This window comes from Megascapheus bottae, chromosome 25, assembly GCF_031878675.1.
Source record: "Megascapheus bottae isolate mThoBot1 chromosome 25, mThoBot2.hap1, whole genome shotgun sequence".
Classification (NCBI taxonomy): Eukaryota; Metazoa; Chordata; class Mammalia; order Rodentia; family Geomyidae; genus Megascapheus; species Megascapheus bottae.
In genome coordinates this window covers 16,140,451-16,212,539 of record NC_143533.1, presented here as the reverse complement: position 1 = coordinate 16,212,539, position 72,089 = coordinate 16,140,451, and the positions used below count along the sequence as shown (strand labels likewise).

Genomic DNA, 72,089 nt, shown 5'->3' with positions numbered 1-72,089 from the left:
CTTCTGAGTAATTAGGGTTATAGTGTGAGCTACTGGCACTAGGATTCTTGTATTACACACATACCCACACAAACACACACAGACATATTAAACTGAACATGGTAGTTCATGCCTGCAATTTAAGCTAATAGGGGAAGGAAGATTTTTAAGTTTGAAGCTAGTTTGGGAAAAGTTAGTGAGACCACATCTCCTAAACAAAAAATACAATAATATATAAACAAAAGGGCTAGAAGTATGGTTCAAATGCTAGAGCGCTTGCCTCACAAGTGCAAGATCTTGGATTAAATCCCTAACACAGGAGAAAGCAATCCCTTATCCCACAGATTCACCAATACTCTGCATTGTCAGACTTTGGTGTGACAGTGTGAAGTGGCATCTCATTGCAATTTTAATTTTAAATTATTTTTAATATTTTTATTGTTACAATTAAGTGGTTACATACATTTTACAGCACTATGACACATTGTAATTTTTATTTGCATTTCTCCTAGTTAAATTTGACCTCTTATTTTAATGTATACACACATTAATGTACGCTGTTTAAATGCATACATTAAAAACAGGTTAAATTGTCTTCTATACACCTATTTTTATAATTTTTCCATTCATAACATTCAAATTTTTCCATTCAAACATAAGCATTGTACTTTGTTATATGCTCTTCATGAACAAAATTTCATAGCTGTGTAATATTCCCACACATGAGAGCAGTAAAATATTCCACTGTTATTAGAAATTTAAGTCATATCCAGATTTTTTTACTGTCATAGCTGAGGCTGTACATGAATTTAACTAGAAAGCTTTTTATGTATTTTGGATGATTTCCTTGGGCTGGCTTCAAAGAGGTGAATTAGGTACAACCCTAAAACTCTTGCTTTGCATACTGCCAAATTACTCTGCGAAAGGTCTGTATCAGTGTCCCTGCCAACTCGCAGTGTACTATGAAAACATGGCAGAGGAAGGGCCTTGCTGATGCCATTTTCATGGTCCTTGGGTGTTTTCTTCCAAAAGCTGTCTATAAGAAGTTCAGGGCATAGGCTGAACTGGTGGGCACAGGTAAGAGACAGGCACTGCAGGGACTCCTCCCTAAAGGCTTGATTATAGGAATAGGAATGAGGGAGGAGTCTGACCATCTCCTCTTTCCTTCCCCTTCCCCTCTGCTTTTTCCCTGTATAGCCCATCTTTGACCACTTCATTTTTTTTTTTTTTGCCAGTCCTGGGCTTGAGCTCAGGGCCTGAGCACTGTCCTTGGACTTTCTCAAGGCTAGAGCTCTACCACTTGAGCCTCAGCACCACTTCCGGCTTTTTTCTATGTATGTGGTACCGAGGAATTGAACCCGGGTCTCCATGCATGCTAGGCAAGCACTTTAACCACTAGGCCAAACTCCTGGCCAGGATAATTCACTTTTAAGGCAGGCCACTGGTGGCCCACATCTGTAATCCTAGCTACTCAATGGAGCTGATGTCTGAGGATCATGGTTCAATGCTAGCTGGGGCAGAAAAGTCTGTGAGACTCTGATCTCTAATTAACCCTTAGCAAACTGGAAGTAGAGCTGTGGCTCAAGTGATAGAGCCTCTAGCTTTGAGCAAGAAGGCTAATGGAGAGAGCACCCAGGCCCTGAGTTCAGCCATCATAAAACAAAACAAAAACCAGAATTCATTTGTAAAGAAAATCAAATCCATTCTATATTTCTCTAGAAATAAGATAGTGTATTCACAACAAACCAAACCAAATTCTAGGTACCTACAATGTTCTGTGCTAGTCTAGGATACAATAGTGAATAAAATATAATTGTTGGTTGGTCATTATAATCCTCTAGGAATATACCTGCATATGCTTTCTGTAATATCCAGGTTGATGATAGAGAATAATATCAGTCATGTCTATTCTTAGCAATTATATTTAAGATTATTGCTTTGGCTAGCATTGCTAGAGAATTTGTCCTAACCCATGTGTTTTTTTCTTGGCCAGTACTCTGGGAATTAAGGTATTAGAGTACAGCAGATACTTCCTCCTCCCCGACCCAGCCACCTCCCTGAATTTGCAGTTTCCATAGTGGAGCTAGCATGCCAGACAAGTGGCTTATTAGAACTGGCATGCTGCCCTGGAGGGCTAATATGTTAATAAGAAATGGAGTTTCTTCCACACAGGCCCTGTCCCCCACTAACATCCCCCCAGAATGTGTTGCTACCTTCCATGTCTCCATTCTGCCCCCAGGGTTCCACAGGGAGCCTCTAGGAGTGGAGTTCCAGGCACTCAGACATCATTGGTGACTCTTTAAAGAGACATCTTAGAGATGGCAGGATCATGGATCGTGCCCTGTGAACACTTGTAGCTCCATAGACCAAGGTAATGATGACACCTTGGGGTCCAGAGCAGGATCATCTCCTTCTCCTCCTCCTCCTTCTCCTCCCCTTCTCTTCTTCATCTTTCTCTTCCTCCCCTTCCTTCTTCTACTTCTCTTCCTCCTCCTCCTCCTCTTCCTCCTCCTCCTCCTCCTCTTCCTCCTTCTCCCCCTTGCCCCTCCTCCTCCTCCTCCTCCTCCTCCTCCTCCTCCTCCTCCTCCTTTCTCTTCTTCTGGTTAACTGGAGATAGAAGGTGCATGGAATTTCCTGCCCAGGCTGGCTTTGAACTGTGATTGGGCTAGCCATGAACTGTGATCCTTAGATCTCAGCCTCCTGAGTAGCTAGGATTGGAGACATGAGCTATGTAGCTACCAGGGGAATATACAGGGGAAAAAAAAAATCCTTCCAAGACCTCACATTATTAATGAACCAATTTGGTAATTTTGTGAAATTTAACTACTTTTAAAGAAAAATTTCTCAATATTAAGATCATATCTGAGGCTGAGATATAATTCTGTGGTAAAATGCTTACCTAGCAACTGTAAGACTCGGGGTTCAATTTTCAGTACTGAAAAAAAGAAAAAAAACAAAAAAAGTTAAAATCTTGTGTGAGACTTATGACTTTTATAAGCATATTAATTATTATTACTATTATTACAACTAATGAATTCAACTTGGCACCAGATTGCCATATAATTAGAGAAATAAAACCTTCCGAATACTGTACTCACTGGCAACAGATAATTTCACGACTCTAGCCAGTTCTATTATTAATTTCAGGGTTGTTCAGTTCAGCTTCAATTAAAATCAAACATTTATTTTATTACCTTCAATTGAATTGGATTGTTATGTTTGAGTGGATAATTTGGGTAATATATGCATAAGGTGGTGTATGTAGTGCTAGTATTATTCAAACAGTAAGTCTCAGTCCCTCCACTGACCTTGTATATCTGCCCTACTCTGAAGAAACGTATGTCAGAGGGATTTTATTATGTGCTCTTGAGAGATTTATCAGAGATCTACCTGTCCATTTGTATTTTGCATAGCTCTATCCTTATCTGATTTTATTTCACAGACATAGACGCACCCTGTGCATAGACTTTTCTGCCTTTGCATTTTGTTTCCTGTTATATCTCATCCATAGTGTTATTTTTTTTTTCTGCCAGTCCTGGGGCTTGAACACAGCCTGGGCACCGACCCTGAGTTTCTTTTGTTCAAGGCTAGCATTCTACCACTTGAGCCACAGCACCATTCCTGGCTTTTTCTGTGTATGTGGTACTGAGGAATTGAACCCAGGGGTTCATGCATGCTAGGCAAGCACTCTACCACTAAGCCACCGTCCCAGCCCTTACATCTTTTTTTTTTTTTTTGAATGGCAGTATTAGTCTTTTGTTGTAACTCCAAAATATATAAAGTGTCTGGGTACTGGTGGCTTATGCTTGTCGTTCTAGCTAGTTGGAAGATCATGTTTCTAGCTACGGGTGGATCATGTTTCCAGGAAAGCCAAGTAAAAATATTCAAAAGGCCCCTTGTTTGAACGAATCCCCCAAAACTGGCTACATACCTCTCATCCCAGAAGTACTGTGATGTATAAATTATGGTCCAGGCTGGCCTGAATTAAAAGCAAGATACTGGGGCCGGGAGTTTGGCCTAGTGGTAGAGTGCTTGCCTAGCATGCACGAAGACTGGGGTTCGATTCCTTGGTACCACATACAGAAAAAAGCTGGAAGTGGTGCTGAGGCTCAAGTGGTAGAGCTCTAGCCTTGAGAAAATCCAAGGACAGTGCTCAGGCTCTGAGCTCAAGACCAGGACTGGCAAAAAAAAAAAAAAAAAAAAAGCAAGATTCTGTACCAAAAAATAACTCGAAAAAAATGGCTTAAGTGGGAGAGTGGTTGCCTAGCAAGCACAAGGCCCTGAGTTCAAACCGGAGTGCTGTCAAAATAAATATAAATATAGCGCAATGAAATCCACCAAATGATACTTGGAATGAAGGGGAAAGAGGGGGTGAATTTATTCAAGGTGCACTAAGTGCCTATATAGAAATATCACAATGAAACCCTTCATACTACAATTGTCTGTTAAGTAAAATTAAAAAAAATGAATAGAGTACCTACCACGTGCTAAATACTATCTGGGAAGGAACAATGAGCAGCAGATGCCTGGGTCTCCCTTAGGATCAGATTCTTGTGGAGAATATACAGACCTAGGTAATTGTAATGAATTGGTGTTTAGTATTCTAGAAGGGAGCTATAAGCAAAGCTAAAAAAATGAACCCAAGTGGAAGAATTGATTTTACTTGGAAGACATGAGAGGTCCCAGAAATGGCATATTTGTCCCAGTACTGAATACTTGGTAGATGTCTGACAGGCGCTGGTGTGAGCTGAGGTCATCCAAGGAGGGGCGGAGTAAGAGACCAGGATGTCTGCTAAATGTGCTTGGAAGCATGGTGGCTGGACTTACGGGGAGGGACATTAATTAGAAGGTGGTAGTGAGCTGGGAATGTGACTTACTGGTAGAATGCTTGCCTAGCATGCATGAAGTCCTGGGTTTGATTCCTCTGTACCACATACCCAGATAGCCAAAAGTAGTGCTGTGACTCAAGTGGGAGAGTGCTGGCTTTGAACAGAAGAAACCCAGGGACAGTGCCCAGGCTTCATTTCCAACCCCAGGATTGGCAAAAAAAAATTTTTTTGCAAGTAAAAGTAAACATAAATGAAGGAAAGTAAAATAAAAGATGAAGGAAGACAAACGTACCAGATAATGTTAAGAGAAAAGCCAATTTAAATTTTTTTCTTAACTTTTCTGTTGTGGTTATGAAGGTAATCTCCAGAGCGGTTACAGTTAGGTAAGTCAGGTAAGGAGAATATTCCTTTTTGGACAGTGCCATCTCTTTCCTCGCGCTCTCCCAGTTTTCCCCTCCTGTCCCCACCTGCGAGTTGCATAGTTCATTTTCTACATGGTATCCACTGACACTAGTGTCTAGAGTCCAGGTGTCTATCACTGGGACATTTGTCCATCCTTCGTATGAGTCAACATTTTTAGCCTGTCTCTGGAATAAGCACCACAGTGACGTATGAGCATTAATTTCTTGTCTTCACTTATTTGGGATAACTTATTATTCCAGTAGGAGGAGGGGGAGCACCTGGTCAAATTCAAATTGACTAGATTCTGTTTTTTTTTTTTTGCCAGTTCTGGGGCTTGACTTCAGGGCCTGAGCACTCTCCTTGGGTTTCTCAAGGCTAGAGCTCTACCACTTGAGCCACAGCACCACTTCTGGCTTTTTTCTATGTATGTGGTACAGAGGAATCGAACCCAGCTCTTTGTGCATGCTAGGCAAGCACTCTACCACTAGGCCAAACTCACAGCCCCTTGGCTAGATTTTTTTAAATGTAAGTTCTAGTTTTATTCTGTGGAGGTTCTTTTTTTTATTTTAGGTTTTCTTTTTTATTTTATTGTCGGGGTAATGTATAGAGGAGTTACAGTTACATTCGTCAGCTAGTAGGTGCATTAATTATAACTCCTTCCCTCCCTCCCTCTCTCTCTCTCTCTTTCTTTCTTTCTCTTTTTCTCTCTTTTTACTAGACCTCTCCTTGCCCTCCCAGGAGAAATACATGTAGCAAGTAAGTAAAATTAATATCCTTTTCTATGTGCCCCTAATAAATAGTTTCTTGCCTTGAGCAAGTATCTATTTGCAAGGTCTGTCAAGTATTCCAAATTGATTACTGGGAAGAGGCTCAGGTGAATGATCCAGTGCCTTTGTTTGGCACTGATCATATTTGTGGGTGGTGAGTCACAAAACCAAATACCCATGGCTTCTCACTAAACTCCTGGCTGAGAGCCTGTCACTTGAGAGCTGTGATCATGGATGGAATCCCTGGGGGTCAGAGTGGCAGGTACCCCCTAGTGCCAGGCTGTTTGAGAGGTGAGCGGTGGTTCTGCCCCAGTGCTATTTCTCTCTGTAAGCCCGTCCATCCCTGACTTCCCTCCCATCTCACTCCCAAGCCAGACACAGAAATTGCTAGAGGCTTCTGCCATATGGCATTCACTGCGACTTCCTTATAACTCACTTACGTTTTCCCTCCCCAAAGATTATGGTATATGAGAACCACTTGGGGCTGCTTTTTCCTTTTCTCTTCAATATTTTGATTCTGAAAAAATTTGAATACAATATAGAAATAGTGAGGGAGTTTTAAAAATATTATTATTAATTATTATTATTATTATTATTGCTTCTGGGCTTTGAACTCTGGGCCTGGGCACTGTCCCTGGGCTCTTTTCTCCTTTTTTTAATTTCCTTTTTATTTTTTTTTTGAGGCTACGCTACCATTTCAGCCGTAGCACCACTTCTAGCTTTTCTGAGTATTTTATTGGAGATAAAAGTTTCATGGACTTTCTTGCCCGGGCTGGCTTCACACTGCAGTCAGATCTCAACTTTCTTAGTAGCTACGATTATAGGTATGAGCCACCAATCCTGGCTGAGAGGTTTGTTTGTTTTTTTAACAAATAATCTGATCTCTACTCTCAAAAGTTTCAGTGTTTTGAAAATATATTAATTTTTTTTTTTTGCCAGTCCTGGGGATTCAACTTGGGGTTTGAGCACTGTTCCTGAGCCAGTTTCTGCTTAAGGCTAATATTCAACCACTTGAGCCATAGAGCCACTTCTGGCTTTTTCTGAGTAGCTTTTGTTGGAGGTAAGAGTCTCATGGACTTGGCCAGGATGGTAGCCTAGTGGAAGAGTGCTTGCCTAAGCATGCACAAAGACCTGGGTTTGATTACTGGGTACCACATACACAGAAAAAGCTGGAAGTGGTTCTGTGGTTCAAGTGGTGTTGGGGGCCGAGTAATGCCATGTCTAATAACTTTCTGCTGAGACAAGGCAAGGCGCAAGAGGCTGGGTGCAAGACTTGATTACGATTGGTTACAAATGTGTTATTGTTTATCACTCTCTGCTGGGCCCTAGAGTGAGGGTATATTAGCTGGAGGGACTTCCTCAGGACGGGGGTGTTTTGGAGAGAGAGATTTTCCTGCCTTGATGAAACTGCATGGTGTCTGTTCGTGCTCTGAGGAAGGAAGGCTGAGTGCGGGGTGGACAGTGGGCCCTCTCCTCTGATGGCTTGGCCTGATGGGGGCGGGAGTATTTTTCCCCATCCCTCCTACTAGTTGAGAGGGACCGGGGACAAAGGACTGACAAAGTGGTAGAGTGCTAGCCTTGAGAAAATCCAAAGACAGTGCTCCAGGACTGGCAAAAAAAAAAAAAAATCTAGGCTGGCCTCAGGTTCATGATCCTCCAGCCTCAGCCTCCCACGTGCTAAAATTATTGGCCTGTGCATCTGCCTAATATAGTGATTTAAAACAAATCTTAGCTGGGAATCAGTGGCTCATGCCCCTATGCCTAGGTATTCAGGAGGCTGAGATCTAAGGATAACAGTTGTATCTGGACAGGAAAATTGTGAGACTCTTATCTCCAAGAAACCACCAGAAAAGCAGAAGTGAAGCTGTGGCCCAAAGTGGGAGAGCACTACCCTTATGCAAAAGAGCTCAGGGTCAGTGCCTAGGCCCTGAGTTCAAGCCCCACAACTGACCAAAAAAAAAAAAAACCAAACCTAATCAATCTCAGTGATCACAAAATGTATCTGTATAAGCTTAAACACATCCCCCTACCGGGGACAATTATTTTTTTCAATGTCATTATCCCCACATGCTCATGAGAAAGGATCAAATTGGGAATTAGTCTCACAATAAAGAGTAAGCGACTTATTTTCTTCAGGTAGGATCTTTCAGGTGTTTCTTTAATACAATTTCCATTTATTGAGCACCCATTGTATGCAATGCACTATGGACAAAGCCCACGTGGTCCCTGCTTTCCAGTGCACTCCTGGGTGGTAAGCACCTTCACTGCCTGTGATGCAAGGCTGCTGGACGAGGGGAGGCGGGAAACTTGGCCCAGGTGGGTCTTGTTAACCAACAGGCAGCAACAGGTAGACACGAGGGAGAGCATGTGAGTTGCTGGAAGCCTATTGGATCAGAGGCAGGGAGGAATCCAGGTGTATTTAGTTTAAGGCAAGTAGCCAGTTGGTAAGCTGGCTCTGAGGGTGAAGGCAGGACATGGCAGAGTGACAGGGGGCTTTGGAGGCCATGTTGAAGAAGTTGCGCTGGGTGCCACTGAAGGTGAGTTGACCACTGAAGGTGGTCTCTCCAGGAGCTGGTGTATTTGCAGGACCGCATGAGTGGTGGGAAATGTAGCTGGTCTATTTATGGGAGGGGCTCTGAGTCCTGAAGTGCAAGCGGTACTTAGGTCCCAGCATGGCGTGGGTATACTTGCTTTGATCTATAACTAGAGTGACTGGGATGGGGACAACTGGAAGCTTCATGGAGGTAACATAGAAGACTGACTTTGGGGTACTGAGGAAAGTTTTCTAGGCGTTCTTGAGGGGTGATTTGGGAGGAAGGAAAAAGGTTTGTAGGCTCCAGTGGAAGTGGTGAGTGTTGGAGGCAGAGCAATACTTTGGTGTGAATGTCTGTGTTTCACTGCGGAGCTGGAAAGAGGACAGGAGGATTCAGGTTCAAAGTCGGCCCATACAGGAAAGTTCACAAGACTCTTCCAATTAGCCAGCAAAAAAAAAAAAAAAGCCCCAGTGGAACTGTGGCTCAAGTGGATGAAGTGCTATCCTTGAGCATCCGTGTGCATCCACGTGTAGAGGATGTCACTGAACAAATGAAGTGTGACAAAGAGCTCTCCACTGAAAACACAGACATTCACCCCAAAGTATCCTCTGGTTTCAGCCTGCTGAAGAGCTAGCATTACAGACGCGAGCCACTGGTATTGGCTGCTTATTTGTGTTCTTTTGAATCTTTGAAAGCCAGGGGTTAGCCATAGAAAAAAGCTAAGGGGCGATTTGAAGGAGAGACAGGGCTAGCTTCTTTTGTTTCCTCCCAAATTTGTCCTATTCCTGGTGTCACACGTGTCCACCTTTCCATCACAAGAAGCCTGGAGAGGGAGCTGTGGAAATGGAAGACGTCAGAGTTGTGGATAATTACAGAGAGCTAGGGAACACAGGTATCAAAAAGCCCACAGCCTTTTCTCCTGGAGGTAAAGTTGCTTTTCACATTTCAACGCCCTCTGATCTTGCAGGCTCCCAGCAACTCAAGATTTGCTCAACACATCCACTTAGGTAACTTGATTACTCTCTCTCAGGTACTTTTACATAATGCACCTCAAAGTCAGGTGGGCCGCTTTGTCATTCAGTACAGGCCCCAATGTCTCTCCCCTAATATCACTTTACACCCTGCTAATGAACACAGCTTCCCAACAAGTGACTGCATCAGTCAATAAAGGACAGTGGTGCAATCCTACCAGCCCGTACCACCCTGCCACCTCTGGAGCCAATTAGCTCTGTTTAGTCCTGGTGCCTCCGGAATACATTTCCCAAAGTGACTCTCCTGCTTTCCCTGGCATTATCTTTGTTTTCCTACACAGTGGACTTGCAAAATGTGGGACTGGATGGCAGCTGTTGAAAGCCTGAGTGGGGAGCTCAGGGCCTGATTGAAATTCATTCCTCTGCTCGAGCAAGTCCATCTAAGTAAAGGGGCTATAGTCTGGTCTGGGGTGTGGGAGACATGCTAGAAACCTCCTCCCCCTCCTCAGCCCCTCCTCCCCCCCTTCCCTGGATATTTTTGATGCTTTGAAAAGCAACAGAGGTTGCCAGGAGGAGGAGGACACACTGGCATGTACCTCAGACCTTTTAGTTTGATGGGTTTAACTGTGAACAAGCCCCAGGAAGAAATGGAAGCATCTGTCCTTCTCTGCTTTTACCCTGTCCTTTCTCATCTCCCGTGTAACTGAGAAATCTAGGTTGCTGTGAAAAAAATCTTGGTGAGCTAGGAGCCCAGGATATGCTGATAATCTCTGGTTGGATGACTTTAGGTAGAAAAAGTTAGCATGCTGTGAATCTGCTGCCCTTATTGGATGGTGGGGAGGACTGGAGATGCAATGTCTGTGAAATCAGTTTGTACAAACGAAGCTCTGCAGAGAGACATGCAGTGAATGATATTGTGCAAGAGTAGAAACAGCAATGGCTGAAAGTCCAAGGAACCTAGCATTCGGTTTTAATTTTTTTTCCAGTCTTGGGGCTTGAACTCAGGGCCTGGGCACTGTCTCTGAGCTGCTTTTGTTCAAGGCTAGCAACCTACCACTTGAGCTATAGCGCTACTTCCAGCCTTTTGTGTTTATATAGTACTGAGGAATTGAACCCAGGGTTTCATGTATGCTAGGCAAACAATCTACCACTAAGTCACATTCCCATCCCTGGCTTTCTCCCCCCCTCCTCAGTCCTGGGGCTTGAACTCAGAGTCTGAGCATTATCCTTGGGTTTTCACAGCACCACTTCTGGCTTTTTCTATGTATGTGGTACTAAGGAATCAAACCCCAGTCTTCATGAATGTTTGGCAAGCACTCTACCACTAGGCCAAACTCCCAGGGGTGCTGTTGTTATTATTATTTATGCCAGTCCTGGATCTCAGTCCTGGGTACTGTCCTTGAGCTTTTGTGCTCAAGGCTAGTAGTGTTCTACCAGAGCCACTATTATCACTTAAGCCACAGGTCCACTTCTAGCTTTTTTGTAGTTAACTGGATATAAGAATCTCATGGACTTTATTGCCTGAGCTGGCTTCGAACTGTGAGCCTCAGATCTCAGTCTCGAGAGAAGCTAGGATTATAGGCATGAGCTACTGCCTGTCCTTGGCCTTCTTTTCAATTCTTCTACTTACTAGGTTGGGATCCTGAAATTTATAATTTTTGTCTGCATGGGACTTTTTTTTTTTAAATCAAGAAGTTAGGTAGGATAAAATCTACCTTGTGAAGTTGCTTGTCACAGAAACAATGGGTGAACATATTTAGGAAACCATGGAATGTGATACCAATGGAAGGAATTATTGGTGTCTATTGTCGATTTCATTGTGTCCTTCTTCCAACCATCGTAGGCCATTGGTTACATTACTTGCACAGGATTATCTTCCATTAGATTTAGTACTGCTCTTTATTTTGAAAACCAAAACCACCCCCCTTTCTCTTTAAGATCTCTCCTTTGGACTTTTTTTTTTATTAAAGAATTTATTAACATTGATTTTTACATGATATTTCAAGTGACGTGTTAAACGAGTGTTCAAGAGGAGAATCTCTATACAATCACTGGCACTTAGTTTTTAGAACATAATCAAAATTAGGCTAAGGGTTTGTATATCATAGATACATATTTATGTAATAAAATATTATGTCTATAGAGTCATAGTCTTTTGGACTTTTCAGCAAAGCAATGGCTGAAGTAGACTGGGGATGGGCCAGGTGGTGCTGGGCTCAGCAGCAGCAGCTTTTCCCTGGAAGGGTTTGTTGTATAAAGTGAGTGCTTAAGAAGGGCTGCAGATCTACAGAGGTGATTTGAGCACCCAGGCTTATGTGACTAGTCACTTGATTCCAAGAGCGATGCTGGTGGTCTGATTCAAGGAAAGGGTAGGGGGTGTGAGGAGGAAAGCCCAGAGAATTACTTAGTGATGGTTCCTTACTTTCTTGAAGTCCTTTTCTTTTGAGTTAATGAATGATACTGGTTTCCTAAGACACTCATCATGAATTCATTGTCCCCAGTGAGGGGGTAAAATCTTTAATACCCAGGGTCTTGCCATAATTAATGGACTGAAATTGGAAGGGGTATCTCTTGAATAAAAATTTGAATCTCTATTTCAGTCTAATGCAGCATTTTAAATGGGATTAAAATACTTTATTTTACCAGATTACAAGTATCAAGCCTTTTGAAGCTTTAGGGAACGTATTGCATTTATATATAGTGTTGAACTGGATGCATTTTCATAGGAATTAGCAGGGGTGACTCGAGATTTTGTGACTAGTGCCAGATTGCTAGTAGCAACTCTTGACTTCTGTTTATTGTCTCTTGACTTCCGTTTATTGCTTAGGGAATTTCTATAAGGTAATTTATGGAGCACGGTACTGAGCTTTGTTGGAGAGACAAAGGGGGCAATATGATCACTCACATTAACTCCTTCATACAAAGGATCTGCACCACCAGAGCAGAAGGATTGGCAGTGTGATGTCTTATAAATATTAGTAAATGCTTGCTTTTTTCTTTGCAGGGGGTTGGGCTTTGAACTTAGGGTCACAAGGTTGCTATGCAGGAACTCCACCATCTGAGTAAATCATACCAGCCCTTTTCTGCTTTAGTTCAAGTTTAGATTGGGGCCTGTGTTTTTGACTTGAGCAACCTTGGACTTTGTCATTCTACTTACACCTCATGTGTAGTTGGGATCACAGGCCTGTGCCCCTGCCTGGTTGTTGAGATTGGATCTTGCTATCTTTTGGTCTAGGCTGGTCTGGAAATAGGATCTTTCTGATCTCTGCCACCCAAGGAGGTGGGATTACAGGCATAAACTACTATAACCATTTAAGCATCCTTTCAGGAAGTGGCACTGTGGTTCAAGGGGTAGAATCAAGAATAATGACTTGACATTTATGATTTACTTCCCAGAGTCCAGGCCTTGGTATAGCTTTGCTTCCTCCACATTATCATTGGCCATAGTAGTCTGGTTCAAAACCAAAGGGAACTTTCTAATGGCCCAATAATATCATTGATGTGGAAAGATAATGGACTATAGAAATGACAGTAGCAAAAGGAGGAGGAGTAACTGGGAATGGAAATAAAGGAAAATGTGGAAGGGAAGGATTGGCGTAATCTTTGGAGGCTGGGAATACTTTTTGATCTTTTTTTTTGCCAGTCCCGGGGCTTGAACTCAGGGCTTGGGCACTATCCTTGGGCTTTCTCAAGGCTAGAGCTCTACCACTTGAGTCTCAGTACCACTTCTGACTTTTTTCTATGTATGTGGTACCGAGGAAATGAACCTGGGTCTTTGTGTATGCTAGGCAAGCACTCTACCACTAGGTCAAACTCTCGGCCCTAATTTTTTATCTTAAACATTTTTTTATTAAAAGATTTTATTAAAATTGATTTTTATATCATATTTCAAATGTCACATTTAACAAGTATTCAAGAATGGGATCTCTATATGCAATCACTGACACATAACTTTAAGAACAAAACTAAAATTAAGCTGAGAGTTTGTATGTCATAGATACATATCCACCTATGTGATATAACATTATATCTATAGAGTATATCCCATCATAGATTTTTATGTAGTTATATTTATATCACCAAGATCATGACAATGACCTTGCATACTCAAGTATTGAGTCATTGCTCATGTACTGTTTGGATCTAATATCCACGTATCAAGGAGACCATGCACCTTTTGTTCCTTTGGTCTTGAAAATATCTATTTTTTCCATATATTTTTTATTGAAATTAATAGAAGGGTTACATTATATTCACCAGATAGAAGGTGCATTACTTCACAAACATTGATACCCTTTCTCATGTCTTGGTCTCCATTTCCCTCTCCCCCCTCCCTGCTCCTCATTTTGTTTTCCCCCCTTCCCTATCCGATTTCAAATAACCAAATACGCATATATCCAATATATCAGATAACAAGGTGAAATACTGTAACAATATGAGATAACCAAGGGACAGCAAAAGAGATGAGAGATAACATAGTAGATTAAGAACAACAATGACTCATTATATGGCTTTTGTTTCTATATCCTGGAGGTCCTTTCATTTAGCGTCATTCTATATGGCCATATGTATCTAGGTTTCATTCTATCGTAAATCTCTGCTAGGGGTAATTTTTGATCTTTTAAGGAAAGCTGTGTTGATACTCCTCACACCATCTTTATGTCACCCCGTTTCCACGTACAGACTTGCGATTGTTTTCAGATTCTGTTAAGCTTGATTTCAGTAGTAAATATAGTCAAGTCCAGAGCTATTTCAAATGTTCCCATAGAGACACAACTTCTTTAATTATGAAAGCCAAACTTACTTAAGTCCCTTGTGAGAATTAAGTGCCAAACCACAGTCCGAATTCATACAGCAGGCAAATTTCCACTTGGATCCAAGAATAGGTCTTCTGTGATTAATCTGCAAACTGAGTTCTTGCAAGTCAATATTCTGTGTGTGTATGTGTATGTGAAGACGTAACACAAAAGGAGGCTAGAATTCATATCAATACACCTGGTAGTCTCTTAACACTATATCTGATCAAGTCAAGTGATGGCTGGGTATTGTGCATTGAATGCATTGAGGTTTTAAATTTTACTCAAAACAATTTACGAAGCATAAGCATGTGGATAATGAGGTAGAGGGTCATTTCATTGAAAGCTTTCCAGTTTGCTGTTAACAGAAAATGATCCAGTAACATATAGACAAATATGCAGTAAGCACAACGTGAGTTCTGGCTTTATCCCTTATCTGGTATCCTCAGAGGGGAGGCCACTGGTAGGGAGGGTGGGTGTGGACAGCAGTAGTGGTCTAGGCCATCCCCTACTTTTTTGTGCCAGGCCTGGCACTGTCCCTGAGGCTCTCTATGCTCAAGGACAGTGCTCTACCACTTGAGCCACAGCGCCACTTCTGGCTTTTTCTTTTTATGTCTTACTGACAAATGGAACTCAGGGCTTCATGCAAGCTAGGCAAGCCCTCTACTACTAAGCCACATTCCCTCCCTAGATTCCTAGATTCCCTCCCATTTTCCTAGATTTTTTTTTTTTATGGGTCACGGGGCTTGGTCTAGTCCTGGGCACTGTCCCTGAGCTCTTCAGCTCAAAGCTACTGCCCTATCCCTGGGCCCTGAGCTCATAAGCTCAAGGCTACCACCCTACCCTTGAGCTAAGCCCCACGTCCTGTTTTCTAGAGGTTAATTAGAGATAAGAGTCTCAGGTCCTTTTGTGCCTGGGCTGGCTTTGAATTTTGGTACTTAGATCTCAGCCTCCTGAGTAGCTGGGATTACAGGTGTGAGCCATGGTGCCCAGCTTTCTTAGATATTTTTAAAGTGAGTCAAAGATGCCATGTTGCTCATTATTGATATTTCAGTGTACATTGTAACTGGTTAAGAACTTAAATTACATATGTTTGATGCCATTATCATATCTCAAAAATTCTAATAAATCTGATCATATTCAATTTTGTTCATTGTGTTAGGAATATAACTTCCCAGTTTTTCCTTTCTGAGTATGGGGATTTGAACTCACTTGAGCCTTACACTCAGTAGTGAGGCAATCTACCACTTGAGTCAAGACTCCAGTGCATTTTGCTTATTTGGCTTTTCATCGAGGACCAGGGTAGTCTCAGATCATGTTCTTTCAAACTTTGCCTCCTGATTAGCTGTATTGCAGGCATGTAGCATCATGACAGCTTGTTTTTGTTGTTTAGCTAGGTTGTCATCAACCTATTTTGTCCAGACAGGTCTGAAACCTGATCTTCTCTGTAGCTGGGATTTTGGGTATGTGTCACCTCATTTGGTTTCCATTAAAAAAAATGGAAATTCAAATAAGCTCTCGTGCCATTACTTGATTCTTTCATATCTATATGCCTCCCATGTCATCAATTAGTTAGAAAACTGGTATCCTCAGTGGATGAAATTATCATTTGTTTGGGAACTGGGAGTCCATACTCAATGTCTAGCTTTGCTAAGAATTATTACTGTGACCCAGAAACAAGGTTCAGGGTAACTCCACAGGGTAGAAAGAGAGCTGTTGTGTTATGAGGCCCTGGGAGTGAGAGAGGTCATTGCTCGAAGGCCAGATGATAGAAGGCTAACTGCACTGATTCAGATAATCCCAGCTACTCAGAAGGCTGAAATCTTAGGATCACAGTTCAAAGCCAGCCCAGACAGAAAAACCCATGGGATTCTTTAACTACCAAAGAAAGCTGGAAGTAGAGTTGTGGCTCCAAGTAGTAGAGCACTGGTCTTGAGAAAGTTTAAAGAAAGTACCCAGGCCTTGAATTCAAGCCCCAGAAATGCCAAAAAAGAAAAATAAGATGAATTATTGTGGTGTGGATATATATTTAACCACCAGAAAACCAGAAGTGGTGCTGTGGCTCAAATGGCAGAGCACTGGCATTGAGCTGAAGAGCTCAGGGACAGCATCTAGGCCCAAAGTTCAAGCCCCACGACTGACCAAAAAAAGTTATTATAAAGAAATTCTGCTTCTTGTTGACTAGATATTGTTTCTCTAGCATCTTGGCATTATGGTAAATTTTAGGAAATTGAGTCTAACAGATGTCATCCCTTTCTCCCCCCCTACTCCCGTGAGAAAGATGGTCCCCCAATAAACTTCCTTATAATTCTCAAAAAACTGTTATTATAAAGGTGATGTACAGGGGATTTCAATTACATAAACCAGGTAAAGAGTATATCTCTTTCGTTGGCTTAACACCTAGATGCTGTCCCTGAGCTCTTTTACTCAAGGCTAGTGCCCTACTACTTTGAGCCATTGCTCTACTTCCAGTTATTGCCTGGTTCATTAGAAAAAAGAGTCGAATGGGGACTTTTCTGCCCTTTTGGCTTCAAACTGCCATCCTTTGATCTCAGCCTCCTGAGTAGCTAGGATTATAAGCCTGAGCTACTGGTACCCAGCTCATCAGTCTTCCTTTAGATAGTGTGGCGCTGCTAGGGTTATTGTTGGTCTCTACCCTGTGCTTGCTTACCCTGTCTGTGCGTAGGGAAGGGACGTAGGGAAGGAGAGGGAATGCTGAAGTATGTTGGGGTACATGGCCAAATGCTGCCTCTCCTATCACTGGGTGATGCCAAGATGTCAGAGTAGCCCATACCATTTCCTGGCAGTGTTACTAGGACAGCACTTCACGACTCCTATATACTCAGTAGCTTCTAATTTAGCCAAGCCAAACTTTTCACATGAATCAGATCCTTGTGTTTCTCCTCACAAAGCCATCAGATCTTTACCAAAAAACAGTGCAAGGGTTATTCTAGAAGAGCCCCATGAACTGGGTTCTTTCTTTACCTTATTCCTTCTCTGAGGCCCCTCTGTGATTGATTCCTGATTTCCCAATTCCTGCTGTTCAGCAAGGGGTTACCTCACAGGCCAGGCAACGTCTCCTTTCACTCAACAAAGAAATTTAGCAATCTCTGAGGCTGTGTCACCTTGCCAGCAGAAACACTGAATGGCAATAGCGCTGAAAGTCAACACTAATAGCCGACACCAAATTAAACTGCCAGACTCAGTGTGATGTAGCTCTGTCACCTCTTGACTCCTGTGATGTGAGTGGGGGGGCGTTCCTGGGGGAAATTCATCAGCTGTAGTTCATGACGCATCATCTTTACATATCTATCTACATTTGTCAGCAGGCCAACATCAACGGACTTTTCTGATTGTAAAGAGATTGCACCACCTCCAGACACAGTAAACAGTTTTCTCTTGAGCTCTTTCAGCTGGGCCTTCCCCACTGACAAGGCCTGGCTCCCAGTGTTGCCATTCTCCTTGTGTTTGGGGAAGTGATTGACAAACACTGATTAAGAAGATCTCCTTGTTTCCCCCTGCTAACAGGATTTCTGCTGATTCTCTTCTTTCTGGGACGGCGGCTATTCTGTGGAGGCACATTTTCTCTTGATGTGTATATCTTTAGAATGTCATCTAAAATGTATATTTGCTCATTAATGGCGAGGTTTACCATTGCCCTAATGGGGAGGATTAGTTTAGCACATGCTCATCTTTGCTAATCAAACTTGTTTGCTTCCCAGTGGAGACTGTCTTTGATTTTTCTGTGCCTTCCAGGCAGATCATTTTAGCAGAATAATAGCAGCTAGTGTGCCAAGATCAGGGGCTTGCTGATTCTACGTTATTTTTAGACCCCTAAAGTTCTCTCTGGTCATTATCACTTCAGATGTTTATTTAGCACATGTATAAGCACCTTCATGCTCATGCATACACTTAAGGGGTGAAAATAGTGTTGATATGCTTCCTTAACATGATTCCAGAGAATATCACGCCAAATATATAAATGGTGGTAGAGGATATGGGCATCTACAGCTCCTGATACCATATTATAAGGCCTATTTAAATTTCAAAGGCATGTGCTGCGAAGATATATTCTTTCTGCATTTCTGCAGAGTAACAGCTACATTTATTTGCAGACTATGAGTGTGTTTATTTTATGTATTTTTGTTGGTCCTAGGGCTTGAACTCAGGATCTGGACTGATCTGAGCTTTTTTCACTCAAGGCTAGTGCTCTAGCACTTTGAGCCACAGCACCACTTCTGGTTTTTCAGTGGTTAACTGGAGATAAAAAGCCCCTGGACTTTTGTATTGGGGTTGGCTTTGAACTGCGATCCTCAGATCTCAGCCACCTGAGTAACTAGGATTATAGGTGTGAGCCACTAGCACCTGGCTGTGTTTTTTAATTAAAAAAATTTTTTTTGTATGGACACTGAAGTTTTTCTCAGGAAATGTTTTCTTGTTTTTAGTTCTTTGAAAACTGGAGCTCTTGATACTGTTGCCTTCCAATTCAGGTATGGTCCCCTGGTGGCTCATCTGAGCAGCACACAGGCTGTAGGATGTGAGCAGTGCTGCCTTACAGGGATGTTAACATGTGCTCTTGTTTGAGGAACCTTAAGTGTGGGGTCAGGAGAAGGGAACTGGACTCATGCGATGATCCCCAGAGGTCAGAACAACCTCTTTGAGCGAAGGTGGTTGCCAGGACTAAGCTGTTACTCACACAATTTGTTGGTCCCTGGTGGGGTTTAGAGAGGGTTTGAAGAGAACCCTGCAGTACACTGTTGGAGCTGTGGTTAGTTATGAGCCCTTCTTGAGGCTGTAGCAAAGTTCTAACGGAAAGTGGCAATCTATGTCAGAATAGATTTTCTAAGGCAAGGCAGAGAAATGTTTGTTGAAATATCTTGAAATAGCCTTTCTTTAGATTTATTCCCCACCCCACCCCTGCCCTTTCTGATGCTGGGGATCAACTGTAGTGTTAATTGCTGACCCTCCTTTCTCCTTCCCTCCCTCCCTCCTTCCATCCATTCCTCCTTCCACCCTTTTCTTCCTCTGTATAACCCAGGCTGACCTTGAACTCAAAATTTTCTTGCCTCAGTCTTCTGGGTTCTTGAGATTACAGGTGTGTGCTACCATGCCCTGCTGCTGTGCTCTGTGTTCTTGGTATCTTTTGCAATTCTTGTTTCATAAACCCACTGGCTTTGGTGTCAGGATTGATCTTATGTCGGCTCCTCACTCCCTAAGGGAAGCCTGACATTTGATATATGTATTGAGTGTCATCTAGTCCTTCAAGGAAATACTGCAAACCCTCACACCCCCAACCCCATTTTACTATGGAATTCTCCTGACAATTGTGGCTACGGAGAAAGGGATTGCAGAGAACGCAGGCAGTGCTCACAGGACTGTAGCTTCATGTGTTGAAGGCCTGTGTGTATTATCGCCATTCTGTGTCTTCCTCCTTAACAATGCTCTCTTAATTCAGATTGCCCCATGTCCCTTAGCTTTCATAAAGTTTTTCTATACATCAAGGCACATGATGGCACACAAAGGTTTATGGCATAACAGGAAGATTAAATATCTAACACTGTTCAAATTCAAAAGCATTTTATGAATGAATGAGCACTAGGAGAGCATGTTGAGGATAAATTTATAGGACACAATCTTTGATGAATGCCAAACACTATAGTTCTAAGAGGTCAAAAAAAGCAGAACAAATTTCTGCTTATGCAAAACCATTGTGGTAGTGCTAAGACTCAGTATGTGTAGCCAGTTAAAAAAAGGTTGAGCTGGGTGCTGGTGGTTCATGCCTGTAAACCAGAAGTAGTACTGTGTCTCAAATGGTAGAGTGCTAGCCTTAGGAAAAGGTCAGGGACAGTGCCTAGGCCCTGAGTTCAAGCACCAGGACCAGCACCAAAAACAAAACAAAGAACAAACAACACTCTCCCTCCCCCCCCTGCCAAAACCTAAACACACATTTTTAGTCTTTCTGTATTTTTTTTGATTGGCCATGGAGTTTGAACTTAGGGCCTGGGTGCTGTCTCTGAGCTTTTCTGTTCAAGGCTAGTGCTCTAACACTTTGAGTCACATCTCTAGTTCTAGTTTTCTGGTGGTAATCAGAGGTAAGAGCCTCATAGATTTTCTTGTACAGGCTGTTGTTTTTTTTTGCCAGTCCTGGGCTTTAGCTCAGGGCCTGAGCACTGTCCTTGGACTTTCTCAAGGCTAGAGCTCTACCACTTGAGCCTCAACACCACTTCTAGACTTTTCTATGTATGTGGTAAAGAGGAATCCAAACTGGGTCTTCACGTATGCTAGGCAAGTACTTATCACTAGGACAAACTCCCGGCCCTTCCAGGTTGTCTTTGAACTGCCATCTTCATATCTCACCCTCCTGAGTAGCTAGGATTATAGGCATGAGTCACCAGCAGGCTTCTGCTTTAAGTTTTCGACTCCTATTTTAGATTCTTAAATGTTTTAAATTTTAATTGTTACTATAGGGCTAGGAGTTTGGCCTAGTGGTAGATTGATTGCCTAGAATGCATGAAGACTCACGTTCAATTCCCTGTTATCACATACATAGAAAAAAGTCAGAAATGTCTGTAATCCTAGCTACTCAGGAGGCTGAGATCTGTGGATCAAGGTTCAAAGCCAGCCCTGGCGCAAAAGAACCTGAGACTCTTACCTCCAATTAACTTCTAGAAAATGGGAAGTGGGGCTTGGCTCAAGGGTAGGGCAGTTGCTTGGAGCTGCAGAGCTCAGGGACAGTACCCAGGCCGAGATCAAGCCCCATGACCCACACACAAAAAAAAGTAAAAGTCAGAAGTGGTGCTGTGGCTCAAGTGGTAGAGCTCTAGCCTTGAGAAAGCCCAAGGACAGTGCTCAGGCCCTGACTTCAAGCCCTGGGACTGGAAAAAAAAAGTTATTAAAAAGGTGATATACAGAGAGGTTACAGTTTTGTAAGTCAGGTAATAAGTAGATTTCTTCTTGGACAACGTTGCTCTTTCCCTGGCTCCCTCCCAGTTGTAGACACTTTCGGAAAGAGACATTTACAATGCCAGTGACAAGACTTCTGTGAAATGATAAACATCTCAGAACTGAAAATGCCATGGGACTGAGGTTTACCATGAGCTGACTGCTCCAATACAAACCAGAGGCACATAGGAAGATGACCACAGCTAGAATAAGTCACAGGGAAAGGGAATTGAGACCAGTCACTCAGGGTTGTGTTCTAGAGGTAGTGACTTGAAGTGGCTGAAATAAAAACACTTAGCTCATTCAGCTGGGGATTATAATGGAAGTGCTGACAACACTCACTAATTAGGACACTCAGGCAGCTCTGGGGTAGCTACAATAAACAGGGTTATATTTGGGGGTCATTGCATTGGGTGGCCTCTCTGCATCATAGAGACTTTGCCTGTTTTATTTCTAGTAGTCATCTTGCTTCTAGCTCTTCCTCCAATACCCCAAGGATCTCAGTGTCCTTCTGCAGGAGACACAAAGAACCCTGACTGAGTTTACTGCAGTCTCCTACACAGGCAGAGGGTGAAAGATGACACCTGCAAATGCACAAACTAATTATAACCCTATTTAGTTCCTGTGGGTGAGTCTCTCTGTCCATTCCTTTTCCCGCACTTCATGCCTATTTGATGAGGAGGGAAGGATTATTTGTGGAACCCAGCATTTTTCCCTCCAACATCTCCCCCTCCCCCTATGTTATCTTGATGTAATTAACCATCTCAGTGTTAGAAGTCATTTTATGGTCCTCTTGGTCAGGTAAATTCTAAATTATCTCTGTTAAAATGGGTCACAAGACATGACATTGCCTTTTCTATTAGCTTCTGGCCTTTCGCCAAGGCAGTGCACTATTTTGGGAGCTGAGCTTCTGGCAACATTTCCTGAGATTGTGGGTGGGAGAGTCCAAATGGAAGATAAGCAATAAGGGAAGTCTTCCTTCTCTGGCTTCACAGTGAAGTTCTATGGTAGAAGGCTTGATCATGAGGAAGGGAGGGTGTGGGGATGTTACAGACCTCAGGCCATTGTGATCAGCCAATGTTACTACTGGGAACTATGCTCTCAGGCTTTCCCTTAGGGCTCCCCATGGGTTTTCAAACATCTCTAAGAGTGGCTTGACCTCCCCAGGTCAAGCACATGGCCAAGAAGGGATAGAGGCTGGTGGTTCCAAGAAGCACCCTGATGCTTTGGGACAAGTATTATTTTCCCCATCTCTTATCTTGTTTCCTTACCTGTGGATAAAAAGGGTTGGGCAATATGGTCTCTGAGGTCCTGTGCAATTCTTCTGTGGCTTTATGGAATTTTCTAGGAATCAGTGGTGGTGTCCTGGAATATTTGCTTGAGCTTAAGGCAACGCCCAATATATTTTTAATTTTTTTGTTTATTTTTCTGTGTTGGTTGTGGGCCTTGAATTTGGGGCCTGGGTGCTGTCCCTGAGCATCTTGGTGTTCAAGGCTAGTGCTCAACGACTTGCTGTTTCTGGTTTGCCAGGGGTTGGTTTTGAACTGCAGTTCTCAGATGTCAGCTTCCTGAATAGCTAGAATTACAGGTGTGAGCTACCAGTGTTGAGTTCAACATGCTCTTTTTTTCATATATTTCTTATTGTAATTAATAGAAGGGTTACATTACATTTGCCAGATGGAAGGTCAACATGCTCTTTAAAGGCATGGTTGTATCTAATTTTGAGAATTCATCTTTCTAAGATATATTTGCTACTTTTTGTTTGTTGAGCGCTGAGAAATTCAGCATAAAATAACACATGGTGCTCCGAATGCAGAGATTATTTAAAATGTTATACTTTTTTTTGGGGGGGGGAACCTATATAACAAGCCGTTGGTATAGGCACTACATATGTGTTTTATAGAGATGATACAAGGAGGTGATTGAAAGCTTCTAAGAATAGTTATAGAAAATACATGCCAACATTTCTCTTCCCCTTTCTTCCTGTCTTTCTATTACCACATTCTACATTTACAAAGTTTGTAAATATTCAGTTATAATGCATGCGAATTATCCCAAAGGGTTTGCTATGTTTCCTAAGCATTATGGTTTCTCTGAAATCGATGGAAATTTGAGTTATGGCTGAAGACCTTTCCATATTCTTCATTCTCACAGGGCTTTGAAATGCCTGTCATGTGTTCTTTCAGGTAATGTAAGAGTTGATTTTTTTTTTTTTGGTAGTTAGGCTCTTTGTCAGAACTTTCATTTGAAATACATTCCTGTTTCTTACAGTTCAATTTTGTTTTTGCTTTGCCCGTCATTCCTGAAACTGGAGCATTTAAGGATGTGTTTCTTCATATTACTTCTATGAACCATTAATTTAAAAAAAATAATCTTTATGGGCTGGGAGTTTGGCCTAAGTGGTAGAGTGCTTCCCCAGCATGCATGAAGACCCGATTTCGAGTCCTCAGTACCACATATATAGAAAAGGTTGGAAGTGGTGCTGTGGCTCAAGTGGTAGAGCTGTAGGCCTTGAGAAAGCCCAAGGACAGTGCTTAAACCCTGATTTCAAGCTCCAGGACTGACATATGAGTTTTGTCATTCGATAAGCAGTTGATGACTACATCGTGTCTCCATCAGTGTCACCCCTTTCAACGCTGAGCCACTGTTTCTCTTCCTCCTGAACAACTCTTTGTCTCATACCTGGACTCCAAACCCAACACAACTCAACACCATGACGAGGGAATTGAGGAGCCCAGGCTCCAGGCAGGATGTGCAGGCTGATCAGAAGAAGGGGAGATTCCTAAGTGAGGTAATTGAGGGCAAGAAAGTGCTGAAAACCCTCTGCCCAGAAAGAGAAAGAAAGGGAACCGGAAGCCCGTGTTAGGGCCCAGGATGAGCGGGCCGGAAGTCCATGTGGGGCGGAGTATGGGGGGGGCCGGAAGCCCCTGTGGGGTGGTGGCTGAGGGGACCGGAAGTCCATGTGGGGCGGAGGATGAGGGGAGGGCCGGAAGTCCCTGTGGGACCGAGGATGAGGGGACTGGAAGCCCACACAGTAGAGAAGGGTGACAGAAGGCAAGTTGGCGCCTGAGTTGAAAGGGAAGGGACCGGAAGTGGTGGTGGCGTGTGAACAGGGTAACCGGAAGCTCGTGTTGGTACGCTGAGGGCGGTAGGAGTTCCCGGATGTGTGGACGAGGGAACCGAAGCTCCCGCTGTGTTGGAGGGAGTTAGAGCTTGTGCCAGGCCTCTGTATGAGGGAGCGGGAAGCCATGGTGGCCCTCAGCCCGGGAGAGCTGAGGAAACAGGGGAAGTCATAGACCCTAGGAGTAGGAAGCTGGACTGCAGGCTGAGGAAGGCTGGAAAGGGAGCCAGAATTCCAGAAAGAAACAGGTACTGAAGTTGAGGTGCTATTTTCCTTCCGTGTGTGTGTGTGTGTGTGTGTGTGTGTGTGTGTGTGTGTGTGCATGTGTGCATGTGCATGCATGTATGTGCATGTATGTGCATTCATGTGCATGGGGACATGTGTACCCCATTGCTAGGAGTTGAACTCAGGGCCTGGGATCTGTCCCTGAGCTTTTCTGCTCTAGGCTGAGTAACTAGAATTACAGCCATGTGTGCCCAGCTTTGTATGTCATTTCTTTTCAATTTTGCCAATCCTGGGGCTTGAACTCCGGGCCTGGGCACTGTCCTTGAGCTTTCTCAAGGCTAGTGCTTTACCACTTGAGCCACAGCACCACTTCTGGCTTTTTCTATGTATGTGGCACTGAGGACTTGATCCCACATCTTCATGTATGCTAGGTAAGCACTCTACCATAGGCCACACTCCTGGCCCTGTATGTCATTTCATTCACAGTCATTTACCTATTAATTTTTTCCCCATTTGTGCGGGTTGTTGTGAGGAATGGAGGACACTGGCAAATTTGAGCTTGGAAAGGACTCACACAACAGATACTAGAAGTGGGGAAAAGCATATTTGGGGTTAGGCAAATAGGAGGATCAACCTTCCTGCCGAAACTAGATGGGCGAGGATACCTTATAGCCAGCCTGCATGGAATTTCAGGGAGTACAATCATTGTAGCTGCCATATCCATCAGCCTTCCTATTGCTTTTGTGTCATAAATTCTGTGAACTTCTTGAAAACTTCCAAAGTTTCAAAAAATTGTGTTTCTTTGCCGCTGCTTTCACTAGAATAAGGGACCTACCACTGCCTATCTAATACATTGTGTACTTCCAGAACACCCTGATACCATCATGGGCTTCGATTGGCTTATGTTCTGGCTAGGTAGGAATGTTACTTTTCAGAGGCTGGACATACAATGTGAACAATTTCCAAAGGTGATGAACAAGGAAATGACATCACAACTCTATCTTAGGTACTTTTTGTTCTCAAGCATGCAAAGAAATATTCTGCAGGCAAGGAAAAATGAGAGAACAGATGATATACTTACTTGTACCTTGTTTCAGCTCTATCGTAGGGGGCCTGTATTAGTCTGTTTTCTATGACTATAACAATATCTGAGAGTGGATAGTTTGTAAAGGAAAGAAGGTTATTTTAGTTCCCAGTGTGGCAATGTGATGCCTGACTTCTAAGCGGCTCTGGATTACCTCATATCTTGGTAGATTGGTATTCATTCTGGCAAGAGCATCCATCAGAGGAAGAAATCACATGTTGAGACAGGAAGCTGGAGAACAATTTAGAGGTCAGTTTTGCTCTTTTCTGATAATGCACTTTCCTGAGAACTAACTAGGGCATAACTGTTCTCAGTTACCTGATTGTTTCCTACTAGGCTCTATTGTTAGATTCCTTTACCATACTAAGAACTTCACAGCACATTAATGTCCCGGGACCAAGCCATATCTAAACCATAGCCATGAGGGAAGCTAGCCTACTTTGCCATAGCAGGGGGTCAGTTCTTTGGACATCATTGTGTAGTAATGTCTAATGAAGAAAGCAAGATTTGGCTGAAACATAACTCAGATGTGTAATCTTGGCTCCTGAGGAGATAGAGATCTGGAGGATCACAGTTTGAGGCCAGCCTGGGCAAAAGATTAGCAAGAATTCATATCAGCCACTAAGCCGGATGTGGTGAGACATGGATGTAGTATCAGTTATACAGGAATCATAATTGAAGTTTGAAGCTGACTCTGGGTGTGGGGGGGATAATGCAAGATTATCTGAAAAATAAGTAGGAAAAGGGATGTGGTTGAAGTATACCAAGCAAGTGCAAGAATCTGAAGTTCAAAATCCCAGTGCTATCAGGAAAGAAGATCAGGATCAGTTATCAGGTTTAGCCTCTGGAAAAGATCTCCATCTTTCACCCTGCAGTGTGTGTCAGAGAGTGCGTGCGCGCACGTGTGTGTGTGTGTGTGTGTGTGTGTGTGTGTGTGTGTGTGTGTGTGTGTGTGTGTGTGCGCGCGTGCGCGCATGTGCAGAAAGGTTTGCTCCTGGGAAGGGCCATGCCTTAACGGCTTTAGGCTGTGTTACAGAATCCCTCACAGCTCTCCTTCCAAGTGTTGGAGGATATTCCAACCTAGAATAAAATCACTGAAGGACTGTGCTCTTGTACAAATTGCTGTAGAAATACTTTAAAGGACTTCAGCTTGCTTCTCTCAGCTCCAGGGGGGTAGAAGAAGACAAAAGAAAGTGTAACAGAACATGTGTGAGCCTTTATAGCAACTGAAAACATAGGCTGTCTGCCTCCAAAGACTAGATTACCTCTTAACAGAGGGAAGTAATTTCCACTTTGCTGTACAAGAAGAAATAAAACAATCATGGTCTGTCAGCTTCCTAGCATTGAGTTCTTTCAGGTGATTTGATATTCAGCAGTGCTTCTGTCGACAGAGGCTTAGCTAGGCTGAGCTACCTGCAAACCATTACAAAGTATCTCCCTAGGAGCACTGGAGGGAACTCTTCTGAAAGAATCTGCCTTAATCTATCAAGGTTAGAAAATTTTGTATACAGTGCTTGAATATTGAGGTTTCTGTAAGAGTGGCTTGGAAACATGGAGACAGAGGTACGTTTTCCAGACATGCCTTCTTCCCAGGGTCTTTTCCTTGTGTTTGGCTGGCTCCAGCTGCCCATTGGCTCTTCCATTCCCTCCATTGTCCAGCATCCTCCTGTTCTTCCACTTTGTCCGGGTGCAAGAGCCACATCTTCCTACTACAGTTCTTTTCTCTGAAAGCACTTGACCTTCAAGTTTCACAAACACTCTGCTTTCAAGTTGTGGAAGCAGAAGCACAGAGCATTAAAGTGATGTCTCGAGTTATTTGTGGTGCCACGGAAGGAGCGCTTCCTCAGAAAACACTTCTAAGAATTAGGAAGTCTAACACTACTTGAAGAGAACCACTAGAAGCGGTCAGTGTGGAGAGCGCTTCAGGATGAATTCAACGACCACTGTACAATGTAAGGTTTTAATTTTCTTTAAATTATACTTCAAAACCAGGGAGTTGTCTTAGAACCATTTATCCAGTGATGCAATTTTGGAGTGCTTATATCCTAGGCAATGCTTTTTTCTGGCTAGATAGTAAATATTTTACTTGACAAGCCTTTCATTCTTGGTTGCGTATTGGTAATACATAAGTGGATGGGTTTGGCTGTGTTTCAAAAATCTTTACAAACTAAGCGTACAGGCAGAAGTTTCCAACTCTTTAGGTTTGGAGGATTACAATAGTTGGTCTAATAATATCACTGTCTTTTAGCAACCTACATTTGAAAGTAAGTGCTTTCCTCTGAAAACAGTTAGTGGTGGGTATTGTGCCATGATAAAAGATCTAGCCACAGAATTTTCTATGAATTACCAAATATGTTCACTGGAAATCTAAAGACACGGATACTAAACATGCTTGTGATCAATTTACTTCACATAATGTGGGATTGAGAAGGAAGAAACATTTCTAAATTGACTGTGTAGATATAATTTAAAGGAATGCAAATGAAATAAAACACCATTGCTTGAGTTGACAGTTTTTACACTGTAGAAAGAGTGTTCAAGTGGGTTGAATTCTTGGCAGGCTGTGGAGAAAAGATCTCTAAAAGCTAAAATCTCAGAAAAATTTTGGTGTTGGCTCTGGGGTATCATTCAGATATTTTGTCCATTTTTGGTTGATTTTTGAATATGGTGAGGAATAAGCATAATCTGAAACAGGTATTCTGTCCTTAAAAGAATGCTATCAGGTGGTCTGGGAATGTGACTCATTGGTAGAGTGTTTGTCTAGCATCCATGAAGCCTTGGTTAGATTCATCAGTACCACATAAATAGAAAAATCTGGAAGCGGTGTAGCTCAAGTGGTAGAGTGCTAGCCTTGAGCAAAAGACACTCAGGGACAGTGCCCAAGCCCTGAATTGAAGCCCCAGGACTGGCAAAAAAAATGCTACCAGGGAAAAATGTTTTAAGAAAGTGAGGTAAATAGAATAGGGAAAAAAACAAGGAAAGAATTAAGAAATTACCTTTTGATGTGGGGTGGTGATGGCTCATGGCTAATGTAATCCTAGCTCCTTGGGAGTCTGAGATCAGAGGATCACGGTTTGAAGCCAGCCTGTGCAGGAAAGCCCATGAGACTCCTGTTCTCCATTAAAGTACTCCAGAAAAAGCCAGAAGTAGTGCTCTGGCTCAAGTGGTAGAGGTCTAGCCTGGAGCAAAAGAAGCTCAGGGATAACACTCAGGCCCAGAGTTCAAGTCCCAGAACTAGCAAAAAAAATAAAGGATTATTTTTTGGGGTTAATAGGGATGGAGAAACTTTTATTGTCAGCAGCTTTTCATTCACCAACTTTATGGAATCTCAACCTTATGGATTCCCTAAGTGGCTAACTCAAATGGTTATAAGGAAAAAAAAAAACCATTTGGGTCTCAGATAATCTTGGACCTCAAATGTTTTATTTGCTAAGTAAATACAGAAGAGCAGAAAGAAAAGACTTGGACAGTACCACATTTTTGGGCTTCGCAGAGTTGACTCAGAACCCTTGTCTTGTTTTTCTAGTGTTTTATACTGTCCCCAATTACCCACCTGAGTGCTGGTGCTTTAACTTCTAATGGATTAATTAATGCTCCTGGAGAGATGTGCTATGGAAACATGCTCTGAGCACGTTAAATGTTACATGAGTCCACCTCAGGCAGCTGACAGATGGTGATTTATTCCACAAAATATTGACATGTTCTGATGAAGTACTTTGTTACTGAGACATTTTGGCAGACCTAGTATTTCCATCTCTGCATAGCAGAAACATTTCCCCTGACATTCTTAAGTTATATTGCTTCTTGTGTAAGATAAGCATGTTTGTTAAAAGCTTTATTGAGGTATAATTTACATATAATAAAACTTTGGTAATTCTAAGTGATGAACAATTGGATATACTTTCTCCATCTTAGGACATAGAACAGCTCCATTACCCAGTTTACTCTTGTCTTTTTCTTGTCTCTTTCACCCTCACCCTAGACAACCACTGATCTGTGTTTCTATTAATATAGTTTTTAATTTTTTGGTCATGCTGTTTGAACTCAGTCTGGGCACTTCTTCTGAGCTTTTCTGCTCAAGGCTAGCACTCTACCACTTTGATCCATGGTGCTATTTCTGATTTTTCTGGTGATTAATTGGAGATAAGTGTCTCACAGACTTTCCTGAGTAGGCTAACTTTAAATCATGATCCTTAGCTCTCAGCCTTCTGAGTAGTTAGGATGACAGGTATGAGCCATAGATACCCAGCCAATATAGTTTTACTTTGTCTAGAACTTTCAATTCTGTTTTTAAAATAGAACACGTGAAGGGACAAATTCCCTGTTAACTGGTAAAATGTTAACATTAATCTCAGTCAAAAGCCAGCAGACATACAGGATTCAGTTTGCTTAAATGTCTTATGTCTGTTAAAACAAAGAATGATCCATTTGGTAGACATGGACTTCTACAATCAAAAATGCAATTCTTTCTTCAATCAGGTCCAGTAGATAGGTTATTTCCAGGAAAGTTTAGGTCAGAGAGACCTCAATTATTTGTATTTTTTTTGTGGATTTGTTTTTACATAATGAAAGTTGGAATATGAGGCACTGAATTCAAGCCCCAGTACCATTTTTTTTTTGGCCAGTTGTGGGGCCTAAACTCATGGCCTGAGCACTGTCATTGGACTTTTCTCAAGGCTAGATCTCTACCCTTGAGCCACAACACCACTTCCAGCTTTTTTTTCCCCTATGTTTGTTGAACCCGGGTCTTCGTGCATGCTAGGTAAGCACTCTACCACTAGACCAAACTCCCAAACTCCCTCTGTACCATTTTTTGCTAGTCCTGAGGCTTGAACTCAGGGCCTGAACACTGTCCTTGGGCTTTCTCAAGGCTAGTGCTCTACCACTTGAGCCACAGTGCTATTTCTGGCCTTTGCTGTGTATATGGTACCGAGGAATTGAACCTAGGGCTTCATGCATGGTAGACAAGACACTCTATTACTAGGCCATGCTCCCAGCCCCCCATTTTTTCATCGGTCATGGGGCTTGAGCTTTGGGCCTGGACATTATCCCTTAAGGGCATTGTCCTCAAGGCTAGTACTCTACCACTTGAGCCACAATGCTGTTTCCATCCCCATTTTTTTTTTTGCCAGTCCTGGGCCTTGAACTCAGTGCCTGAGCACTGTCGTTGGGCTTTCTCGAGGCGAGAGCTCTACCACTTGAACCACAGCACCACTTCCTGCTTTTTCTATGTATGTAGTGCTGAGGAATAGAACCTGGGTCTTTGTGCGTGCTAGGCAAGCACTCTACCACTAACTCCCTGCCCCCCCCCCTTTTTTTTTGCCAGTCCTGGGCTTGAGCTCAGGGCCTGAGCGCTGTTCTTGGACTTTGTCAAGGCTAGAGCTCTACCACTTGAGCCTCAGCACCACTTCTGGCTTTTTTGTATATACGTGGTTCCAAGGAATCGAACCCGGGTCTTTGTGCATGCTAGGCAAGCACTTTAACCACTAGGCCAAACTCCCGGCCCCCCCCCTTTTTTGTGAAGGAAAGAATTGTTCAAATTCCAGGGAATGATGGCCACAAGATCCTCTTCCTTTCTCATTCACTTGTTCTTTCATTATGCAGTCAACTTGCCTCATTCCCATTTTCTGTGAGCCTCTGTTATCTGGGGCAGGGTGTGTGCAATGGCAGGATGGATGGCAAGATTGAATGGATGATGTTCTATCTCACCTTCCCTATGGAAGCTAGTTTCTAGAGGGCCCTGGGTTTTCCTACTTTTGTCAAAGGCTTCTAATTCTCTTTTGGTTTTAAACTCCCAAGGATCTGTCTTTACCTAGTCTGTGTTCCAGTGATGAAATCCCATGAAAGTTTAAATCTTAACCCTCTCCTCCCCTCCTTTTTTTTTTTTTTTGCCCATCCTGGGGCTTGAATTTGGCCTGGGTGCTATCCCTGTTAAAGGTGAGCACTCTACCACTTTGAGCCACAGTGCCACTTCTCACTTTCTGGTGATTAATTGGAGATGAGTCTCAGGGACTTCAGTGCCCTGGCTGGCTTTAAACTGCGATCCTCAGATCTCAGCCTCTTGAGTAGCTAGGATTGTAGGTGTGAGCCACTGGTGCCCAGCTTCTTAACCATTTTTGAACATGGAAATTTTACCTGTCTTAATTTACCTCGACCAGATTGGGGTTGGGAGTGAGGCTGGGGAGAGTATGTTTGTGTGGATCTAGTGGATGAGGACAGAAAGGAACAGAATAGACTTACTACTCATGAACTAGGTAGGCATTGGGCATGGTGCTTTCATATTTGTTTGGAAAAAAATGTACCATTACTGAACACCTAGCATTGTCCTGGGATTGGTTTCCTTTTTTAAGATGAGGAAACAGGTGGCTCAGAAAAGTTAAGGGACTAGCCTGAAGCACAGAGTCAGTAAGTGATGACTCTTACTCTTTCTTAGTGGGCCTGGGATAGGAAAAGCTGTTGTAGAATCTGTAGGTGGTGGTGATGATAAAATGGGTTACTATGGAGTTCAAGAATTACAGGAAGGCTGGGTGCTGGTGTCTTATGCCTGTAATCCTAGCTACTCAGAAGGCTGAGATCTGCGGATTGCGGTTCAAAGCCAGCCTGGGCACTAAAGTCCGTGAAACTCTTATCTCCAATTAGCCACCAGAAAACTGGAAGTGGCTCTGAAACTCAAGGGGTAGAGTGCTAGCCTTGAGCTGAAGAGCTCAGGGACGACGCCCAGGCTCAGAGTTCAAGCTCACCACCGACCAAAAAAAATAAAATTACAGGAACTGTGGGAGGTGGGATGAACAGACTGCTAGCATAGTGCTTTTTACCTGTAACTTAGTGTTATATTATGCTGGGGCATAATACAAAGGAGTAAGATGGAAATGGGCAGGCTGGAAAAACTTTGTCATTGTCCTCATGCCTTCTTGGAGCATGGGTATGCTGAGAAGATAAAGGCAGCTTGATGAGACATTATTTCTGCTAATGACTCCATTCCCTGTTCCTCTGCTCTAGCACAGATTTTGGATAAGCAATAGGATATATATCATGGCTTCCAAGTGCTGGGCACTAATGTTGGCTTGCTTTTATGCATTTTCATATATTGATTTCTTTTGCCTTGTAGTTTAGAAAATATATCATCAGGCTCATGGAGGCTTCTGGCATTCTAGTGAGGATGCATGGGGGTGGGGCAGGTAGAAACAGCCATTCTCTTCTAAGAGACTCTTCCTCCCTCCCCCCCTCCCTGGTTTGTGTTGGTAGGAGATTAAGGACCTGGGAGAGAGACAAGCAAGATGCCAAGCATGCGAAGCTTAAGGAAGCATCCACTGGCGCATCATGCAAGTGTAGCATGATTCAAAGAATGATTTCTTCCTCAAATTTTGTCCTTATTTGCTTCACCTTTTTCCCTGCATTGCTGAGAATTTATAAATCATGGAAATGACTCTAAAAAGGCACACATTTCATTAACACGGGAAGATAGCCTCCAGCTCTTTACCCCATTGGCAAAACTGACCTGTTTCTGTTGTCACTGGTATGGAAAATAAACTGTAATCATCTGTCTTGGGTCCAATTTGAACATATTAGCTTTCCTGAGGGAGATGTCAGCAGGTAGAACCCACATGTCAGGGACTGGAGAGATAGCAGCTATGAAGCTAATTTGAAAATACTTCTCTGGTACTTAGCTGGGTGTGATTTTAATTCATTTTTTGTCCCTTGATAATCGTAAAGTGCTTTCAGGCTGTGAATATCCATTTTTGACCAGCATGCTTGTACTTTATCTGGGGACTGCATTTAATGGCCATGGTGGTGATGGGATGCGCAAGGGAATTGTGTAAGGCACAGATATTAGCTTTGTAGCGAGAAACATCATGGATACTTACCCACATGGCTCTTCTATACAATGAATTGTAGATCTGAGCATTTGTGTGTATTATTTATATACATATGTACACACCTAGCTGATATTTAAATGGTATTTTGGATCCAGCCACGTTTTTATTATATCACTTAGTTCCTGAAGTAGCCCAATGAAATTTATTGAAGCTTCTTGGAATAATGGAAAGAAAATGAAACGGTTCCAGCTTGTTTGAAATTCATCTTAGTTATTCAAGTAGCTGAGTGATCGTGCAGTTGGAGAAACTGAACCTGTCAAATGAGGAAGCTCGTGCCTACCCTTCCAGGGTGATTGGGAGGATTACGTAATACTTATTAGCACAGCACATAGTATATACTGGTATCTTGAGTGCTGTTGGTTCTTTCTCCCTACTCCCAAACTTGGCCCAGTGTCTTTTCTACTGTAGCCTATTTATCTCAGCCTTGGTAGTTCCACAGAGCTACCCACTTTTTGATAGTGTTGGTGAACAGACCACAGGAGGGAGAAAACTGGCCATCAGTTTTGTCAGTTTAGAGGGGCCATTTTATCAGTTACTCTTGTGCATAGTCAGGTGTGGTGACAGATGGTTTCTCTCAGCTAGTATTCTGTTTTGCAAGTAACCCTGGGTAAAGGGTAATAACTGAAAATTTTAGATCGAAACCTAGAGGGCCTGGTGGATTGGAGAAGCTAGCCAGGCCAGGTTGCTGGCCTGTTACACCCTCTGAGAAGTCTCTCCCTTTGATTTAGCAGCTGCTGCATTAGGCTCATTCAGGTGAGAGGCAAGTTGAGGTCATCCTGCCTCCTGCTGTCCCTTCCCAATTGGTGGCATTTCTCTGAGTGGACAGTCTCTGCTTTTTTTTCCTGACCCACTTCTTCATCTCCACCTTCCTATTGTTATATAATATTAAGGACCTCCAGATGTTTCCTGAGAGCCTGGGGAATTTGTGTTTGTGGTTTTCCACCCTCCAGAATTCCTAGAAATGAGAAGCTAGTCCTTTGTTCTTTCACTTCAACAGCTCACTTGGAAAAGATACTGCAGAGGATTGTCAGACGGTAGGAACCCTCAATACCATTTTTCAGGTCAGTTAGAGATTTATTGAATGGAAAAAGCTTTCTTTACCTGTTAAGCAGACCTGTCCTGGCTCTGGATAAGTGAACCTGGACTCAGAGGATCAGAATATGTCTTTTTTTTTTTTAAACTTGTCCTGGGTCTTAGATTTGTGGCCTAGGTACTGTCCCTGCTCAAGGCTAGTGCTGTATCACTTGAACCACAGCTCTACTTCTTTTTTTTTTTTTGTAGTTTATTGGAGATAAGAGTCTCATGGACTTTCTTCCCTGGGCTGGTTTTAAAGCAGGATCATCAGATCTCAGCTTCCTTAGTAGCTGGGATTACAGGTGCAAGCCACCAATGTCATTCTTTCTCTCTGCTTCTTCTCCCCATCGGCACTCTTCCTGCCAGCAAATATTTCTCTTTAGCCCTGAAGATGGGACATTTTTGGAAAAATGTAAATGAAGAACAAGAGAGGATCCTATTGGCTCCTGTAAGCACAAACTGGCTTAAGAAAGGATCCTTTCCAAGATGCAACACTAAAAAAAGACAAAGGTTGCTTATTAGATTAGTCAGTACCCAGTTAAAACTGCTAGAATATTTGGAAGCCATCACACTTTCTCTTCATAGTATTATGAACGTTTTCAAAACAGAAGTTACTAGTGATTTTTCTTTTTTCTCAAGAGAGCTCACAAGCTTGGTTAAGGCATCAAAGAAAGGGCTGGTGCACTCTCCCAGGGGACTGTTTCTAAATCCCATCTTGACCTCTGTGATTTCCATGGCTGCTCTGAACTGTTAATGACTGGTCATCTTGGGTTGGGTCAACCAAGGCTCATGCTGTTGCAGGGGTAAAAGGACAAGTTCAGAAACCATTTTTTTCCATATATTTTTTATTGTAATTGTAATTGATAGAAGGGTTACATTATATTCACCAGATAGAAGGTGCATTACTTCAGACATGGATACCTTTCTCATGTCTTGGTCCCCATTTCCCTCCCCCCTTAGAAACTATTTGTATGATGATGAAGTATGGAGACTTTTTAAACACAGCTCCTGAGAACATTAAGGCCCTTAAGTATTGGGCCTAGACAATGACTCCAGCTTCCCTGGATGTTCTCATCCTTTCACAATGAAGCCAGGCAAAGGAATTACCTTTATCTTTGTGTTTTCCATCTTCTCCTGCTCTTTGTGTCCCCATAGTATTCCTGCATTTATGTAGCTCCTGACCTTTTCTTAGCTCTTTTTCACATTTCTGAGACCAGCAGATGGATGTGACTTCCCCTGATTTGACCTTTGGTGCTTCTAGCACAGGGGTTTTTCTGAGTTTGTTGAGGGCTGTTTGTGATCATGAGTGGATCCAAGACACTCTTAGTGTTAGTCCAGCTTGCTCTTGTCTCTGTGAGATGTCAGCCAAAAAACAGTATCATTATTATCTTTGTGTAGCTGTGTATCTTTCTATGTATCTATCTCCTCTTTACCTCTTCTTCTCCCTGCTTCCACCAAAGTTTATAAAGGGTTTTAATGGTAAGTATTCTCTTCCTTTGTGACTGCTTTCCTATATTTCAGTTTGTTTTCTCTTTGTATTGTGTTTCAGGCCTCTGTTTGATAGGCCTCTAAAGTCTAGACATCCATAATTTCTAGCTTTTTCAGAATCATTTTTCCTGGTAAGACTACTACGTGAGCTGTAACTACTAAGACTTCAGATTTAACCCATCTCCTAATTGCCTCAAATTTCATGCTTTCCATACCTAGTGTTTTTTTTTTTTTTTCCGGAGGGGCTCTTGATTAATCAGTGAGGTGTTTGTAAAGCTGGGTTCTCTTGTGGCAGACGTGACAAGTCATAATTTGTAATAGAGGAGCTACCTTTTCTCTGGTTGTCTCAGCCTCAGTGTTGTGACTGATCACCTCACTGCAAAACGTTTGGTAAGTGATCACCAAATGTTACTCATTACTCAAAATTCTTCCAGATTTCTTAACTAAAGTCTTCCCCAAATCTCACATAAGTCATTATGTTTTGGGGGAGGTGAACCAGGGACATTCTGGCTAAACTATTTTGGCATAAAAAATATCGTAAGTGAGAGAAGAGAAAATCTTGTTTGCTAAAGGGCTGCTGGGTGAACTGCCTCTTGGCCTTTTGATAGCATCTTTGAAATGGAAATGGCCAGCTGCTTGACCTTCTGTTCAGTGACCCTTTTTGTACAAAGTCAAATTGCAACCGCCTCACAGCAGCAATTCACCTATGGACAGAAACAGGATTTCCATTTTTTTTCAACTCCCCCCCCTTTTTTTTCCTGCTGCATTTGCTACCATGAACATTTTTTTTTTTACTATTCACATAAAGGACATCATGCTTAAAAAGAGCTTTCTGCATCAAAAGAAATATAACTTACAAAGATTTAAAAATACCAGGGGAATGTCTGTCTTCAGTTCTCTCTGCCTAAGCTTTTAAAAGTATTGTGATGTGAAAAGTCTTGCATGGAGTTTAGGGTTGCTTACTGTCTTCTTTGAATTTGAAATGGACCAAGAGGGAAATTATCACCTTATTGTGAACAACAGGAGAGAAAGGTAAGCTCTATGAGATTATAAATATGGGAAAATAAATGAATGCTTTATGTTCTCTCAGCGCATCATTTTGAATTGGAAAAGGACTAGAGCTTGGCTGCGCTGTTAAGGCTGTATTGAAGTTTGTAATAGGCTACCATAGAAATCAGAGGAAGCCTTTAGGCATCTTCCACACCCTTGCACATCCCTGCTGTTTGCTCTTTCTCTGGCAGAGCCTCTTATCTAAAAATGAGCATCAATATACTGTTTGGAGAATGCCCAGGAAGGTGTTCTAGGAAAGCTGTTGGATATCCAGGAATGCACTGGGATGTTGCTGCCTGGCCTAAGTGGATAGAGAGCTTACTTCCCACTCCCCCACCTCCACCCCAGATATGGATGTCTGTATTTCATAGATCAGTAGGAGCAGAAGCTCCCTTAGGTGGCCAAGGACAAATGACTCTCTTGGTCTGGCCAGGAGTACCAAAGTACTGGAGATGTGAGCCATGGATTTAGATGGTAATAAGAGACTGAGGTTCAACAAATATTTGTCAGGCTCATATTGTGTGCTTAAACTCCAGCTGCTTCAACCCCAGAAGCATGCTGCATGCAGAGAGGTAAAGGAGCAGGTTCCTGGGATACACAATTCTAGGTTTCAATCCTGGCTTAGCCACATTTAGTTCGTCACCCTTCCTTATTTGACCAGATGGAGATTTGATCCATTCTCCCTCTTCCTGTATTTTTTTTTACATTGTCTTGCTATTTGGGGCATACTAGTTTTGAACTCCTTGTAGTATCTTCGGCAGCACATCCTGCTTCAGCCTTTAAGTGCTAGGTTTAAAGACATTTGCCACCATGATAGGCCACTTCCATTCTTTTACTAATATTGGGCTGGGAATGTGGCTTAGTGGTAGAATGCTTGCAAGTTGCCCTGAGTTCAAGCCCCAAGACACACACACAAACAGCTTGATAATTTAAATTTTCATAACTATTAAATGCCATTTTCATTTTAGATGACCAAACTTACCTGCTTCCTTCACAAATATGTATGGGAAATGTATACATAAGAAGGAAATTGGAAACATTTGGATAGTGTAACTATTCCTGTTTGCCTTTAGCCATAACATAAAGTGATGGTAATTCAATGTCTTCTGTTGGGTTGCGAAAGAAGCACAGGCCCTAAAGTTTGTGTGAAATACAAACAAGAATGATAAGTTTAAGGTCTAGGAAATCCCATTTAATCTTTTCTTTTGCTCTACTCTTTTATTTAGCCCTTTAAAAGTTGAGCCAGGCAGAATGGTAATAAAGACCCTTTACCCACTGAGGTTCATCAGCAGTATCTAGTGCCAGAAATCCTGTTTTCATCCTGATAACCATATATCAAAGGGCCTCAAATATGTTGGGCTGTATGTGATAGAAATCTGAACTTTTCGGGGCCTCTGTGAACTAAATCTATGACCTTCGTGAGTCAGGGCCATTGTTGCTTGTGGAACACAATCTTTATGATCCCACATGAAGAAACCTGTTCATTGCAGAAAGCAGGCAGGAGTCAAACCTTTTGTTTGCTCTTACCCTCTGTTAAAATCAAATCCTGATTGCTACTTGAGCTTCTGTACCTCTGACTTCATGATGACCATTTGATAAAAATGAATTCTTAGCTGGATCTTTAGAGAACTGGAAAATGTTTTTGAATTTCTACAAATAATTGAATTCCCGAAAGCTTATATTTCACTTGTATGGTCAAGACTTTGCCCAGTCCCTGGATTAACTTAACTCTAAGTTATGTCACTACTTCTTCCTGTCCTTGTACCTGCTGCTTGATAGATGCTGTTTGTATTTGTTACATGAATGAGTAAAACCAGGAGTCTGGACAGGATTAAATTAGTGGAGCTGTTAAACTGATTATCAGTAATTCTGGATTTAACATTTTCTAAAATAATTGAAATGCCAAAAAGCTTGGAAGCATGTATGGATTTAGGTTTCTGCCTTGTAGTGAACTCCCTTTGAAAATTCCTTGGGGTAATGAATTTCTTTTCTAAGGGCCTCAGTTTTCATTTCTTCTCTGAGGCCAGCACCCTTTCTATCTGGTTTGCTGCATCTCAGCACATCTCTTGAGCTATATAGTAGCGTTTTTCTTCAAGATAAAGCCTTGACTCCTGGATTCAGTGTCTCAGCATCCAAACTGCAGAAGCAGCAAGGACAAATATGTAGTATAGATACGCATTTGGGTTGGCACTGGCATTCTGTAGACTGGAAAGCACTCAGGTTCTCTCTTGTGTGATCTTGGGTATGGAGTCATTAGGGGAATATATTTCAGTCTGGCCATTGACTATGCCAGCAAGATTGATTTTTAGTTTTATTATCTCATCTTTAGTTTGGATCTTTGTTATGGCTGCTTATTTAACGTACTATCTCGAGTCTACAAATATTCTCTCACAGCAATACAAAGCCAAAACACAAGACAACTGGTATTTGACACTTTTGGTAAATGCCAGAATCATCTCTAAATTTGCCATCAAGTATCTCTTTAGTGCAACCCTTTCTATATCTCTGAATATCTTTTGCTTCTCCCAGTCACTCAAGCTGCCTTCTTAGTCGCCATCCCACAACTTTTCCCTGAGAACTATAGAAGCTTTGTTTCTCTGTACTTTTCATTTGTACTGTTTTTTTCTGATGTATTTTTTTTTGCAAGAGGAGAGATAGTGAATATGCCTTGGATCTTGGAAATTTGATCAGGATTCCCACTGTGCTTGATCTGTCATAGTTAATCATGGATTTTTTAAAAAAAGTTCTAAAAGCCTTAGGTAGTCTAGCCTTTGCCTGGAAGCACCTTAATAATTGTATTTTGTCCTCACAAGTCTCCGATGCAACATGCTTCCTTTGTGGAGAGCATAATTCCATTCTTCAAAACATCTTAGCCTAAGTCTTGTTTCTCCCATCTGTATGTTCCCTGTCTTCCTAAGGTTATAGATACTCAAGCTATTCAAGTAAAGATGAAGAAACAGAAATTCAAAAAACTTGGTCTGTCAAAAATAAAGCAGTTAATAAACACTGAACACCACACAGTTAATAAACTGGGATCAAAAGACTGTCAATTGTCATGATACTTCTTTCCCCCTCTCTCTTGCCATCTCTCCCAGTACTGAATTCTGAACTCACGGCCTCAGGCTTGTTAAGCTCGTTTTCTCAGCTGGCATACTACCACTTAAGCTGTTCTTGAAGTCTGGCATTTATCTTTGTTTTTCATATATTTTTATTGTAATTAATAGAAGGGTTACATTATATTCACCAAATAGAAGGGTTACATTATATTCACCAGATAGAAGGTGCATTACTTCACAAACATTGATACTCTTTCTAATGTCAATGGACCCCATTCCCCCCCATCTTGATTTTCCCCCTTCCCTATCCAATTTCAAATAACCAATTAAGCATATATGAAATAGATAAAAATGTGAAATATTGTAACAATATGAGATAACCAAGGGACAGCAAAAGAGATGAGAGATAGCATAGTACATTAAGGACAAAAATCACTCATTATATGGCTTTCGTTTCTATATCCTGGAGGTCCTTTCATTTAGCATCATCCTATATGGCCTTATGTATCTAGATTTTGTTCTACTGTAAATCTCTGCTAGGAGAGCCCAAGTTTCTACTGATTATGACAAATGAGGGAAACCATTGAGCCTATATTCCTGGCTTACTTCACTTAATATGATTTTTATAAGTGTTTCCATTTCCTTACAAATGGGGTGATGTCGTTCTTTTGGACAGCAGCATAGAATTCCATTGTGTATAAATACCACATCTTGTTGATCCACTCATCAACTGAGGGGTATCTGGGTTGGTTCTATATCTTTGCTATAGTAAATAGTGCTGCAGTGAACATCGTTGTTAGTGGATTTAGTCTGTCCTTGTTTCTGGACAATTGGGTAAATAAGTCTGGCATTTTTCTAGTTATTTTGGAGATAGTCTCCTGTTTCTCTCCCTTCCCTTTCAGGGGGGTACTTTGAACCATGTTTCTCTAGATCTCGGTATCTTAAGTAGCTAGGATCATAGATATGGGCCACTGGTGACTGCTGTCCACAGTGCTGTAATGAGAAGAATCCTGAGGTTGCATTGGTACTCAGTGGAGAAGTGTACCATTACTTATTAGTAATTATGCCCTCGGTAAAAGATTGTAGCAGGAAGGTACACAGGGCAGGGATTTATCTATGCAAATGGTATAATACACAAGTTTGTCATGTTCATTTCATTTGTTAAAAATTAGTAGCAGATGCTCCTTTAAAATAAAATTTGCTAACAAGAAACAAGATGTTCTTTTTTTTTTTTTTTTTTTTTTTTTTGCCAGTTCTGGGCTTGAGATCAGGGCCTGAGCACTGTCCTTGGACTTTCTCAAGGCTAGAGCTCTACCACTTGAGCCTCAGCACCACTTCTGGCTTTTTTCTATGTATGTAGTACCAAGGAATCGAACCCGGGTATTCATGCATGCTAGGCAAGCACTTTAACCACTAGACCAAACTCCTGGCCCCAACAAGATGTTCTTATGAAGTGACAGACCACCTTAGATCACTGGGCCGAAGGATATTACATCAAGTAGTGGTAAACTTCACTCCTAGTCTTTTTACAAAATTTTTTCATTCTCTTTTGTGAAGAGACCTTTGATTGACATGCTGTTTTGGGCTTTTGTAGCAGGAAGCTGCAATTATTAGGAGTACATGGCAGAGACAAGGGCTCTCTTCCATGATTTTCTCAGAAATATCTTTACTCTCCCATGACTTCTTAGACATATCTCTACATTTATAACAAGTTGGAAATCCATATTTTCTTAACAACTCCAGGGAGGTGGGGATGAAAGGTTAAGGTGTCTTGCTTTCCCATATTTTGGGATCAAGTATTCACTTTTCACCCAAGTCCGATGGGTTAAAAGGCACTTAACAGTTGGAGGTTTATCTTAGATCTCTGTACTTGCTCTGTAGTACCCATTACAGGGTTTACCTACAGCATTGATGATGTTCAGGAATATCATGATTCTAACCTGACCAAGGCAAAGGCGTTGTCCAATTCTCCATCTAATGAGTTCTTTGTCCTGCTGCCCAAGGTCTGACACTAGATATTGAGGCTGAAGCGTCTACCAGCTTGCTTGCTTGTTTGCTTGCTGTCTGTCTGTCTGTCTGTCTGTCTGTCTTTCTTTCTTTCTTTCTTTCTTTCTTTCTTTCTTTCTTTCTTTCTTTCTTTCTTTCTTTCTTTCTTTATTTATTTATTTATTGTGTGTCAGTACTGGGGCTTGAACTCTGGGCCTGGACACTGTCCCTGAGTTTCTTTGGCTCAAGGCTAGTACTTTACCATTGGAGCCACAGGGCCACTTTTGGCTTTTTCTGTTTATTTAGCATTGAGGAATGGAACCCAGGGCTTCATGTATACTAGGCACAGCTTTCTTAGTTCAGTGGTGAACTTTTCTTTTACCTTTGGCAGGAGGGTACACCAGGATATGCAAGTGTATCCTGTATACTTCAACTCACAGAAGGCACATGTAAGTGGATTCTGTCCTCACTCATATGGTCTTCGTTTCTTCATATCTAGAAGAATAAGATAGAGGCGAAAGCATTTTAATGTTCTGGTTTATGGGGCAAGATTGTGAGTTTCTGGATTGAGAGTATAGGTGGCTAGCATTTATGTGTGTGTGTGTGTGTGTGTTTGTGTGTGTGTGTGTGTGTGTGTGTTATGGGGCTTGAACTCAGGGTTTCGGCACTGACCCTGACCCTCTCTGTGCTCAAGGCTAGTGCTCTACTGCTTGAGCTATAGCACCACTTCTGGCTTTTGAGTGGTTAACTGGAGGTAAGACTCACGGGAACTTTTCTGTGTAGACCAACTTAAAATCCTGATCCTCACTGCATTAAACTGCAGAGCTTTTATATGGCAAAGGACATAGCTAGTAAATTAATTAGGAAGCCTACAGAATGGGAGAAGATCTTCACCAACCATACAACGGATAAAGGCCTCATATCTAAAATATATCAACAGCTCAAAAAATTGAATCACCCCAAAACTAATCTCCAAAGAAACAACCATCCCATTAAAAGATGGGCCAAAGACTTAAAGAGAGTCTTCTCTGAAGAAGAAACAAAAATGGCCTATAGACACATGAAGAAATGCTCAACATCTCTGGTCATAAAATAAATGCAAATCAAAACAACTCTAAGATTCCACCTCACTCCAGTTAGAATGGCTAGGATCAAGAAAACTAGTAACAACAGATGTTGGAGGGGATGTAGCCAGGAGGGATCACTACTACACTGCTGGTGGGAGTGAAAACTTGTTCAACCACTATGGAAAGCAGTATGGCAGTTCCTCAAAAGACTAAATATAGAGCTCCCCTATGACCCAGCAATTCCACTACTAGGCATTTACCCAATTGTTCAGAAACAAGGACAGACTAAATCCATTAGCACAACGATTTCATTGCAGCACTATTTACCATAGCAAAGATATGGAACCAATCCAGATGTCCCTCAGTTGATGAGTGGATCAACAAGATGTGGTATCTGTACACAATGGAATTCTATGCTGCTGTCAGAAAGAATGACATCACCCCATTTGTTAGGAAATGGAAAGACTTGGAAAAAAATCATATTAAGTGAAGTAAGCCAGACTCAAAGGAAGATAGGCTCAATGGTTTCCCTCATTTGTCATAATCAGTAGAAACCTTGGTCTCTCCTAATAGAGATTTGCAATAGAGCAAAACCTAGCTACATAAGGCCATATAGTATGACGCTAAATGAAAGGACCTCCAGGATGTAGAAACAAAAGCCGTATAATGAGTGATTGTTGTCCTTAATGTACTATGTTACCTCTCATCTCTTTTGCTATCCCTTGATTATCTCATATTGTTACAGTATCTCACTTTGTTATCTGATATATTGGATATATTTGTATTTGGTTATTTGAAATTGGATAGGGAAGGGGGGAAAACAAGATGAGTGGTGGGGGTAAGGGGGAGGGAAATGGGGACCAAGACATGAGAAAGGGTATCAAAGAGAATTAATGTACCTTCTATTTGGCAAATATAATGTAACCCTTCTATTAATTACAATGAAAATATATGGAAAAAAATCCCGATCCTCAGATCTCAGCCTCCTGAGTAGCTAGGATTATAGGTGTGAGCTACTGGTGCCTGGCTCCTGTCTTTAAAATGTCTCTTTAAATCCTTCTCCTTGAAAAGGTACTGGACATAGCTAATCATCATGAGTATGCAAGTCAAAACCATAATGAGACATTTCTTCACATCTGTTAGTATGGCTTCAATAAATTAAAGATAATTAATATTGGTGAGCATATGGAAAAAAAGAACTTTTATATACCATTGGTGGCTGTAGCAACATACAGCCCCATTACGGAAAAAAGTGTGGATGTTTCCCCCAAGTTAAACATAACTGCCACATAATACTTCCACTTCTGAATATATACATACACATTAAAATAAGTATTTTTTGTTTACCTTTTGGTGATTAGTTGGCAGAAATCTCAGAGTTATACCTCCAGCCCTTTGATTATTTTTTGGGAGTAGGATCTTATGTCTATGCCTAGAGCCACACGGGCCATGACACCTTGCTGCTGAGATGACCCATGCACACCACTATAACCATCTTTATCACTGAGTTACATTCCCATTTCAGGTCTTGTTAAGTTTTTGCCTGGACTAGCCTCAAACCATGATTCTCAGATCTACACCATTGGAATAGCTATTATTTCAGGCATGAACCACCATGTGTAACTACGGTTCTTAAGGTGTGCTATACTGAAACATGATCTGAAAAGTCCCTACCAGAATTGAGGATTCTGATCAGACCTTGAATTTCTTAGGGTGTAGAAATGTGTTTTATTTTGTCTGGAAATAGTTACTGGCACATTCCAGGTGCGAGAAGATTATTATCCATTGGATTCAGGAAGGATTGCATTGGCTTCTACACATTGCCCACCAGGCTGTAACTGGGAGGAAATCAAGATGTAGTGAGTTCATATCTCATATCCTGTTTGTGCAGCTTTGACTCGGACCCAAAGTATCCAGGGCTTTATGTGACAATATCCAGTCTTGTGGTCAACACACATACAGGTAGGCTTACATGCCAGTCTCCTTCCTGAGTTCATAATTACCACATAATTCAATTTGAAGTTTTCTCCCAGAAGGAATTAGTATTCTATTTGGTAGCCACCCAGAATCTGAACAGCAAAAGCTCACTATCAGAAGCTTGATTGAATGACCCACCTGGAATTGTTTATACTTCATTAATGTTTTTCATAAATCATGGGTTTGACAGGATAGTGGCATGGTCTTTCCAAATCTCATAATTGTGTTTTGTTTTTCCCTTGCTTCATCAGTTTCCTTTCACAGGCTGACAGCTTAGCAAATGTTTCTAGAGCTACTAGCTACTGAAGTGACTGTTTCTGATGTGAATACCTGTTAGGTCCTTAAAGCCGCTATAGGTTGGAAGGCCTGAACAGTAAGGGGTCTTGACTTTGTTGTGCATTGGTTGATGTGATCTTGGCAGATCTTTGCTATCAGGTCTGTAAACAGAAAGACATTGAGAATAAAAGTATTGGTAACTTTTTTTTATAAGGCTGGTTTGAAGATCACATGAGAAGTGTTAGATAAAGAACTTGGTGTGGTATGTGGTATCTGACATGTAACAAGTGAATTAAATGCTAATGATAATTTTTTGAATAGTAAGTCTTAAGGAATATTTTAGCATCTAGAATATTTAGATCCTGGAAGCATCTTAAATGATCAGCCTCCCAATCATAGGGAGGCTCCTGTCACCTTGATGCCTATCAATAAAAGGTGTGTTTGGGGGAAGGGAAAAAAGCAGAATTGGTCTATAGCATTATTTGAATTCTTGAATTCTTTATTTCACTTGGTCAGGAAGCCAGCCCAAGATGATGGCCTATCACAGAAGTTTGTAAGAGTGATATTTCCTCCCATAGATAATAATTTTTAAGAAGGCTTGGTTTTGTATTACTACAGCTGAGGACAGTGGCATTCAACAAACAGGCTTTTCATAGCTCTGTTGAATGGATAGAGAAATGAGGTTAAACCATTTTTTAAGATAATGGGTTATTATATATTTTATATATATATACTGCAACATTTGTTCACCTGGAGATTCATCTGTATCCTGGTTAGAAAGGTAATTCATGTTTCTTAGCTGATTACTGTCCCTAGTTACTCAGGAGGCTTAGATTGGGAGTATCACATTTTTGAGGCCAGTTTGGGCAAAATTTGAAATATTTCATCTCAGTCAATAAAACTCTGGGCTTTGTGGTATGCACCTGTGATCCCAGGAACACAACCATAAATAGGATTGTGATTGGTGAGCACAGGCTTAAAAACAAGATTCTATTGGATGAGTCATACTTGCAGGGTAGCATGGCCATAGATATGAGACACTATTACAAAAATAAAGCCAAAGGGTGCCATGCATGGTTCAAATGGTTGAGCGTCTGCTTGGCAAGGGGAAGACTTCTGAGTTTAAAACCCAGTCCTGCCTCCCCCAAAGTAATAGATGCTTCTTGTAAAAATCTGGACAGTATCAATAGATGTAGATTATATATTTATATATGTATATTTCTTTTTTGCTAGTCCTGGGGACTGAACTTGGGGCCTGAGAACTGTCCTTGGGCTTTCCTCAAGGCTGGAACTCTACCTCTTGAGCCATAGTACCACTTACGGCTTTTCTATGTATGTGGTACCAAGGAATTGAACTTGGGTCTTCATGCATGCTAGGTAAGCACTCACTAGGCCAAACTCCTGGCCCATGTATGATATATATTGTATGTATATATATATATATACACACACACATATAAAGAAAATTTGAAAATTTCTTTCCTAGAAACCCAGCTTCAGAGGTGTCTTTGGCTAAGTTGATACTGACTTCCCCAATTTAAAAATATATATCTTAACTGCGTGGATTGTAAAAATGCTCTTTAATTTATTTCAAAGTTCATTTTAAAATTGTTTTCAAATAATTGTACAAGGGAGCTTAGAATTTAACATGTTCATTTATGTGTATGAATATTGCTCAAAGTCACCCCTTCTGTTACTCTCGCATATTCACCTCCCTTTCTCCCATCAGTTACATCAAATCTCCTACTTCCATTTTCATTCATTTTAGATTGAGGTTTTTCTGTTAGTCATGGGCTTTGAACACAGGGCCTAGGTGCTGTATCTGAGTTCTTTTGCTCAAGGTTAGTGCTCTGTCAGTTTGAGTCATAACACCACTTCCACTTTTCTGGCAGTTAACTGGGGAAGAGAGTCTTACAGACTTTCCTGCCTAGGCTGGCTTTGAACCATGATCCTCAGATCTTGGCCTCCTGAGTAGCTAGGTTGATAGGTGTGGGCCACTGGCATTTGCTTAAGGAGGCAGCTTTTTGGGGTGGCCATCTATACAGGAACAAATAAAGGAGGAGCCTGCTCAAGTGTCAAAGGCAACAGCCAATGAGAGAAACAAAAGAGCTCATTTTTCTCAAAAGATAAGTCATTCAGGTGTGGTGACATTTCCCTCTAATGTGTCAATGTTGGTGGGAGAAATGGAAAAAATCTTTTCCAGTGGTAGAGTAAAATAGCCACATCCCTCTTAGCATCCTTTCCCTGTGCAGCTGACCCCTGTCCAAGGTTGGAAAATTTTATGTGTAGAAGAGCAAACACTTGTGCAAAATAATTACAAAAGGGAACAGATACTTTCTTAGTTGGTGAAAATGTAGGGGTGAGGAGGAAGGGCTGAAATGGGGTTGGCTCTGTGGTGCTGGCAGGAATTTTCAGGGTGATTTAGTGTGGATTGATTTGCAGTTTATTTTGCAACCATTGTTTGTAATGTGTTTTGCTAGCTCATGTACCCTGAACCTTAATTGTTCTAAATTAAACTATAGGGACCAGACAGCACACATTTCCATCAGAATGACAAAATACTACAGGGATACATCTTTCCCCACTAGGACAGGCTTGCACTTACAGGGAGGGAAGAGGAAGAAATAATAGTCAGGAGGCTAGCTTTAATTTTTATTTTATTTTAGACGAACACATAAATACAAAATGTATTTTTTTGTTGTTGGTTTGGGTCTTGAATCCTGCGTCTAGGTTCTGTTGAGGAGCAAATTTTGCTCAAGGATAGCACCCTACCACTTTGCGTTTTCTAGTGATTAATTGGAGAGATGAGTCTCATGCATTTCCCTGTCTGGGCTGGCTTTGAACTGCCATCCTCAGCTCTCAGCCTCCTGAGTAGCTAGGATTACAGGCATGAGCCACCAGTGCCTAGCTCAATGTGTACATACTAATAGGGTGCTTTGCAGTGTTCTGATGCATATATGGGCATATGATTGGAATTGAGTAAGTTCTGTTTGCATTCATGGAAAAACCCAAGTCTGCCTTTCTAACTGCTGTATTTCATTATTTGAATAAAATGATACTGTTGTTGACAAAACAGGATCCACCTAATATTAAGATGGGGTAATCTTGAACTAAATCACCTCATCTAGCATTGAATAAGAAATAAATGGAAATAATACCTGAGTTGGGGAGAGTTTTGAATAGCCTGGAACAAGTTCAAGAAAGTGGTCAGTTTGTTTACACAGTGTGAAGTTTACTTTTTCCCAGCAATTCTTCATTTATTCTTTGTCAAAATGGGCTGTTCTAAGTCCTTGTGCAGCATCTGGATAAGATGCCTTTGCTGTAGCATTCTTTGTTGACTGAAAGAGGGCAGCACAATTTTTAAAATCTCATTCTTTTACCAAAATGTAAAAAAAGTAACTGCCAATATATCTAAGCATCGTTCTACCTCAATTCACTGTTTACATTTAAAAATAGAAAGGTAAAGGTTACCATCACATACCATCAAAAGTGGTAATGAACAGTAATTCTATTCCTTCCAAATAAAACTCCTAAAATAACCCCTGCTATTCTTTTAGTATGCATATATTTTTTATAAATGAAACTATACTTGTACATACTGCCTTGTTTTTGCCTTTATCATTCAACAACATGTGTTTCCAACACATGTGTTTTCTCCCCTTTAAAAAATTCTGATCTGTCAGATATGTGTGTCTTCATATTGTTTTCAGATATGCATTGTTTTCAAGAAGAATGAGAAGAATGAAGGCGGAATAACATGTCATTATAAAAATGGAAAACACTACCATGTGTTAAGGGGTACAGTAAAGGAAAATTTTAAGGTGATATACAGAAGGGTTGCAGTGACGTAAGTCAGGTAATAAGTACATTTCTTTTGAAACAGTGTTACTTTTCCCCTCACTTTCCCCCAGTATTTTTCCCCTCTTGACTCCCCCTCCAAGTTGTATTGTTTGTTTTCAGCATAGTGCCTGGTATTACTGCTGAATTAATTCACTCTTTGTTCTGTCATTTCTGTGCTTCCCTTTAGCCTCCCTAAGTCAGATAAACTTACATTTAAGATAAAAGGTACAGAAATTAAAAAACAGAAATTAAAAAACAGTGACAAAAGAGGAAAACCAGAAAAGACCCACAAAAAACCTTTTGGTGAATGTGTTGAGTTAGTAGTTTAATTAAATTATTCTTCACAGATGGCTGTTATACCATTGTATGCCCTTTGTCCAAGGATGTGCGGTCTATTGAGATTGTAATCTATTTAGTATGGAATAGCGGCAGACATGATTCACGGTGTCATTTGTTTGTGGACCCTCAATAAATAGTTCCAATGCATGAGAATTAGTGTTGTATATGAAGTTTACAGATCAGAAAAAGCTTGTCATTGGTGAATCTAGAGAATGACCAAATTCTGGGACAAACTTTCTTACAGAGGAAATGATGAATATAAATTCTCTTACGCTATTTGGACAGATTTCTCAACCAAGGAATCTAGTAATATGACTTGGGATACTTTGAAGTTTTCAAAACTTTAAGGAGTCATCATTTGAGTCACTTAATGTGACTTACAAAGTAATATGTATGTTTTCACATTAGTCACTGCATATGATCTGTTGGCTGCTTAGAATAAGTCTCTCATTGACCAAACTAAAAATAATGAACTTTATCAGGTACCATGTTGAATAAACTGAAAGGTTAGAATGAATTTTTTAGATGCCTTGATGGTCATTAAATTTTGCCTACAGGCATACTATGTATCAGTCAGGCACATGTAAATTTCTTCCTTCTGGTAATTGGGTCTGCTGTTTGACCTTATGGTTTTGCCATTTCAAAATTGTTATATTAATGGAACAATATATTCAATCCCCTGTCCTTTCTAGTTCTGGGATTTGAACTGGACTTGTGGTGCTCAACCATTTGAGCCATATATCCAGCCTGACTTCTTGCTGGTTATTTTGAAGAGATTGAGTCTTAGAGACTTTTATGCCCCAATTGGTTTCAAACGGCAGTTCTGTAGGTCTCAGCTTATTGATTAGCTTGGATTCCAGATGTGAGTCACTGGTACCCAGTTCAATTTGCAGCTTTTTGAGTCTACCTTCTTTTGTTTAACATATTGCATTAAAGATTCATTACACTGTTGAATATCAGAGCTTTCCTTTTTACTGAGAGCAAGCGCAACCTTTATTCACACCAAAATCTACATCCATATTCTTTGAAGCTTTGTTCATAAATGCTAAAATTTGGAAGCAACCAAGTTGTTTAGTATCTTGGAAAGGCAGATTCTTTGAGATTTTTTGTTTTTTTGGCCAGTCCTGGGCTTGAGCTCAGGGCCTGAGCACTGTCCTTGGACTTTGTCAACGCTAAAGCTCTACCACTTGAACCTCAGCACCACTTCAGGCTTGTTTTTCATGTATGTGGTACCAAGGAATCGAACCTGGATCTTTGTGCCTGCTAGGCAAGCACTCTACCACTAGGCAAAACTGCCCTCTTTGGGATTTTTTTTCATAGACACTCATGTTGCTATACTGTGAAGTGAATTTTATTTTTGTAGAAATAGGTAATGTTTTATTTTACTGTACTAATTAAAACCTCCAGGCTAATGTTGAATTCGAGTGGTGAGTGTGGGCAGCTTTGCTTTGTTCTCAGTCTTAAGGGAAAACAGTTATCATTAAGTGTGATAGCTATAGATTTGTTTTTGAAACTTTCAGGGTTTGAACTTAGGATCTTGTGCTTGCTAGTCGAGCAATCAAGCTATTCTGCTAGTCTTGTTCACATTGGTATTCTTGTGCTATCGATTCTTGCTTTATACCTGGGTAACCTTGGGCCACAATCCTCCTATTATGCTTCCTTTGGTTACTGAGATGATAGCCACTACGTCCAGCTGTTATGCTTCTGCATAGCTTAGGATGGGAATATGTACCATTGCACCCAGCCATTGATTGAGATGGAGCTTCAAGAACGTTTGTGTCTATACTGGTCTTGAACTGTGATCCCTCATCATCACCTCCCAAGTGGCTAGGATCATAGCCTTGAGCTACCTTGCCTAGATAGCTGTAGAGGTTTTGTAGATGCCCTTCATTACATTGTGGAACTTCTATTTCTAGTTTTCTGAGCTTTTTTTTTTGTTTTTTGGTCTTAAATCAGGAATGGGTGCTAGATTTTGTCAGTGCTTATTTTTTTTTTTGCATCCATTGAGATAACCATATAGTGTTCCTTTAATCTTGTTATGATAAATTATATTGACTGACTTTCAAATGTTGAATCAATCTTTAATTCGCCAGGATAAATCCCAGCTAAGTCATGATGTGATTCTCTTTATATACTGATGGATTCAATTTTATAGACTGTTGAGGATTTTCGTAACTATTTCAGTGAGGGTTATTGACTGGTAGTTCTGTCTTTGCTGAATTTCCTATCTGATCATGAATGCTCTTTACCTTTTCACTTGAGCCTTTAACTTAGTAAAGCATAATTACTTAAGATTTCATGTTTGATACTTCCAACAGTTGGGTCAAATCTGAGTCTATTTCTTAGGTGCTTCCCCACCTAAGAATCTCATATTTTCTGATGGATGTTTTATTTCCTTATGTTTCTCATAATTCTGTTTGAAACTGGACATCTTGTACAAAAGTCTAAAATGTGTGGTCTAAATATATTTAAATTTTTAGACCCATAATGTATTTGAGTATACATTAGTCATTCTAATCGGTACTTGTTAAGGGCTTTATTGTTATTTCTTAAAATTCAAATTCCTTTGGCATTCAATGGCACTTATTTTGAGGCTGTGTTTTTATCTTCTGCTTTATGCATTTGTTATGAGCCTGTACTTCAGGGTTTCTCTCTTTATATTCTTGCTTTTCTCATTTACTGCTACATGATTCTTGCTAGCCTGGTATTAGAAAAATGGGGTAGGACATTTTCTGTGTTTTCATCAGTTGACCTTAATCTTAGGCAAGTCTGTGTCTCTGAATCTTTAAGGTGGGCTTTATAGCAATACCATCCCTATCTTTTAGTTCTTTCCTCCCTCCTTTCCTTTCCTTCTGTATGGCAGAGAATCAAACACAGGGCCTTGCATATGCTAGGTAGTTGCTCTATCAAGATAATTCTAGTGTTAGAAAGCTAATGTTTTGGGCTTGAAGATGGTTCCTGCCACTCCAGAGGTAGAATATTTTTTTTCTCTTTTCTTTGGCTGCGGTCTTTACCGATACCCTGAAGATAATTGGGTTTGTTGCCTTTCCACAGCAACCTGAAGTTTTTGTTTCATTAGACTGAGGGGAAAAGACTTGGCTGGACTCCATACTGTTCTTTCAATAACAAATATTTTTTTTCCAGTTCCAGGTCTGCACAACTGAGAGAAGCCTTTTTTTTTTTTTTTTTTTGTCTGTCATGGAGCTTAGAACTTGAGGCTTGGGTACTGTTCCTGAGCTCCTTTGCTCAAGGCAAATGCTCTACTGCTCTGAATTATAGTGCTACTTCCAGTTTTCTGGTGGTCAATTGGACATAAGCATCTTAGGGACTTACCTGCCCAGGCTGGCTTTGAATAGCAATCCTAAGATTTCAGTCTCCTGAGAAGCTAAGATTATTGGCATCAGCCACCAGTGGCTGGTTTGAGAGTAGCATTTTTTGATTTCCCATTCTACCCTCAGACATCCAGTGGGACCTGTGAAGAACCTGTGAATAGACATGTTAGCTTCTTGTCTCCATGACAGAAAATCTGAGATGAACAATTTAGGGGTAGAGATAGTGTAGGCAGCATGGTGGAACTGAGCTGCTCACCTTGTGGTGGCTGGAAAGCAGAGAGAAAGCAAAGAAAGGTCTGAGGATATAATACAGCCTTCAAGGGCACATCCCTTGTGCATTACCTCCAGCTAGTCTCTACCTCCTACGAGTCCTTTTAACTATGAAGTTACTAATGGATAGTCCATTGATGAAATTAGAATCCTCATGGTACAGTTGCCTTTCCAAAGCCTGTCAGGTGGCAACCAAGCCTGTAATGTATAAAGCCTTTTAGGGGTAATTTTTAGACTTGAACCAGAATAATAGACCTAAATTTGCTTGTATCTGTGACTTGCAGAGATCTCTTTATTATATGTATACCTGCTCTCAGCCTTTAGAAACTGTAGGAAAATTTTGTCTTACCAGCTTCTCTGATGCTCAGTATCTGCCTTGAGTAAACCTGTGCTTGTATTTTGTTTCTTCTCAGAGACACCTGTCATTCTTAAACTTCAGGATCCCAACTTGCTCTGTAACCTCAGTCCTATCATGAGTTCAAGGAAAATTATGAATCAGTTACTTGAAATAATATAATTGGATCCACATAACATGAATCACTACTATTTAAATTATTGAGTATTATCCATCTTTCATTTTAAGGAAGGTACATATATTTTTTTCTTGCTTTCTACATATTAAGTATAGGTTGGAATCTTGTATGTATTCTTGAGGAAATTTCTAATCCCTTTCTGTATAGTCCTATGTAACACTAACTGCTTACCCTTACTATAAAGTTGTCTTAAGAATTTTGTAGCCACCTTACTAAGAAGGCCAATATTCAGTTAGTTTACAAACATTGATTAAAGGGGAGCAAGGTGTCTATTAGGTAATAAGTCTTAAACTGATATTGCCTGCAGTACTTTGTTGAAAAGGATTGCACAATACATTTGAATCTAGAATTTCACGGGTGAGTACTGTCATAAGCACGCTGTGGTCAAAGAAAAATGTACATAAGATGTAGCAGGGGATAGAGTCAGGGTGGACTTTTCTAGAGAGGCAATATTAACCAAAACACAATGAAAGTCTAATTAGTAAGAAATAATGTCTAATTAGTCTAATTAGTAAGAAATAATGTCAGCTGATAATCAGGACAGTTGTAGGCTATATAGTAAAAATTTAAACTGTAGGTATAGAAAGGGAAGAGAATTGGGGAAAAGGGAGAGACCACTGTGGGCTGCATTGATCTTCAAAGGCATTGTCACCCAGAAGGAAGGCTCAGGAACCCAGCTGCACCCAGGAGAGAAGATTGGTTCTGTCTGTCGAGTTTTGGGTGATGGGACACTTTGAAATAGAAATTCCCTATACAAGGGAAAGGCCGCCTGGAGAAGGTTGGGTTGGCATCAGCATTAGATAGTTGATAACCCTACATCATTGTTGGTGTGTGCACGCGCACGTGCGTGTGTGCAAGTATCCAACTGCCTATGTGTATAGACTTGTTATCTCAACATAGAGTTGGACCAAGTTTGTGGAGTTTAATTTAGAAGTGATGTGTCTGGCAAGGGGATGAGAAAAGGCTTGGGTTTGGCAAGGACGATGTGAATGAACTTTCAACAGAGCCATTTCAAGACAACTATAGAGACTGAAGTTCTCAATTTAGTAATTTTAAAGTTCTGCTTTAGTAGGTATGGGTTTTAGAAATCATAAAGAAGCGAATACTGCTTTGTACCTTGAATTATCTCAGTGCAGTGTTTCCTCTAAAGCAACATGGATTCACAGCTAGTTTGAAAGTGTAGCAATATACTAATGGATTTTAAATTTCTCTTTAAGAAAATGTTAGAAACAAAAGACATAAAATTTTTGATATGTTGAGTAATAAAGGTATTTGCAACTGAATTTTAAAGCATAATTGTGGAGGAAGGGAACATGCCCTGCTGGTTAGGGTTAAGGAGATACATTAACAAAGATTACTGTGGTTTTTTTTTTCTTTTTCTTCCTTTTTTTTTGTTGTTGGTCATGGGGCTTGGACTCTGGGTCTGGGCACTGTCCCTGAGCTCTTCAGCTCAAGGCTACCGCCTTACCTCTTGAGCCTCAGTGCCAGTTCTGGTTTTCTAGTAGTTAATTGGAGGTAAGAGTTTCATGGACTTTAGTGCCCCGGCTGGCTTTGAACTTTGATCCTCAGATCTCAGCCTCCTGAGTAGCTAGGATTACAGGCATGAGCCACCACGCCCAGCTATAGTGGTTTCTAATGGTAAGTTAAACTTAACAATGCTCTTCACTTCATGGGAGATTGAACAAGGTAATGCTTTTTGAAACTCTTTTAGCTGCACACCAGTAAAGCACATCTCTGTCAATGAGAAATTAATAGTTCTGCCAGTGTTTTCTAAATTGTTTTCTACCCTTTGTCATTCCCTCTGCAGGACTCATTTAGTGATGCCATTTCTTTTCTCTGCCTGCTACTTCATTATCAGTGCTCATATATATATATATATATATATATATATATATATATATATATATATATATATATATATGTGTGTGTGTGTATTCATTTATCTATATGTCTGTCTGTCTATCTATCTATCTATCTATCTATCTATCTATCTATCTATCTATCTGGTCAGTCCTGGGCTTGAACTCAAGGCCTGAGCAGTGTGCTTGGGCTTTCTCAAGACTAGAACTCTACCACTTTAGCAACAGTACCACTTCCAGCTTTTTCTTTGTATGTAGTAAAGAAAAATTGAACCTGGGTTTTCAGGCATTCCAGGCATGCACTCTACTACTAGGCCAAACTTCCAGCCCCTCAGATACATTTAAAATTTCCTCAACACAAATAAAAAAAATCAGTCTTCCTGAGTCTTTATTCTCATGTCTTCTTTTCTCCTCTAATCTGATTTTTGTTGGGAGTCGTGTTTTGCAATCAAAGGTTTTTTTTTTTTTTTTTTTTTTTTTGTTAGTCCTGGAGCTTGAACTCAGGGCCTGGGCACTGTCCTTGGGTTTTTCTCAAGGCTAATAGTCTACCACTTGAGCCACAGTATCACTTCCATACACTTACTGTGTATGTGGTTCTGAGGAATCAAACCCAGGGCTTAATGCATGGTAGGCAAATACTTTATCCCTAGGCCAAACTCCTGATACCAAGGAAAATTCATTTCTTAAGGGGAATAATTTTTAGTTTTCAACATACGCTGAAAAGATAAGTAGTTATAGTGTAACACTTTCTTTCCTTTAGTAGATGCCAAGTTGCTAAGTGAAGTGAAGTGGGCTTTTCTCATTGTGGAAGGATTGCTGAGTGACCTCTGCAAGCCCCATTGGTTAAGCTCAGTCAGTGGTTTAATGATTCTTTGGCTCAGGATCAAACTCATATAATGTTCAGACTATAAGCCTCTAATGTTAGCTTTAAATTTACTCTAGATTTACTGAGTCATTATTATCAGTTGCTTCAGTTCTCAAAATGTACACAGTATTTCCATCTGAGATAAAAGTTAGAGGTTTGAGAAGACAGGAATATAGTGTGGTATTAGAAAGTAAGACCACCACTGCTCGTTAGTTATGGTGGTACATGGCAGAATCATAAGGTTGAGGCTAGCTTGGGCTACAAAGGGAGATTCTATATCAAAGAAAAGCAAGGGCATATAATTATCTTGGTGTATTAGTTTATGTGTTATCTTTATTGGGAGGAAGCTCACTTTTAAGCATTCCAACTAATTTTTTTTTATAGGATTGTTTTTTGCTTTGTTAATTCTCTCATCTAGATTTTGAAGCAGGGAAACTGAGTTTGGTTCCTAATTGAACCATTCACCAGCTTTGTGGTAATAATTTCAGTAATGGCTTAACATTATTAGGGAGCTTTTTTGTTTTTCTAGTTCTAGGGATTGAGCATTGACCTTGAGCTTTCTCAAGGCTAGTGCTCTACCACTTGAGCCACAACACCATTTCTGGCTTTTTCTGTGTATGTGGTACCAAGGAATCGAACCCAGGGCTTTGTGTGTGCTAGGCAAGCACTCTATCAGTAGGCCACACTCGCATCCCGATTAGGGAGCTTTTTAGGGAGCTAGGCATTGAGATACTTTATATATGAGAGAAAGTGATTAGAATCTGTACCTAACCCCTACACTGTATAGATTCTTGGTCTAATTCGCTTGCTTTATTGCTTCTGGACAATGATTAGCTTAAAGTCACCACGGCCCAGAAAAGCTATTAAGATTTCAGATTTTGGAGCCTGATGTCCTGGATGGGCATCTTGTCTTAATCATTTAAGATCTGTGCAAGAATTGTTTGAATTTTTGGGGCTTCAGTTTTCTTATCAGTATAATTGGGATGATAAAAATAATTTTACCTGTTAAGGTAACTTGTGTGTTTTACTAGAAAATAGTTACAAAGTGCCAAGAATCTTTTGTGTAGCATATGAAAAACTGTAAGCTACTATTAAAGTAGCAAAACATAAGCCTGGGGATGACAGTGCAATTGACCATTGGTAGTTCCAACTAGACTTAGATATTGGTTTATATTTTACTGTGAACGATTGTGAGGATCTGTTTCAGGTGATAGGAATTGAGGAGGGCATAGCACACTTAGTGGCTTGTGTGTTTTTATGTGTTTACTCATTTACTTATTTTTTGTTCTCTTCCTGGGTTAGGTCCACAGATCCCTTTCCCCTGTAAGCTAGTGCTTAAAGAAAGTAATCAGTGGAAGTTAGGAAGTCATGAACACAACTAATCTTGAACTATTGCTGTTCAAAACATTGAACTAGGGACATATAAGGGCAAAAAGATGAAGTGAATCACCTATCTCTCCACTAATGGGTGCACATTTCTGCATTAATGGAAGCACGTTTTGCTGTCTTTGTCTTCCTGTAGTCCTGTAGGACTAGAGGAGGTCCATAAACATGAGTATTTTTTCTCTAGGGAAATTTTGGGCTCCTTTTATTATTATTATTTTTACATTTTATTTTATTTTTGCCAGTCCTGGGTCTTGAACTCCTGTTCTTGGGCTTTCTCATGTCTAGACCCCTACCACTTGAGCCATAGCACCACTTCTGGCTTTTTCTATGTAAGTGATACTGAGGAATCAAACCCAAGTCTTTGTGCATGCTAGGCAAGCACTCTATTACTAGGCCGAACTCTGGGTTCCTGGGCCCCTTTTGTGACTCTCCTTTCTATTTATAATCAGGCGCTGAAGACCTTCTGATGACTTATCTCAGAATCTCTGGTGCAGAGCTGTTCTTTTCTTTTTTTTTTTTTGGACATTTTCTTTTTTGATGGTTGAAGGCTTGAATAAGGGTCTATGTGTTGTCCTTGAGCTCTTCTGTTCAAGGCTAGTGCTCTACGACTTGGAGCCACAGCTCCACTTCCATTTTTTTTTTTTTCCTGATGGTTAATGCTGGCTTTGAACTGCAATCCTCAGATCACAGCCTCCAGAGTAGGTAGGACTAGAAAGTGTAAGCTACCAGCATCCAACCCCAATGTTTTTATTATGAAAACCACAATGTCACAAATAGAATTGTTGATGATTGGGGTGCTCTTGGGATTTCAAGGCTTAGTATAAAATGAGTTGATTGTCTTTGTCTGAGGTTGGAAACTGATCAAGTGAATCCATTCATTCAATAGTGATGGTTATGGTATTTGCTATGAATTACATTCAGGTTGCCCCCTCCAAAAATTATTGGAAAATTTTAATTTTTTCTTGGATTTATTTAAAGGGTGGAAATTTTATCTATGATAATTCGAAGTAGGACCACAGAAAACTTACTATGTTAGATAGATTCATCGGAGTCGAGTCCCCATAGTTGGATATAGGTGGCTTTATATGAAGAAAGCGCCCAGAGCACGCATGTGTGTTCCCTATTTTTTTTTGCCATCTTGGAATTCTGCTAACAAAGTTGTCACCAAATTCATCCCCTTGATTTTGGACCAAAACTGTGAGCCAAAATAAACTTCGTCTTCCTATAACATACCTAGTCCAGTATTATGTTCTTAGCAATAGAAAATGAACTAATGGGGAATCTTTTCAATGAAGACAGGACTATGTTTTTTGAAAGTTAATGGTGCTTCTACTACTACTCTAAAAGCATCCAGGGCAGCTCTTCTCCTGTGACCATTCAGAAAACTTTCCCGCCAGGAGTTTGGCCTAGTGGTAGAGTGCTTGCCTAGCATTCATGAAGGCCTGGGTTCAATTCCTTGGTACCACATACGTAGCAAAAAGCCAGAAGTGGTGCTGAGTCTCAAGTGGTACAGCTCTAGCCTTGAGAAAGTCCAAGGACAGTGCTCAGGCCCTGAGCTCAAGCCCAGGACTGGCAAAAAAAAAAAAAAAAAGCTTTCCCATCTCTGGAGGAGCTGGTAGACTAGTTCTCTGCAACCATGGCTGTGATACTTGCAAGTGGCCCTGTTGGGTGGTGTGTCCAGGAAGTGAGGATATGGACAAGGATAGAACCTGTGGATCTAAGCTGGGAACCTGGTTGTGGCATGCACTCTACTTTAGAGAACCAGGTCACTGAAAGACCCTGTGCCTGAACTGCATTTGGGGAAAGGAGTGTCAGCTAGACTTGGATGAACCTTGGAAGGTAAAGTTTGCCCCATTCAGGGCAAATCTAGAGCTGCAATATTGGACAATCCTTTCTTTTTTTTTTTTTATGTACGTGGTACCAAGGAATCAAACCCGGGTCCTCGTGCATGCTAGGTAAGCACTCTACCACTAGGCTAAACTCCCGGACCATCCTTTCTATTTTTTTAAATATGTATATATATATATATATTTTTGCCAGTCCTGGGCTTGAGCTCAGGGCCTGAGCACTGTCCTTGGGATTTCTCAAGGCTAGAGCTCTACCACTTGAGCCTCAGCACCACTTCCAGCTTTTTTCTATGTATGTGGTACCAAGGAATCGAACCTGGGTCTTCATGCATGCTAGGCAAGCACTGTACCCACTAGGCCTAATTCCCGGCCCTAAATATTTTTTTATTGTGATTAATAGAAGGGTTACATTATATTCACCAGGTAGAAGGTGAATAACTTCAAAAATATTGATACCCTTTCTCATGACATGGTCCCCATTTCCCTCCCCCTCTTCCTCCACTTATCTTGATTTAGCTCCTTCCCTATCCAATTTCAAATAACCAATTAAGCACATATAAAATATATCAGATTACAAGGTGAAATATTGTAACAATATGAGATAACCAAGGGATGGCAAAAGAGATGAGCGATAACATAGTACATTAAGGACAACAGTCACTCATTATATGGCTTTTGCTGGAGGTCCTTACATTTAGTATCATACTATTTGGCCTAGCCTTGGACAGTCCTTTCTGTGTTGGGTTTGTAGGCTGGAGCAGCTGTAGAAATATTATTCCAGTGTTAGACTTAGTAAAATCAGGGCTTAGGGAGGGGTAAAGAAAATGGAGAATGAAGCTTCCAGTGGTTTTAGTGAATACAGATAGATGTCCAGGAGGTGGTGGAAATACGGATCAGGCAGATGGAAATAAGAGAAACTGGAGAAGAGTTTTAGCTGTGACTTTCAGGTTCTTGTCTTCCTTTTAATCAGTTATTTCACAAACATTAGAGTATCTTCCTACAAAGCATAGTGGGTCCAAAGAGGAAAAAACGTTGACCAACTGAAAGTCTATAATAGAAAGTACAACAGGGACACAGATCATAACCATATGAAATATTAGGAGTGTCTGGCAGAGGGAGAAGATGTGGAAAGTGATTCACAGCAGGATTAGTAATTCTTTAAGGGCTGCATATCTGTGAAAAGCACTCCTCCCCTGAAAAAATACACTAGAGTAGCTAGATTAAGTTTACTGAAGCTCAGATCCTCTGTTAAATTACATGGAGAGTTATCATGTATGGGCCCAATGGTTGATGGGTTTGGATTGTTGATTGTGGCCTTCTAAGAGAACATTATTTTCTAACACCTACTACTGATGGCTTTTTGTACTTCTTTCTTGAAGATTAGCTTTCTTCCCAATGGATGCTTTTATGATGGACATCACATTCAGTGGAGACCCCAAAGGGGAGAGCTTGTGGACATGCTGAGGTTTTTAGTCAGAGCTCAACCTGAATGTATTTGAGAATTCTATCCCAGCCCTTTCCAGTGACACAGGCTTTCCATATGAACTGCTGAGGAATTGGATTAAACCCTTTCTCTTGGCCCTCATTCTTAATAGCATTTGTCTAGACTTCCCCTGCAATCTCTCCACAAAATAACAAAAATATTGACAAAAATAATGGAAAAGATGGCAATTACCCTGCTTTTTACCCCTCCCTGCCATAGGTTGTCACTACAGGAGATAAAACGTGTTTTATGGATACCAACCCAGAGCTACAATTCCTGATGTTTATTTGCACAGAAAAATAAAGGCAACTTTTTTATTTGTCACCCTGCTGAGAAGAAATATGATCCCTGTCCTCTTCATAGTTAGCCTGCTTTTCCCCATGTGTTTGCATCCATGGTGTCTGAGTGTTTTACAGAAAAGAGGATTTCTGCTTTTGACCTTACTTCTTGCTCTTCTAACATTCCAGATTTCAGATGGCTGCTCACCATTTCCCATTTTTTTGGCATAGGGTAGAAACATGTTCTGAAGATTAAGCATACAGGGCTCTGTCCACCTTTCACTCCTCCCCCTCCCCCTTTTTTTCTTTAAAGCTGGCTTCCTGTGCCACAGTGGCTTCTCAGGGAACGCTACTCTTTCATGCTGCAGCAGCACCAGCATTGATCAGTGGAAAGTTCAAGGTGGCAACTCATCAAGTGCAGCTTCAATACCAGATTCCAGACAAGGTCTGCAATAAATAAGAGCAGTAACAAAGAATATTTCCTTCTCCCACAGAAAATCAGCAGTGACATAGTTCTTAATTTCAGGGTTGGGACTAGAGGTTCTCCTTACTTGAGAGTTGCAAACAGGATGGCTTTTTTCTCAGCAGAGTTACACTGACATGTATTTTGGTCATCTTTCCCTTAGAAACAGAGTCAAAATGTCATTCTGATTGTGCAGGTTGACTGGGAATTTTTCAGGTCATGCATTAATTATGGTTGGGGTTGCTCAAAAAGAACCACTGTGGTTCAACGTATGCTGAGGAAATATTTTCTCACATTTGTTTTGAATCACTTGTTCTGTTTCCTAGTAATAAAATTGACACTTCCATGTGAATATACAAAAAGAACAATCTTTCTCTTTAAGCAGGAAAGGAAGGTATATTTTTTTTTCAAATGACAGCACGATAAAAAATATACACCCTATGAATCCCTCACGGATTATTGCTATTGATTTCTTTCCTTGAAACGTGGAAATGTTGCCAGACGGGGTGTTAGGAGTAGGTGTTTGGGTGCAAATGTGGTTTATTGCTTGGTGACTAAAAATCAGTGAAAATCCTTTCCATTCGTGTGTTCATGTTGCATATAAAAATGACTTTGGTCGCAATCTACTTTTTATATAAAGCTTCATGCTATACAATAAATATTTTTTAGGGTTAATTTATATTCAAAAGACATTAAGCCTTTGTTTTTGTAATGCTGCTGCTGTTATGAGTGAATGTCACCAGTGACATTTCCTTATCAAAATCAGTTTGCTGTTGTGTTGGTTTTCATCTGCATACCTTTTACTGGCTGCTCCTTTGAGCTTCCTCTGGTATCCCTCTCAGGGAAGCATTAGTCGAATTACGGCAGGTTTTAGGAAGCCAGGTGCCTGGACCACTGTGCCTGACTCCTCAGGGATGTACCCATTAGGGAAAAAGAAGTCTGACCTTCTGTCATTCTCTTCCTCCTCCTCCCTTTTAATGATTTCTTCTCTATCCTTTTGAGATCTTTGCAGCCCTTTGACCCCTGTTAGAAGGGGAAGGCTTAAACAGCTAAAAGTACCCTCAGTGTCGAGGCTTGCCATACAAAGCTCTAGAGGCCTTTTAGGAAATGCCAAAAGACAGGAGCCTCAATTCTCAGTGCATTTAGTAGGCAGATCCCAACCTAACACCATTTCCTTCCTCATTTATTTTAGTTTGTGTGTGGGAGTCCCCCTTTCACCATCACTAGTCAGTGCCATTAGAATCAATATATCCTGAGAATGGCTGACTTCTAATGATGGTCCCTGGACTGTGGGAGAGCTGTGGTGCTCTTTGAAGAAAAGCAAGGGAAATGTGAGCTTGCAGGGAAGCCCCAAGGCTGCTGCTGCTCCACTGGTCCACTTCAGTTTTCCTGGAGAAATGATCACTGCTGGGTGGACTGCTGTCTCATTTCACAATGGTGAGATGTGGAGGGCAGGATTCATCTAGGTATTCTCATATATTTCTACAGTCATAGCATATTTAACAGAATTGGTATCTTTTAAAGAGTTGAAAAATAGTTTTCCCTAATTACAAAAGCAATCACATTTGTATCTTCAAGGCTTGCTGTGCCCTCTGAAGTGACTTATCTCTTGTCATTTGGATAAATCACTTTTTGTTTCTAAGTCTAATAAATGTTTACATCTGTAAAATGGGGATTGTTCATTACACCCACTAAAAGGGACACTGCAGAGACGTGAGGATGAAGCATCTTCACCTCATCATTATCTCATCCTTTGCCATTCTCTATTGAAGATCTTCTTGAGGTATTAGCATTAGGCAGCAAGAATGGTTGGATTTTAAGTGTAGGACAGAGTAAGGGCCATTCTGAAACCTGGCTTTCCAGGAGAAGCTGAGATAATCTTTTTGTCTATCACAGACCAGAATCCAAGACTAGTTGTCACTTGCACGTGAATTAGGAGGGGCTAAAATGATAAGGAATTTGATTGGATTTTAGGAGACATTTTCTCTATAAACCCTTGGACAAGTCATCCGTTCCCTTACTTGAACATAGATGGCTATGAAGATAGCTGAAGTAGCATATTAGATAATGCTTTGTGAATGGTAAACCCTTTGCATAAATGTTCAGTTTCAAGTGGAAGTAGTATGACTGACTCCTTTGATCAACTACTGTAGTCATGGAAAGTTCCTATGCCAGCATCATTATACAATCTTTTTTTTTCCTCCAGTCTTGGGCTTGAACTCAGGAACTAGACACTGTCCCTGAGACACAGCTACACATTGGTGTGGTAGTGGTGGTGGTGGTGGTGTGTGTGTGTGTGTGTGTGTGTGTGTGTGAGTTTGAGTGTGATTAATTGGATATGAGTCTCATGTACTTTATTGCCCAGGCTGGCTTTGAATTTTTATCCTCACATCTCAGCATACTGAGTAGTTAGGATTACAGTCATGAGCCACTAGTGCACGGCCCATTATACAATGGTTTTTTTTTTTTTTTCTTTTTTTGCCAGTCCTGGAGCTTGAACTCAGGGCCTGGGAACAGTCCTTGAACACATTTTTTTGTGCTCAAGTCTAGCACTCTGCCACTTGAGCCATAGTGCCACTTCTGGCTTTTTCTGTGTATGTAGTTCTGGGGAATCAAACCCAGAGCTTCGTGCATGGTAGGCGAGCATGCTACCACTTGGCCACTCCTGGCCTCTATACAATCTTTTCCATTGTTTTATTGTGTTAGTTAAAGGGCTTTGAATCTACAAGTCTGATGAAATTATCTAATTTGGCCAAGTTTTCCATGACAATAGTGAAACCTACTGAATAATGTGGGAAGGACATTAATAAATCACACAGATGCATGTAGGTCATTGACTCAATGTAGATGTGTCTGCTTGAGAACGTGGTACCAATAGCACCCTAAGTGGATCTATTAATGGTAAGATTTTTGCATCTGAAATCGTCATATCTAAACATACGACTTTATTTAGCCCATCTGGAATTTTGGAATCTTTGTCGTGAAGTAGTAGAATAACTATTTGGAGAATACCCACTTGAGTGAGTTTGTGCAGTGAATAATTCATGGACTTCAGAGACAGAATTATTAAATTGAATGCTGGTTTTGTGACTCATTACTTGTGCAATCTCCTGTTTCTTGGTTTCCTCATCTGTTAAAAGCAGAGAATTAGTCTCTTTTGGAGATTGTTAGTGATTAGATGACTTGATGCATGTAAGCTTGCCCTATTAAAGAGTTCAGCGAATAATAATTTGCCCCTTCCTCTCCTATTTCTTCCTTGTCTCCTGAAAGTGCTAAAAATGAATTTTGAATGATTTTTGAGGTCTCCCAGTTGTATTTTGCATTGAATATTTAGGACTAGAATGCATCTTTATCCTAGCCCGACTTTGTTACTGTATTGTCAATAAACAACAACAATTAAAAAAACCCACTTTTAACAGTTTGTTAGGCAGTGAAACATTTCTACTTGCTTAGTGAAAAGAGGAGAGGAGGGGAGTTAGAATGTTAATCTTTGGAAATAAATGCCTCATGAATGATTCCTATCATTTAGACCCATTAGTGTTCTATGATTATCATGATTCTGGCAGAATACAGCACTCAAAAATCACTATACAGGGTTGGCGTAGTGGTAGATTGTTTGCCTAGCATGCATGAAGGCCCAGGTTTGATTCCTTGGTACCACATACTTAGAAAAAGCTGGAAGTGGTGCTGTGGCTCAAGTGGTAGAGCTCTAGTCTTGAGAAAGCCCAAGCACATTGCTGAGGCCTTGAGTTCAAGCCCCCCAGGACTGGCAAAAAAAATGACTATATAGATTACAGAAGCACAGGCATGAACAGGACAGAAAGGGGTTAGTGAGGGTTAATGGATGGATGAATAACAAATATATATATATTTAATGTATTTGCATGCCAAAATTCAACAGTATAGACATTATTTTTGTAAAATATTCTTTGTGAAAGTGAAACATTTAGCCAGTGGGGGAGGAGAAAGTGGCTCCTGCATCTTTGAGGATTGATTCATGAAACTCTAAGAAGGTAGACATTTGAAGTTGCTATTGAGTTCTGTCTGTTGGCAGGATAGAATTAAAATTCTGTAGGAGCCAATGAAAATTACATGCAAACATTATGACCATTTGTTATCATTAGAACATGTGATAATGTCATTGCTGACTTACAAAGATGATGACCTGAAAGGCCGTGACATTATGACATTACATTTTATCAATAATGAAAAATTGCTGCCTTTGCATGGTGGTTGGTAAGCTCAGGCGACCATAAAGAGAGGCTGCAAGTCTTTTTTTTGTTTATGCCAGACTGCAAAGGGGAACATATAAGAAATTAGAGATGCATTAGATAGCTGCAGCAAAAGTGACATCTTTTTCTTACCTGCTAGGAAAGCAGAGGGACCTCACTGACCCAAAAGGTTTAATACTCATTAGTGACAGGCTTGCTTCCAAGTCATTTAAAGTCAAAGGCTGCCTTAATAAAAGGATTTCAGTTTTGAGAGAAAATGAAAGACCCAAAGAAGTTGTGATATGTGAACACTGAAAGAAAATGTTGCTTTTTGGGAAGAGATGCTAGGGCTTGGCAGATGGGATATCGTTCCAGGAACAGGGGCACAGCTGACATTAAGGCATCAATTAGCTTATGAACTTGTTCTTAGATGGGAGCTAGGATGTAAGTTTCATAGATACTGAAACTGGTCCAGCAGAGCACAGTGCACAACTGGGGCCAAGAGTGATCTTAGATCAGTCAGACTTCATGTAGCATAGCTGTGCTTTTCTGAACAAAAGGAGTGATAAATCTGGTACCTATAGATGAGTTAAGAAAAACATAAGCCCATATGCCAAGACTGAAAAGCTCACAAAAGTTGTGGCTCCAAAGGTCCTTCCTAGTAAATCATGGAGTTCAGGGGCTTTTATGAGTCTTAGAAAAGATAATTTTCACAGAACATGGGGGAAAGGTATTATACTAACTTGTTCACCTTCTTTTTTTCCCTCCTTGCTGTATTCTATCACAGAACTATAAAGAGTGAGCTACATTATAAAAAGTAAAGTCAGGGTCCTAATATAAAACTTGGAAGGAATATAAAATCTTTATATTTGAAGTATAAAATAGATTTTCTTCCATTTTCTCTCTTATGCAGGTGCTTCATGGCTGACATATAAAAATACCTATTTGTTTGTCATGGGTTTTTCCCTGTTCACTCTATGCTTCTGTGTAAGTTTGAGGGGAGTTTGTATCAATCTCAATTTCTTTTTTTTCATATATTTTTTATTGTAATTAATTGAAGGGTTACATTATATTCACCAGATAGAAGGCACATTACTTCACAAACATTGATACCCTTTCTCATGTCTTGGTCCCCATTTCCCTCCCCCCTCCCCGCACAACTTGATTTCCCCTCCTTCGCTCTCCTATTTCAAATAGCCAGTTAAGCATATTCAATATTAATTTCTTTGGAGGGAAATAAACTTCCTACCCTGGGTCTGGCCTGATCTAGAGAGAATGTTACCATCTACCTCCTTTGTCTATTTTTTTTTTTTTGCCAGTCTTAGGCTTGAGCTCAAGGCCTGAGCGCTGTTGTTGGACTTTCTCAAGGCTAGAGCTCTACCACTTTAGCCTCAGAACCACTTCCAGCTTTTTTCTATATATGTGGTACTGAAGAATCGAACCCGAGTCTCTGTGCATGCAAGGCAAGCACTCTACCACTAGGCCAAACTCCTGGCCCTACGTCCTTTGTCTTTTGACCTTCCATTTCCTTCCTTTTTTCTTTGTTCCTCCCTTTCTTCTTTCCTAAGTACGGATTCTGAGAGGTGTGTGTATGTATGTCTGTGTCTCCTTCTCAATGTGTCCATGCATAATGTCCCTTTTGCCTAGCCTGTGTACCATTTTGGAGGCCAGGAAGCAGAGTTGTTTGCTTATCCTGATCTGCATGTGTGCTGGATGGATGGTAGTGTGGTAGGCGACTTGAGTTAGCCTCTTAGCTGGATCTCATCCAATAGTTTGACATTATTCATGGGCAGCTTTTCCCAAGACCTTTCCCATTGATGCTACAGTCCTCAGTTCAAGCCCAAGCCTGACCAAACCAGTCTGCTTTGCTTTGTTGTGTGCTTAACAGCGTTTGGTAAATTTTGGGAGCTCAGTAAATATTCTGAGAATGATTTTGAGAATACAGCTGGTGATCTTTTATAGTTCCTTGAACCAAGAACATTCTTCCCCTGGCCTGAGAAGAACCAGTCATTTTCAAAGTATAGTCTTCAGACCACCAGCATTAGCATTACTTGGGAACGTGGTAGAAATGCCAAGTTGGAAACTCTGACTTGGAGCTCAGCAATCTCTGTGTTAATCATCTCTCCAAGTCAACCTTCTGTCAGCTTTCTGTCATCATCTCTCGAGGTCATCCTTCTGTAGGCTCAAGTTTGAGAGCTGCTGGCTGAAAGAAATACTTGAAATTTCCTCTTGTGAATGGAGCATAAATGCTGATGCTTTAAAATTTTTTCATCACTTAATTGTGTTATAGTATATATGTCTTTCTTTCTGAAAAAATAAAACAACCCAGCAGTAATGATAAAGATGGCATTGAGTCTGGCCTGCCTGTTTTGTTTTACTTTAGCCAGGTTCTTGTCTATGAGTAAGAAAAGTGTGCCTTGGCCTAGTGAAATTTAAAAGGTAATGGCAATAAACCTTTGCTAGTTTCTTGACTTGTTCCAAACATCTGAGGAGAATCAGCACTTTACAGTGTGGTTTTTGGACCAAGAGCATTAACACTGCATGGGAAATGGTTAGAAATTTGATAGCTAGTAAAATTAGAAGGCAATAATCTCTCTACTGTTTTACAGAGAGGTGCTATCTGGTGTTTAACCTTTGGCTGCTAATTCCCCTGGTTTAAGATAGTATTAGATGACAAATTCTTCTGGGAGAAGAAATACATTAAGCAATCAGTAAAGCACATGTTATTAAAAGTGGGTTTGAAGCAAGCCCCTGGCACGCAAAGATTTGCCATTCTAAACTTAAGTGATTTGCTAGCAGTCTTGAAGGTTCATAGTATTTAGTAACTGCATACTTTTTTTGTGTGTGTGGGTCACGGGCTTGAACTCTGGGCCTGGGCACTGTCCCTGAGCTCTTCAGCTCAAGGCTACCACCCTACCCCTGGAGCCACAGCCCCACTTCCCATTTTTTAGTGATTAATTGGAGATAAGGTCTCAAGGTCTTTAGTGGCTGGGCTGGCTTTGAACTTCGATTCTCAGATCTCAGCCTCTTGAGTAGCTAGGATTATAGGTGTGAGCCACTGTGTCCAGCAGTAAGCATACATTTTTGTTGTGGGACCCAGTTAAATTTTTGGTGATGAACCCAAGATATTATTGAGAATCATTATCTTAAGGTTGCTTGCTTGCTTCTTTCCTTTCTTCCTTCTCTCTCCCTTTGAATAGTTTTGTTGTTAAAAAGGGAGAGGATTAAATGACAAAGCCTTAATGGGGTTGTTATGCTTACATGAGTTAATACATGTGACCCATATAAGGCCAGATAAGTACTTAATACATCTGGGATATTATCATGATTCTGATTTGTTTCTAAAGTATTAGTGCTGAAGTAGCATTGAAATGGACAGTGAATGGGACTGTTTGCACTGAAGATAAATTTTGTGGAAGTGAGAGAGTATTCTTTTCAGGAGATGCTCAGAGACACTTTCCACAAAGGAAAGTGCCAGATGAGAGGCAGAAACAGTGCAAGCACAGCAACCAGGATTATGGGCTGACGTGTTTGAAGTACGGCTTAAAACACCATATTTTTCGATACAACATAGTTAAATGTCAGGGTTGCATGGATATCTGTTAGTACCCACAGAATTGTTTGAGTGATGCTTAGGATGGCTTGTTTCCTGGTGGGAGTGACCCTCAGGATGTCTGCCAAGATGTATTTCTTAATGTTCTGTTTCTCAAAGGTTCAGTAAGCAAAAGGGGTTATTTCGAGTAAGCGGCTGGGTTGATGACAGGAACAAACACCTCAATGTATAAATTTGAGACCTTTAACCCTTCAGCTGTCAGATTTCAATATTTCTGGTCACAATGTTAAATGCACTCTAGCATCCATTTCTTAGAGCTGGGATAGAAAAATCAAAGTTTGCTTTTATATTGATAAACTGTTAGTAAGTGGTTAAAGAAAAAAAATAAAGCAAGGTGACTGCTAGCTATATTTTGTATTCAGCTGAGCTTTACACCCTCAGTATAATAAACCAGAACCTGTTTTCTCTTTAACTTATAATGCACTCTACAAATGACTTAGTGTTATTGTAGCTCTGTCTCTCCTGCCTTTTAGGAATGATAAACACAGCACATTGAAAGAAAAGTTCAAAATCGGGACTATACGGGAGCAGAAAATATGGACCAAGACATGACTGGAAGACCTTTTTATTTAAAATAAAATGTGTGATTGTACATTATGTGAAGGGTGCAGTGTATGTATAGTTTATTTTCCTTTCCATCTTACACACATTTTTAATAATCTCACTTGTACTCCTGGAATGGAGAGCAAAGACTTCCTATTTTGTTATGGGGACTCATGATTGCCTTTTGGTAATAGTGTGGTGTTTTGTCCTGTGCAATTCTGTAGACACATCTTCCATCATAATGACCTTTTTGACAGAAGATGGGTGGGGGAAAATGGCTGGAGAAAACCATTTTCCTTTCACACAGTAAGTAATAATTACTTGAAGTGTGTGACAGCGATGGAGTGGGCACACTTAGCCAAAGACTCACTGAAAACTTCCTTTGATTCCAGCCCTCATTGTATTCTTTGTCAATGTTTGTGTGAAAGAGAATGTTTTAAGGTTTACCTTTTTAGAAATCTGTGAAGCCCCAGAAGCATTCAATTCCAAGGATGTTTTTAGATATCTTAGGTGGGATTCACTAAACTAGATTGACCTGAGCTCAGGCAGTTTTCACAGATACCCATTTGACATGTTTTGGTGCCTGGCTGGGTTCAGCAACCACAATACTATAGAAAGGCCCACCATGGGCCACTGCAGAAAGAGTGGACAGTGACAAAGGAAGCTGTGCTTCCTGTCATGACATGCATCACTGGACTTAAAGAATATGAGTAATGGCTATGGAACTGTTTGAGTCTAAGGAATTGTGCCTCTCTACCTATACACAATAGAACACTTGACTGTTACACAGGAAAATTCACTTTCTTTATGTAAATTCCTTCCAAATAATGATAAACTAAAGATAGCAAAAACCAGAGTGTGCCAGTGGAAATTATTTGTGCATATCATACTTGGTTAGAAGTGAAGTGTGGTGAAGATAGTATCTGAGGAAGTATCTTGGGTTTTCAGTTTTCATATTTCTTCTAGATATTACCAGTAGTCTCTGGTAGGGAGTCAGGAGATCAAAGCACTTATTTTGGGTGGTGGTACTACAAATTAACCCCAGATCCTCAAAATGCCAGGCAAGTACTCTACCACTTGTACCATATCCCTAGGCCACCCCACCTCTCCATTTGTTCTTTTCTAACCTGTTGTTTTAGTTTTGTACTACTGTAAGAATACTTGAAAATTGGTAATTTACAAAGAAATTTGTTGGCTCATAATTGAGGAGGTGGGGGCATCTAAGGGCATGATGTTGGAAGGTGTGATGTCTGGTGGGGTTGTTTAGCTAAGTAGAATGGGACATGCCTACCAAATCATGTTTAAGCTCTACATACCTGTTGTATTTCAGACTTCATTATTTCATTCAGCAAAGAAGGGAAGGAGAAGGCATTCTTTCTAAGTTGAAGCGACAAGAGGCCATCATACAGGGAGGGATTAGTTTGACTTTTTAATATATGCACATATACACGCATAAACCCTAAGATCTCATCCAACCTGCACTTATTCTGCTTCTCCATTCTTTCAGAAAGCACAATAAGAGTCCAGCACACCCATAGCAAGAGCAGTCAGCAGGCTCTTCATTTTTAATTTTTTTCATATATTTTTATTGTAATTAATAGAAGGGTTACATTATATTCACCAGATAGAAGGTGCATTACTTCACAAACATTGATACCCTTTTTCATGTCTTGGTCCCCATTTCCCTTCCCCTACCCCCATCCCTCATCTTGATTTCTCCCCTTCC

General features: G+C 40.9%; 1 long non-coding RNA gene across 1 annotated transcript; it reads left to right on the top strand.

Annotated features, from left to right (window-relative positions):
• The first annotated feature begins 22,357 nt into the window (after positions 1-22,357).
• LOC150046456 (uncharacterized) lies at positions 22,358-70,417 on the top strand. The gene is made up of 4 exons (XR_016539620.1): positions 22,358-22,455; positions 23,375-23,406; positions 23,840-24,011; positions 70,294-70,417. It is a non-coding gene; the product is annotated as an uncharacterized LOC150046456 (long non-coding RNA).
• The last annotated feature ends 1,672 nt before the right edge of the window (positions 70,418-72,089 follow it).